The sequence below is a fragment of the Furipterus horrens genome, unplaced genomic scaffold (genome assembly GCF_987537825.1).
Source record: "Furipterus horrens unplaced genomic scaffold, mFurHor1.1.pri manual_scaffold_5, whole genome shotgun sequence".
Classification (NCBI taxonomy): domain Eukaryota; kingdom Metazoa; phylum Chordata; class Mammalia; order Chiroptera; family Furipteridae; genus Furipterus; species Furipterus horrens.
In genome coordinates this window covers 94164721-94234211 of record NW_028327175.1, presented here as the reverse complement: position 1 = coordinate 94234211, position 69491 = coordinate 94164721, and the positions used below count along the sequence as shown (strand labels likewise).

Sequence of the window (69491 nt, the reverse complement as noted above, 5' to 3'; positions counted from 1 at the left end):
TGGAAGGCCCATATTTCAAGGGGAGGCTTGACACAAAACCTGGGTCTGAAGACCCAAGGTTGTCCATCGCCACCTTAGCACCTCAGGGGAGCAGCAGGGAGAAGGGTCCACTGAGTGGTCAGAGAGGGAAGGGCACCTGTCTCTGAGTCCCACAGACCTGGCTTTTAATCTCAGCTACTGATCCTGACCTCAATCAAGTCATTCAACCTTTTCAAGCTTCAGTTTCCCCCTGGTAACGTGGGGGGACTACCTACTTCAGGTGTGTGGGTCTTTCTTTCTTTCTTCCTTTCTTTCTTTTTTTACTTTTCATTGAAATACAATACAGACAAGTGCACAGATGATAAGACACAGCTTGAATTTTCACCAACTGAATATACATCAAGTTATTTTGGGAAGTGAATCAGATGCATGCAAGCTCATGGGACAGCTGCACAAATGTCTTTGTGTTTAGGTTGAGGAAAACTGTCATCCACTGGCTTCCCACCACTCTCTACCCTTAATTTCTCTTCTGGGTGAGTACCCATTCACCCACAATGCAGCTAGGGAACATTTCGAAGCCTTTTGGGAAAAAGAGGAGGAAGGCCAGCATCACAGAGGGCTGGGGTAGGGAGGAGCCCTCAGAACTAGTAGAGGACTAGACCCAGCATGCCAGAGGAGGTTATAGCAGGTCATTGCAACTGTTTTGGAAGCTCCAGACCAGACAGTGAGAATCCTGCTGGGGTCAGACTTGAACCTGTGCTATCCCTATTCATCTGCCACCTATGCAGACCTTAATGTGCTTAGGGACTCCAGCCAAAACCTCTCAGAGGTGGGCTCCTCTCCAGTCCTTCTGCTGGTCCTTCAAACTCCACCCCCATGGGCCCTACCAGCTGCTCATCGCTCTGGCACTGAAAACTTCCTCTCTCATCTGTGTATTCAGTGAGCTCTGTATCCTGAACTGCCTGCTGCCACCAGAAGTTATCATTGCCCAGTTACATGGTGGAGATGCTAGAATCACCCGCCCCTTCTTCCTGTCTCCCCACCTTTCAAGACCCCACTCAGACTTCCTAGCCTTTTCTGTTTTTCTTCTAATCTATTTTTAGCTTCTTCCCTTATTCCATGCCTCCATCCCTCTCTCCTCCCATGGACTTCCTCTGGGACCACTCTTTAGAGGTCAGAGGTCAGAAGTCTTGCCTCTCATCTTCTATCTAACACCTTCTCATGCTGTCAAGATGCTCTTCCTTAAAACAATTTTCATCGTGTCATTCTTCCTCCTTAATGTCCCTGGACCCTCACTATTAGAAGGTATAAACCCCTCAGCAGAGCATTTGAGGTATCCCACAACCAGAGCCCAGCCCAGCTTCCCATCCATCCTTAACTTGACTGTCCTTCCTGTACCTTGAGTTCAGCCCACCACCATCCTTGGAACTCTTACCAACAAGTCACAGCTCAACTCCAGTATTTAGCACTTAATAGGTGTAGACCTTGTTAGAGTGACTTGACTTCTCTAAGCCTTAGTCACCTACATCATGAGCTTTACCCAGTGCCTGGCAGGGTGCTCAGTAAATGTTAGCTACTTTCACTATTATTCCGCCTACTTCTTCCACAAAATCTTTTCTTAACCACAGCCACATTACAAGAATTACATTATGTGATCACATTATGTGAGCCTCTTACCAGGGAGATGCAAGTTAGGGGACTCCCCGTCCTGGGTTCTTGCCTTGCTTGCAGAAGAACTCAGGCAAGAAACAGCACATATAGTGGAAATGAGGTAGCAAGTTTACTTACGAAATACATACAAGCATGAAACTATAGGCAGGCACCTGGCTAGTCTGTATGTCTCATGTGTAGAGCAAATAAAGTTGTTAGTAAGTTTGTTCTATATTGAGCTCAAAGCTGCAAGTGGACACCTAGCTTATCTGAGCGCACTGACTATTGGGGCTCAGGAGCTACTGTATATACTTTAGTCAGTTTCTAGGTTCCTTCTCCTTCTCTCCCTTCCAGACCTTGGGACAGTTACAAAGCCTTTCTTTCCCAGCTAGTGGAGACAATACACACAGAATTTCAAGGGCTCCCCTCCTCCCGCACTATCATAGTTTTGCTTGTGATCTTTGGAACACCTGGCAATCTTATGGGACCGGGCTCAGGACTGCTGAATCAATGGATAAGACATGTCTCTCTTTTGTTGCTAGCCTCCTGTTTTAAGTTCTTCATTAGATTGCACTGGATGGGGCCCCTACTTTATTTCCCCTCCAGCCATTTATTGCTGGCTGCTACCTAACAAACCCTCACATTATGAAACCCATTATTTTGCAACACCAACATATGGCTTGTTTATTATTAAATGCCAACATTAAGGGCAGGAGGTGTGCCTTGCTTGTTTTTGTATTTCGACTGTGTTTTGGTGATCATGATGCCTGGTGCCTGGTGAGTGCTAACACATGAAGTGAGTCCAATAGTCCTAGTGTACAGGGAATGTAGTTTGCATGTTGTGCCCTGCATCAGATACCCAGCTGGGGGTGGGAGTGAATGGGGATTTCCTTCACTGAGCTGGAAGTGGGGCTTCAACCATCATGGGAAGAAAGAGTGCTGAATTTTTTTCCTAAGGCTATCATAAAAAAAGTATCACTCACTCGGAAACCTAAGACAACAAAATTTTATTGTCTCATAGTTCTGGAGGTCAAAATTAAAGTGTTGACAGGGCCATGTTCTCTATGAAATCTTTCCTTCCCTCTTCTAGCTCCTGGGGTTGGCCATCAATCCTTGGCTTACAGCTGCATCAGCCCAGTCTCTGCATCTGTCATCACATGGCATTCTCCTCTGTGTTTGTGTCCAAATTTCCCTCTTCTTATAGGATACAGTCCTATTTGATTAGGGCCCACTCTTATTCAGTATGACTTAATCTTAATTTGTTTATATCTGCAAAAAAACAATTTGAAATAAGGTCACTTTCATAGATGCTAGGAATTAGGTTTTCAACATATCTTTTTGTGGGACACAAAACATACAAATGGTTTTTTTTTCAATTAGAATTAACATTCAATATTATTTTAGATTAGTTTCAGGTGTGCAGCATAGTAGTCAGACAATTATATCATTTACAAAGTGAACCCCCTATAATTTTAATACCCACCCAGTGTAACTTAAAGCAGGTCTGGCTCCCTGCTGCTACAAAAGCCAGTATTCTAGAGGCAGATGCTGATGCAAAGGAAAGTGGTTTATTCAGATGCTGGCCATCTGGGAGATGGGGGACTCATGTCTCAAAGCCCATCTCCTCATCTCAGTGGAGGCAGAAGTTTTTATAAAGGAGGGAGAGGAGAACAGAACAAAGAGAACAGGGAAATGAGTTGAAAAGTTCTCTATATGTAGACAAGCACAGTCCATTCTTAAAAGGCAAGTGATAGTCTGATGTGCGTCATCCTGGTTTAGTCATCCTGGCTTCACATCATCCTGATTGCACAGTTAAAGATCAGCAAATCTCCCAAAGTTGGGAGGCCTGAAGGTCAGAGTCTGTATCTTTTAAAGTTAGTTCCTAGGATTCTTATACAAGCATTCTGTTCATGTACAAGCTACATGTTAGTCAGAATCAGCACTTACAGAAACAGCTACATATTAGTCAGAGCCTGCACTTACAGAAACAATCTCAAAAGAATGGTGGGGTAGGTTACAATTTCCCACAGTTAACAATTATTTGCTGTTACACTGGCACCATATACAGTTGTTATAATACTACTGACTATATTCACTATGCTGTATTTTACACCCCTATGACTATTTTGTAACTACCAGTATGTACCTCTTAATCTCTTCACTTAATTTTTTTTAGTTATTGATTTGAGAGAGAGAGAGAGAGAGATCAACTTGTTATTTCACTTATTTATGCATTCATTGGTTGATCCTGTATGTGTCCTGATTGGGAATGGAAACCTCAGCATTGGCATATCAAGAAAATACTCTAACCAACTGAACTACTCAGCCAGGGCCTTCCTTCACCAATTTCACAGAGTTCTCCAATCCCCAGCCCATCTGCAACACTCAGTTTGATCTCTTTATCTATGAGTCTGTTTCTATTTTGTTTGTTTATTTTGTTCTTTAGATTTCACATATAAGCAAAATCACATGGTATTTTTTTCTCTGTCTGACTTATTTTACTTAGCATAATACCCTCTAGGTCCACCCATGTTGCCACAAATGGTAAGATGTCATTTTTTTTAAAGATTTTATTTATTTATTTTTAGAGAGAGGGGAAGGGAGGGAGGAAGAGGGAGAGAAACATCGACGTGTGAGAAATACATTGATTGGTTGCCTCTCACACGCCCTCAACTGGGTACCTGGCCCACAACCCAGGCATGTGCCCTGACTGGGAATAGAACCAGTGACCTTTTGGTTCACAGGTCCGTACTCAATCCAGTGAGTCACACCAGACAGGGCTCATTCTTTTTTCATGACCGAGTAATATTCCATTGAATATACATACCACATCTTCTTTATCTAATCATTTATTGATAAGACTTGACTTGCTTCCATATCTTGGCTATTATGAAAAATGCTGTGGTAGACATAGATCACCTCTTCACACAACCACATAAAAATTACAGCTAAAATATAGAACAACCATCAGTCAGAACATCAGAAATCAAGTTGAATGGAAGACTGCCAACTACAGAATTAATGAAACCACATCCATACAGGTAGGAGGGATGCTGATGCAGAATGAGCTGGTCCCTCACCCACATGTGGTGGATTAAAATTCAGGAGGAATATCTTGGGAGCAAGGAGTCCCAGCCCCACAACCAGGCCACCAAACCCAGGGTTCCAGTGCCAGGAAGATAAGTTCCCACAACTTCTGGCTTCAAATACCAGCAGAGATTGAGTTTGTGGAAGAAACTGCTGGAGCCCCAAGCAGTTGCTCTTAAAGAACCCCCACATGGGCTCACCTACTCAGACTCAATCCCTCTGAGCTCCAGTGCCATGGTGGCAGCTTGAGGGACACCAGTGGTGTGCAGGGGGAGGCTGAGGTGTCTGGCATCAAGGGGAGCAGAGGCCATTGTCCTGATTCTGGGCCCACCCCACAGAGCCAGCAGGCTGGTGTCATATCTGAGACTCCATCAACCTGGCTAACACTGTATGACCCACCTTTGAGATCTCCAGAGACTCCACCCCACACAACTTACAGGGTCACCCAAGCTGCTTTTCCATATGAATGGCTGGTCTTGGTTCATGCTTCACAACTTCATAAATCCTCTCAAATGAGCAACAGCTGGCCTCAGTGAGCCCCAGGCCAAGCACTAGCAGCAGCCAGCCTAGATTCACAGCTTGGCTTCACCTGGGAATCTCCAAGCCCAGCACAAGTAGCAGCCATCTCAGATTGCTTTATACCTCAGGCAGCGTGGCCCCGGGAAAAACACAGATGAGGGCTGACCTTGACATGCACCACCTGGGAAACCCCACAGCCAGTGGACCTAGTGGAAAGCTACATACCCTATTGGTGGTAAGTGATCACAGCTAATCCTTGCAGCTTACTGGCCTGGGTGGATCCTTCCCAATGATCTTCCAAGAGCAACCAAGGCTCAACTATAAGAGGAGGGTGTACTCAGCCCATGAAAAGGGCACAGCTTGAGTACCCAGCTTGGGTGACAGGGGAGGCTGTGCCACTGGACCCTACAGGACATCTACTATATTAGGCCACACTACCAAGACAGGAGAAAAAGCAGCTCTACCTAATACATAAACACAAACACGGAAGGCTGCCAAAACAGAGAGATAAAGAAACATGGCCCAAATGAAAGTATAGAACCAAACTCCAGAAAAAGAGCTAAACAAAATGGAGATAAGCAATCTGTCAGATACAGAGTTCAAAATACTGGTTATAAGGATGCTCAAGGAACTTAGTGAGGACCTTAAAAGCATAAAAAAGATCCAGACAGAAATGAAGGATATACCTACTGAAATAAAGAACAATTTACAGAGAAACAACAGTAGAATGGATGAAGCTAAGAATCAAATCAATTATTTGGAACATAAGGAACCAATAAACAACCAATCAGAACAACAAGAATAAAAAAGAATCAAAACACAAAACAAAATAAAAACAAACAAACAAACAAAAAACCCAGAGGATAGTGTAAGGAGCCTCTGGGACATTTTCAAGTGGTGCAACATTCACAGCATAGGGGTGCCAGAAGGAGAATAGAAAGAGCAAGAAATTGGAAATTTATTTGAAAAACTAATGAAAGAAAATTTTCCTAATTTGGTGAAGGAAGTAAACATGCAAATCCAAGAAGCACAGAGAGTCCCAAATAAGATGGATGCAAAGAGACCCACTCCAAAACACATTATAATTAAAATGCCAAAGATTAAAGATAAAGAGAGAATCTTAAAAGGAGAAAGAGAAAAGAAGTTAGTTACCTACAGGGAAATTCCCATAAGACTGTCAGCTGATTTCTCAAAAGAAACTTTGCAGGCTAGAAGGAATTAGCAAGAAATATACAAAATCATGAAAAGCAGGGACCTACAGCCAAGATTGCTCTACCCCACAAAGCTATCATTTAGAATCGAAGGACAGATAAAAAGCTTCCCAGAGAAGAAAAAATTAAAAGAGTTTATTTATCATCACCAAACCATTATTATATAAAATGTTAAAGGGACTTATTTAAGAAAAAGAAGAAAATCAAAACTATGATCAATAAAATGGCAAAAAATACATATCTATCAACAACTGGATCTAAAAAACAAATTAAGCAAACAAGAAGAATAGAGACAGAATTATGAATACAGAGAACATTTTTATTGTTTCCAGATGGTAAGGGGATGTGGAGGAATAGGTGAGGTGGTGAGAAGATTAATAAGTACATATAGGTAGTTACAACTAGCCATGGGGATGTAAAGTACAGTACAGGAAACGGAGTAGCCAAAGAACTTACACATCGCCCATGGACATGGACAATGGTGGGGGGATTACCTGAAGGAGTGGGGGGTACTTGGTGGAGGGAGGCAAGGGGGGAAAAATCAGGTAAACTGTAATAGCATAATCAATAAAACATAAAAACATAATAATGCTGCAGTAAACATAGGGGTGCATGGTGCTTATATCTTTTTAATTAGTGTTTTGGATTTCTTCAGAATTGCTGAGTCATAAGGTAGTTCAATAGTAATATTTTGAGGAACCTCCATACTGTTTTCCACACTGGCTGCACCAATTGACAGTCCCACTAACAGTGCAAGAGAGTTTCCTTTCCTCATACCCTCACCAACATTTGTTGTTTGTTGATTTATTGATGATAGCCATTCTGACAAGTGTGAGGCAATATCTCATTGTGGTTTTACTTTGTATTTCTCTGATGATTAGTGACACTGAGCATTTTTTCATATGTCTATTGGCCAGCTCTATATCCTCTTTGGAGAAACGTCTATTCAGGCACTCTGCCCACTTTTTAATTTAATTGTTTGTTTTGTTTCATTGTTTTTAGTGTTGAGTTGTATGAGTTCCTTATAAATTTTGGATATTAACTCCTTATCACATGTATCATTGGTGAATATCTTCTTGCATTCAGGTTGTCTTTTGGTTTGTTGACAGTTTCCTTTGCTGCATAAAAACTTTTAAATGTAGCCCCATTTGTTTATTTTTACTTTTGTTTTCCTTGCCCAAGGAGATATATCAGAAAAAATATTACTAAGAGCAATGTCAGATTTTACTGCTTATGTTTTCTTCTTTGAGTTTTATGGTTTGGGGTCTCACATTTAAGTCTTTAATTCCATTTTGAGTTTATTTTTGGATACGGTGTAAAAAGGTGGTCTAGTTTTATTTCTTTCTGCATGTATTTGTTCAATTGCTCCAACAGCATTTATTGAGTAGACTGTTTTTACCCCAATATATATTTTTGCCTCCTTTGTCATAGATTGATTGACCATATAGTCATGGGTTTACTTCTGGGCTCTCTATTCTGTTCCATTGATCTATGTTTCTTTTTTTATGTTACTACAATATCATTTTCATTACTATTACTTTCTAGTATAGTTTGAGATCAGGCAGCATGACACCTCCAGCTTTGTCCTTTTTTGTCAAGAGTGCTGTGTCTATTCAGTGCTTTTTGTGGTTCCATACAAATTTTAGAATTATTTGTTCTAGCTCTGTGAAAAATACCATTGGTATTTTGAAAGGGATTGCATTGAATCTACAGATTGCTTTGGGTAGTATGAACATTTTAACAATGGTAATTCTTCCTATCCATGAGTACAGTATAGGCTTCCATTATTTTCACCTTCTTCATTTTCGTTCTTCAGTGTCTTACAATTTTGAGACAGTAGGTCTTTTACTACCTTGGCTAAATTTATTTGTAGGTATTTTAAGTCTTTTTTGTTGCAATTGTAAAAGGGATTGTTTTCTTATCTTCTCTCTGTAATGCATTTCTGTATAAAAATGCAACCAATTTCAAAATATTAATTTTGTATCCTGCTACTTTACTGCATTCATTTATCAGTTCCAGTGTTTTGTTGTTTGTTTTTTTTTTGTGGACTCTATAGGGTTCTCTATTTACAGTATTATGTCATTTGAAAATAATGACCATTTTATTTCTTCCTTTCCTATTTGGATGCCTTTTATTTCTTTTTCTTGTCTGATTGTTATGGCTAAGATTTCCAATAGTATGTTGAATAAAAGTGGTGAAAGTGGACCTCTTTGTCTTGTTCCTGATCTTAAGAAAAACATTTTTAGAGAACACCCTGAGGCTTTGAGAAGAGGGGAACTCCATGTGCTTGGAAAGGAAAGGGAGAACTCCATGCAGTTTGCAGGGAGGCTGGAAACTCCACATGGTCCTGCACTAAGAGCTGGAGGGCACCACAACACAAGTAAAACCTCCCCAATCAGGCTCGAATGACTGGGGGCCGCTGGTAAAACTGAACTGTGTCTGGGAAGTAGGAAAACTGTATCTCTGACTTTTCTAAAACTAGCCTGGTTTGGTGGGGGGTGGCAGAACTATGTTTTTGTGGGTGTTTTAAAGAAAATAAGACTTAATGGCATAAATCCACAAATAATCTAAATATATAACCATTAAATAAACAATTCTTTTTCTTTTCACCAATAAAAAAGGGGGGGGGAGAAAAAAATTTTTAGCTTTTCCCCATTAGCTGGCTATTGATTCCTTGACAAGTGGAATAAGGGAAACTGAGACAAAATAATTAAACAAGGCCAAACAGTTCCAGGAACTTACAGCCAGCTAATGAATCCCAAGGTTTTATTTTCTCTAACAAAGGACAATTAGGAGCAAATGGTTTGCATATTCCAGACTGTCCTGGAACAGAATGGCCTCAGTCCTGGTCCTTCTTGATGTTCTTTAAAAATGAAACTAACCAGAAGATAATCGCCGACCCCTCTGTATGCACATTTTGGTAAATCAACATATTGAAGGACACACCTGAAAAGCTAATGAATATCCTGTAAACACCCTCCCCTGTAACCTTCCCTAGGATTCTGGCAAGCCAAAGAAAGATAAAAAGTCTCAAGACAAAGAATGATGGCTATAGTACACTGACATCTTGTATCAGCTCTCTTTCTCCTAAACCCTAAGGAACCCCATGAGACTTGCAACCAGAGGAGCAGTGGGCAGCACCAGCTCATCCCAGGCTTACCTCCTGAACCTGTCTCCATGGCACCCTTTTTCTGACTTTTCAGTGAGCTCACTTCTTTTACAGTGACTTCTGTTTCTTAGAGAGCCAAAGCAGTCCACCTAGGCTCTCTCCTGTTTCTTCTTCTGTCATAAGCACTTCCTTTTTTTCACCATCCACAGCTTTAATAAACATATTCTTAAAATGATCAATCTGAACTCATGTTGTGGAATCTTTCCTATATGAAGTCAAGAACTTATATACTACCAGCTCGTCTAAGGCAAACCCAGTCTGGGCCCAGTCCCCATCCAGTAATACATCCAGCCCTCACTCTGAAGCCACACAGCTCAGTTTCTCCTTGGAGGTCTCTGGCACCCCATCTCGAAGTATCATCCCACCCACGGAGGCCAGGGTGTGTGCCTGCAAATGAGAGTTTGTGCATGGGCTCTCTAAGGGAAGATCTGAGTTTCCAGCAGCCTTCTCTTTAATCAGGATGGGCAAAATTCCCATTGATTTTTACAGCCAGATGTTATGTGGGCTCCTCTTCTCCTCCCTGCTATTCTGGGTTGGTGTGGGGATAAGACCCCTTGTTCATCATGGGAAACCTCTGCAGCTGAGATATTTCTCTGAATTCTCAACAACCACATGTGACCATCAGGCCAGCCTTTTGTGTGTCCACCCTTCTATCAGTCTTTTAAAAAATATTTTATTTGCTTATTTTTAGAAAGGAGGGAGGGAGGGAGAAAGAGAGAGAGCGAAACACCAATGTGTGGTTGCCTCTTGCACAATCCCAACTGGGAACCTGTCCAGCAACCCAAACATGTTCCCTGACTGGGAATCAAACCAGCCACCCTTTGGGTCACAAGCTGGTACTCAATCCACTGAGCCACACCAGCCGGGGCTTTTTTTTCCCCCTGCTAGTCTTGATGTGGCTTCTTTATATCCTTAGTTACAAGACTTCTGTTCCACTAGTCTTCATATTGTTATACAGGTTAACCATTCTATAATTTAGTTGTAATTTTGATGTGGTCATAGGCGGATGTGAGTACAGTGTTCTACTCCACAATCTTGACCAGAACCCTGCTAGCCCCAATTGAGTGACCTTTGATTAATAATGTCTGATCTCACTCTCCCCAATGGCAGAAATAAAGTGAAATTATGCATTCATTCATGTATTCATCCATAACATACTTATTAAGTATTTACTATGTGCCAAGACCTGAACTAAGTACCAGATATATAAAGATAACTGTGATGTCATCTCTGTTCTAAAAGTTTATGGTCAAGCTCAATGGTTTTCCATCTTTCTGTTTCCTGCTTCCTGAAGTTCCTGGAGTTTGACAGTCCCGGAAGACTAATAAATAAGAGAGGCCTCAGTTATGCCTGAAATCCAGTGTACAAGCTGTAATACACCCCATCTGAGAATTGCTTCTCCAGTTGACTAGATCATAATACCTGCTATTAACTGAATTTCTATGCTATGCCAGGCATTTTACAAACATTATCTTATTTAATCCTTTCCGGAAGTTAGGTACTATGCCCTCTCTACAGATAAGGAAACCATGAGTCACCAGTGACTGTGTGGCATCTGTGACACCAGATGATTCTTTAGTGCTACAATTCTGAGTAGCACTTTTAGGCACTCACTGGCCAATTATTTAACTTTTTGATCTTTGGTCTCCTTCCTATCTGCAAAATGAGCTTGTCATGAAGGTTGTGAAACTAGAAACGTAGACATTCATTCTGCCTGTCACTACCAGAACCAATAAGTAGAGACAAGGATTGAATCTTAATGGGCACTTTATTCAGATGCCAGAGATATGAGAAGACAGTGGGTTATGTGCCCTCAAAAACCGTTTTAAGATTTCATCTCAAGCTGACCTTTTTATAAGGAAAAGAAAGGGTAGGTACGAGGTTTGGAAAAAAGGTTAATTGGATAAGGGTTGAAGTCCACTAGTGATTTTCCTAGTATTTCTTTATCTGCTGATCAACAACCCTTTATATGTGTCACAACATTCCCTTCCTGGAACACAATCACTCAGATACCATCTCCATAGCTTGCAGATGCCCTGCGGTACAAAAGTTGAATTGCATGTCAACCTCCTGGAGTCACATAAGTCATGTATTCCAGTTCTTGGACTAACAGCCTTCCACATGCATTCATCACTTAAGCCTATCAATTATAACAACAGCTAAAACCTTTAATGCTTGAGTTCCCCTATCAGTTGTACAACAGAAAATACATAAGGGTATCTAGCTCAGTTCCTGTAAAGCACTTTTGTGTCTTTTATTTCACTGGTCTCATCCAAGTGCAGATATTGCACAAACAGATGGAGGAGGGGTCACTATATCAGGGGGAGGGTGGAAGATTAAGCCTTGGGATGATAGGGGTCAGGGAGAACACTCAAAACTCATAAATCTGAAGGAGGAAGTCATAGTCTCCTGAATCCCAAGAGGTAGCAGTATTTAGAAGACCTGGAAAGAAAATCCAAGGTGATCCATTGTAGGAAAAGGGTGGGAGAGAAAAGGGAGGGTGGGAGGGCCCTAAAGTAGAGAATGGGCCCAACTGAAGAGACACAGATCAAGGGTAACACCCTGTTGACAGTAAGACACACCTGGCCCAGAGGGAAGACAAACAATAAGCTCTCCCAAATAAAGGGTCCAAATAAACAAGCTCAGCCAATACTCAGGACCCCTAGATACAAGACAGTATTTACAAAATTCAGAGTGACTAGTGGAAATCTCCAGCATTAACAGCACTGACATTTATTTTGTGATTTATAGTTTGTAAAGTGCTTTCATGCTTTCACAAAGTACATGTGTGAGTGTTCAGAAGGGTCTGAGTTTGCAATCAGAGGCCCTGATAGTGTAGCTTGACAGCTATGGGAGATAGCTGTCATGGAACCTCTCAGGACCCACTTTTTAAATTTGTAAAGTGAGTAAACAATCCCACCCATCCTACAGCGTTGAGAGGATTAAGCCACAGTGCTTTGCAAACATGCTAAGTGGTTCTGTAGCTCCCACATATTACCACCAGTAGTAGATACAGGGTGGCTCTGCAACCCAGGCCTGAGAAGCCTTTCGAGCAGCAGATTATCCCTCCATTCCTCACTGGCCTTGATGTTGGCTGATTTCAAAACATATAGCACAGGGTGATGGCCCTTCTCCCTGCATCCTCAGAACACTTAAGAATGCTGAATGCCTCTGGTTCTTTCTTGCTGGGAGACACAGCCAGAAGATTAATTATCTTTCAACTTCTTACCACCACTACCCCTTATCCTCCAGATCAGCCAGGATGGAGAAGTCTGAATATGATGATTTTAGAACCATATGGCCTTTGACTGGCCCAGTGAGCAGTGACATCTTGCTCTGAATAACATGAATATGAAGGAATTGGAACTTCAGGAAATTTTTAGTCTGACTAAGGGAACTGGAAGTGGCTGAATGTTGGACCAATCCAAGAGTTTCCAATGGCGGAAAATGAAGCTTCTGGTGAAAGGGGCGGGATTAAAATGTGATTGCATCTCCCTTCTTCCACTAGTGACTATTTCCTTCAATAACTTCAGCTATCTGAGGTGCTTTCCCACAGTTGAGCATATTCCACCTTATCTACAGCTTTGCAAGGCTCATGCCATGTTGGCAGTTTTAAAAATCTAAATGGGGGGGGGGGTCTAGTTTATTTGAAAAATGTTGAGTGATTTGTCAGTTCCTTTATTGGCCTATTTAGAGCTAGAATTCAAGAGATTATGCTCATCCCTTTATCCACTTGGTGGATGGGAGTCAAGGGACATGATCCTCCATTTTATCACATTCATCCAATGGGATCAGTTTACCAGGTTATAGAATCGTCACCTTGGAAAGCATAAAAATGGAATGAGATAGGTGAGGGATCAACTTTGGTGGGAAGTGGGGAGCAAAGGAGCTGGGCAGGGGGTGGAAGGGGGACGAGGGAGGCGTCCTATCCTCAGCAGACCTGAATACTCTCTGCAGCGCTTTACACTTACTGAAGGCCTTCCACACCCATCACTTCGCTGGCTCTTTATAGGGTACAACTGCAAGTGTATTTATATCACTTTATGGGGGTCGGGGGAGCCCTCAGGAGTTAAGAGGTTGGGCCACCAGCTTATTAGAGTCAGAGACAGTGCTGCACCCTTTCGGGCTCCAAGTGCACACTTTGCTTTTCCTTCCATACTTCCTCTACCCGTCCGGGCTGGCATGGGGTGCCGAGCCCGGTGCTCAGATCGCAGCGCATGCTTGTGCGCAGAGGTCTGTGTGCATGTGCTTGGTGTACACTGGTTGCCTGAAGTCTTTCCTTCCGCGGAGGCCTTGCTGCCTGATGGCCCATGAGAAAGAAGCGGCTGAGTGAGAGCTGAGGCAGCTTGTGCGCCTGAGGGACGAGGCTGATGTGCGACCGCGGAGGATGGGGGCCGGTCTCACCCGTCTCGGCCTCGCTCCGCTTCTTTCAGCCTCTCTGCCTTTCTGTCCATTGGTGTCTCTTCGCTTCCCGATCTTCATGGTTTCCAGTTTCTTCTAACAGTTTCTCCGACCCAGTCCCCAGGGCCGTCATCTCCCCAGCCTTTTCCAACCGCTCTTTCCTGTAGGCTGGAGGTCGGAGAAGGGGGATTACGATCAGAGGGTGGCCTTGTCCAGGGGGCGCGCGGGGCGGTAATGACTCCCGGGCCAAGCGTAGAGGTACTGTGTACAGGGGGCGACAACTAAACGAATATTACTGCTTCCACCAAAACCCAAGACATCTCCCCGCCCTCAGGGCTGCTACCTAGCCAGGACCAGGGGCGGAGTCTCGTCAGCAAAACAAGGCCACGCAGCTGAGCCCGCCCGCCGGACCGCACCTCCTGGGGCGACTACTCCTCTGCATTCCACTCCGCCCCGCTCCTGTCAGCCTACCGCAGGACCCGAGTCCGCTCCAGATCCGAGCCGGGTTTCCCCCTGGTCGCTGGGGTATCCGCCCCTCAGAGACGCACACCCAGGCCCAGCCGAGAACCACCGCGGGAGCCATGAACACCCTCCGAACCCCGAAGCACTAGGTGCCGAAGCCCACGGGCGACACGGAACGGAGCTGCGGCTCAGACCCCACCTTTGCATTCCAACTCCGAGTCCGGACCGGTGCTGCCCCCGCGCGTCGCCCGAATTTGATTGACCCTAGGGACTCCGAAGTGACCGACCTCTTCTCGGCTTCGTTCTCTGCCTGCGCGACCGCCCCACTCCGCTTCTCAGCATCCCGGCGCCAGCTCAGACTCCGGCGAGGTAGGGGGGGGGGTCGTGGGACCTGAGGGGGCTGGCTTGCTCCTCCGCCGAAGAATGCGGACAGTAGAGGCCACCATCCCCCGGGGGAAGAAAGCCGCTGCACCCCTAAGGCCAAACCCCTCCCAGTCCCGTGACCTAGATAACTGAGACCACGATTCACCTCTAGGGTCCAATATGCTCGCCAGTCATCCCTCCCCCACCCCGTCGCCATTTCGCTCCCGCCTGTCCCCAGGATCTGGTGTCTAAGGGTACCCCTGCCAAATTAGACAGCTTCCTGTAATCTCTCTCCTGCCAGCTGAAAGAGGCTGAGGGAAGAGGGGAACACAGCCCCCCCCCCCCAGTACAGGCCCCATCTTCCATGGCTGTGGCCCTCCAAGGCACCCCCTTTCCCCGACTCCTCAGTCCGTCTTCCTCATCCCTTGCCTCTGCCCCACTTCATCTCGTCTCCGTCTCTTTTTTCTAAACTTCTGTTCTCGCCCAGCCTCTCTTCCAGCTGTCTCCTTTCCTTGACCCCTTCCCCCATCACACAGCCGGGAGAAGGGGGTGTGTCACGCTGCTTTCTATTTTTGGTCTCCCTTGGGGGGGGGGTGCAGTGCTAGGACTTTTTTGGCACGGGCTGGGCTCTGAGTCAGGCGGTGTCATATCCGTGATTCGCGTCCGTGCCTCCTTCGGCTCCCCTCTCCCGTGTTCTCTCGGCTTAAGCTCCCAGTCTGCCTTTGTTTCCTTTCTCCCTCGGTTATTGACCTTTTTTGCATGCTCTTTGGGCCCTTTGTGTAGCTGCTGTCTGTCTCCACCTCTGTGTTCCTTGCTCCTTCTCCTCCCTCTGCCAGCTCCCAAAAGCTGGGACCTCAAGGGCATCAGTATTTCAGGTGTGTGGGTGCGGTGGGGGTGGAGGGGGCTCCCAGGATGCCCAGCGATGACTTCAATCATCCTCTTCTCCCAAGAATGATCCTTCATGTTTATGATATTCAAAGAACGGATATAAGGATGTGGGATACAGAAGACAAGGGAAATGCTGCCCCCCTCCCTGGAACTAGTTTGAGGAGATGCCTGAACTACATTTCCCACAGTGTTCTGGAGGCACATTGCTACCTCTGCCTAGACCATTCATAGGAGTTCAAAGAGCCAAGTTGGAGGGTATCATCCTGGAGGGTGGGAAGTGATCAGAGTGTGGAGCAAGGGTTGTGGAGCTGTCTGGTAGCTTTGACTTGTCCCAGAACTCCTGACCTATTTTTTCCCCCAGCACCCATCACCCCCAGAGCTTAAAGACCCTGCAAGCTTTGTGTCTCCAAAAAAAAAAAAAAAAAAAAGGAATAGAAGTAGAGAAGTGCCTTGGAAAAAAGAGGGTTGATGAATTGGCAAATCTTTCCTTCTTCCCTGTGACCTTGGGAACTGCCCCCCTTCCCTTACAAGCAACCTTATCTGAGAGGTGGAGACACCATTGGAAATGGTCTCCCTATCTTGAAAACAAGGGATGGCAACGAAAGCTAAGTGTCTGAGATCTGTTGGATGTGTTCCAGTTTACAAGTTGCTCACACTCTGCCCACTTTGGGAGCAGTGGGAATTTGCTGAAATTACCCCTAAACTACCAGTTTGTATTTTCCAGGGACCCATGAACACAGATGGGAGCCACAGGTTAACCTGCTCATCTCTAGGACACATCATCCCCAGAGCCTGGTGCAAGAAGTCTGCTGCTTGAGCTGGTTGTTGGCCTAGAAATTGCTGACCTGTCTCTGGTTCTGAGTCAGCTCAGCCCTTAGCACTTGGAACTTCTGACTCTTGCCAAGGACCCAGTAATTCCTATTTTCAATCTTCAGGCTGGGTTTGGAGACCAAGGCACACAAAAAAGATACATTTTTCTGGCTCCCCCCACCCCTGGCCTGGGATCCAGGAAAACATACAGTTTTGGGTTTCAATTTCCTCACTGTGAAAGGAATGGATTGAACTGGGTGATTTCTAGTGGCCCTAACAGGGACTCTAAGATCCTCTGAACCTGTACCTTTGATGATACTGGCCTGAGCTGTCTCACCTGGAAGAGTGTTAGGCATCAGTATCAGATTGAAAAGAAAGAGGGAAATGGTGCTCATGTTTAGAAGCTTGTTTTTACAGCAAGCATTCTGTGTTTGTGGGATGGAAGCTAAAATCATCCCTAAACCACCCCTTGGTATCCCTCCCAAGCCTAGGTCATGTTCTTGTTTTTTAAAAACAATCCAACCCAGCCAATATCACTCTGCAAAGTAGCTGGTATGTGTGTCCCCTGGGATGTTGCTTAATGAGGCTTAATGCAGGTTATGTGATGGGAGAATTATAATAGTCTGAAAGAGAGAGGAGGGAGATTTGATTGGTTGATTTGGTTGATCCGGAGGAGGGAGGTCTGGAAATAAGGCGCCATCAGGATTTGGGGAGAAAACTTCCTCTTTGGCCCTGTTTCTGCCCAGGGAATAGAGAAAAGCTAGAAGCTAAATGGGTGCCAGATCCACAGGGGGTTGACCCAAAAAGGAGACTTTGAGGAATGGAAAGGGCATGGAAAGCCCTGTGTGGAAGATGGGGCAAAGATTACAGGGACAAATTTTAAAAGGAGCAAGGGGGGAGGATGTAGAAGAGGAGGGACTCCATCTTTGGAGGGAAGGAAAAGGAGGAGGGAGCATGGGTGACCTTGGTGGACATTTTGTTTGCTGGAGCTCCAACAGAACCCTTTCCAAAATGCTCACCTCACCCTGCTGTGGAACCAAGTCTCCCTGAGAAGGGAACAGACTCAGGAGGAAGAAAAGGATGGTTTTGATGACCCTGGGAGGATCGGCTTGAACTTTTTCAGTGGAGCCGTCTATCTATCCACCCCTTTGGTTTATGTTTGAATATGTGTGTTGGGGGTGGAGGACACTGGGGCAGCAGTATGAAGGAGATCTGGAGTCTACATCCTCCTCTCTTTGTTCTGTTATGATAAGTGACAATGGCAGGAAAAGGGGTGGGTGGGAGTTGAATCCTTCACTTTCTCCGGAGACCCTCCTGGAGCAGGAGTGGAGATGACAGAAATTTCTTTCTCATGTTGTTCTCACAGAGAGGTGGTAGGGCCCTTAAGGAGGTATCCCTCCATTATTTACACCACCCCCTTCTTTCCTTTGAGTTCCTGGGCTAACCGGGTATGGAGGGGGTCAGGGGTTAGTCTCCAGGGAGCTCACAGGGTCTTGAGTTTGTGAGTGTTGAGGAGAGTCCTGGTCAGGTGGAGCAAGGTAGGATTGGGAGTTATTGGAGCTGATGGGAGGGGAGAGCTGGAGGCCTTCTATCCCTAGGGTCTGTGTGAAGAGCAGAAGAGAAGCAGTGTTTGTGTAGGAAGGGGTTGTGGGGACTTTTTGTGTGTAGGGGACCACATGTGAAAACAGTGGGCTCTGACCCCATGCTGGGTTTTCTCTTTCCGCAGGGTAATGAAGCTGGAAGCTGGCTATGGTGTAGCCACCTCAGAGGTCTCTAAGTCCGAAAAAAAGAGACTGAGCCAGATGTGGAGCCACTCTCAGAAAACCAGCCACAGGAAGCCAGACCCAACCCCAAGTCTTGGTCAGGGCTTGAGGTTGAGGACAAGCCTCTGGGGGCTGAGTCAGGGCCTGAGGCCAAGGACAAATTCTTGGGAGCCAAACCCATGTCCAGATCTGAACCTGAGACCTAGGTTGAGCGATTAGACTTCGTGGTGGTCACAGAAGGGGAGTTTGAGAAGGTGCTGGCCTTTTCGGGGGCATCTATGGTGGCCTCCACTATCTTCTGACCCCTACCATAGCTGCCTCTAGGATCCCAACCGCACCGTGGTGCTGGCTAAGTGCAACGGAAGAGTGGTGAGATCCGGGGCCCAAGTAAAAAGGGGTAAAGCCTCATTTAGGTGCCTGAATCTTAGGAAGGAGAGGAAGCAAGCCTCACCCTGAGCCTTTGCGAACTTGTTGAGGATACAGAGCAGGCTTTGGAACCAAAGAATAGGGCGTTCAGATCCACAGGCTCAGCCAGTGAGCATGTGGTGGGGGACATGTAGAAGTCTAGGAGAGGACCAGAGGGACTGGTAAGAGCTTCAGTATTGAGGATTTGTTTGAGGAGTTTCTAAGGGCAGGAGCACTAAAAGAGGGGAGCAAGTAACTAGGAATAAGCTGGGGTGGGAGCAGGTAGAGTGGGGCCAGGACCCCTGAGTAGACTGACTTATGGCACAAAGAAGACCTGGTTGCGTAGGGTGAGCAGGACCAGTTTAGGGATGGACTCCTGGACAGAGCCAAGAGGAACTGGGCGTGGTAGGTAACTGAAGGAGTGGCAAGCTCCTGGGGGTGGAGCCAAGGAAAGGGGAGTGGTGAGTGGCCAAGGATTTTTGCACCCGGAGCTGCAAGCAACTCAAGAGGCGGAAGCGACCCTGACGAATGACCGTTCTGCCAGTTCTGGAATCCGAGACCCAGGTGCTGAGGAGAGCTCCCTGGACTGGCTCCAGGTCTGGCCTAGCGCCAGGAGTGGCGACGAAGGAAGGCTCAGAGTGTGGGAAGAGGCGAGCCCTGTGAGCCGAAAGGGGCGGAGTTGGGAAGGAGCTCCCTAATGGCCTGGGTCCACAGATCACGCTGCAGTCGATGCACTTGATTGACCCAGGAAGACCATCAAGGGGAAGTCAAACAGCTCCCGGCTCCCAGCTGTCAGACCCTCAGTCCTTACTTCTGGAGGCTGAAGAGCCCGGGAGTCTAGACTTCCGTGATTCTGCCTTCCCTACATCGATCCTGTCTCTTTTCGGGGACCCAAACATCTAAGACTATTCTTCCACCTCCGCCTCCATCATGCTCCCAACTCAACTGATCTGCCTCATTTCCACTTCTCTCGGAGACTCAGGGGCCCACACACCCAGTTCCCTGGATACTCCACACTGTCCCCACCTCTCCTATCCGAAGACTTTGCCCTGATTCATCCTTGCTACCCTTGTGGACCCGGACTTTAACATATCCTACTTCACCCTGCACCCCTGTGGGGCCCAATTGGGATCTCGTGGGTGTGAATGTGAGAGCGAAGATGCCAAGAGACGCTGGGCTCACCAGCCCTCCCGGAGCTCACTTGTGCCCCTCGCGGGGCTTCCTCTTAGTCAGATTCAACTCCTCAGCCCTGCTGAGGCTGGCGGCGCTGCGGGTCTCTGGGACCTTCTCTCCCCTGCACACCTAGGCCCTGTCAGAGGCAGGTGGCAACGACGTGGCAAGCCTCCTGCTGTCGCCCCTGTGCAGTGCGACGTGCTGCCTGGCGGGACCATCATCCAGGACGGGCAGCCCTATCAGCGTGAGCAACCTGCGCCTGCTGGCGGCCAAGGACCTGGAGTGGCGCGTGATCACGCTGTGCACGCGCCCCTTCCCCATTCCGCAAGGTGGCGACAACACATGGTACTGCCTCAGCATAGACGCCTTTGGCTGAGACTGCTCAGGTGCAGAGCCAGTTTCTGTGGCATCTGCAACGCCAGGCCCCGCGCCTCACCGGCCTCAACGTCATGTGCCAACTCTTCCTGGCACCCCAACTGTGGTCACAGCTGGCTTATTTCTGCCAGGCCGGCTAGGAGCTCGAGCTGGTCAAGGGTTACGCTGAGCAGTACCTGCTTCAGGCCATCTGAGGCCTCTACTATCTGAGACACACTTTAGACCCGCTCCTGACCTTAGGTCCCCAGAAGTCCCCGCCCTCATTTGCAAGCTCCACCCCCTACCCTGTTGCCTATCCTTACCTGCTCCTGGTGCCTCCCTTTTGCCCCTACCTCGCTGTCTGCCATCTTGCCCCTAACACTTCCTAACACCGTTGCCCATGGTCTGGTCGGAACTGCCCGACTTGGGGGAACCCCTTGCCCTGCTATTGCCCACCCTTTCCCCTCCCCTGCCAAAAAACCGATTCCTTAACAGGCTTCAGAGCTTTTCCCTGTCCATCGCCCTAGCCTGGGAGTGAACTCTGCCCTTCCTGTCTTTTCCCTTCTGCTGCCTCCTGGGGGAAATGGGCAACGCGTCCAGCACTTTACTAGGAGCACAGCTGCCCGATACACACTTTCTTCCTTCTGCTCCTTCCCAAGCCCTCAGAGCTTGTCCCAAGTTCCCCTTACTGCCTTCTTAGCCTCCTGGGCCTCTAGATCAGCGTCTTCTCCCTCTTCTCTGTACCCTGATCTTCCTCCTCCCTGGACCTCCTAGACACTTAGCTCCTCGTTGCCTCTTTGTTCCCTTTCCCCATGACCTCTTTATCACACACCCTGTGTGCAATATGGAGAGGGAACCTGCAAATGAAATAGATTTATAATGCTCCCCTTACTTTGACCCCCTGTTTATGATCTGGTGATGCACCTTTCTGAGCCTGACCCCTCTGATTGGGGTTTCCTCCAATTTTGCACAATGTTGCTATTTCACAGGGCCCATCCTGATGTCCCCCAGCCAGTGGCAGAACCAGGAGGTTCAGTCTGGAGAGTTTGGTGTAGTGAAGTACAGGTCCCTCAGCCAGTGTCAGGCTGTCTCCTGTTTCTAACCAGGCTGCCTTCTAGTGAGACTGAAACTCCCATCTCCAGGTTTTTCTGGACACTCCTCTCTTCCTCTGGTTCTTTTCTGCTTTATGGACTTTGACCATTCTTCTATTTAAATACAAGTAGTAACAGCTGTATTTGCACAGCACTGTCTTCTATACTGGGTCCTCACATCTACCAAAGGAAGGAAATAAAGGTCCAGAAAAATCAAAGTGACTTCCCAGTCACTCTCAGTAGCTGGGAACCTTGCAACGACTATAACTCAGATGTCCCAAGCTCAAAACATGCCTCAGAACTTCACCTTTGGCCATAGTAGCTTGAACTTGCGGGACAACGGACAGCTTCTAAGGATACATTGACAGCATGCACAGGGTTCACTGGAATGGAATCCAAGGTGTGGGCAGAGGAGGGCACCAGAAGGTGGAAAGTGGGCACAGAGAACCACCACTGCTTCACCACGGTTCCAGTTCCGGCTTTGCTGATGTGCTCTTCTACCTTTTGTGCCTGGCCATGCTGCCACCCTTCCTGTCACTTCAACCAAGGCTGTGTTGCAATAAATTGAACTCTTAGCTCACCATCTGTGTTTGTTCTACTCAGTGGAGAGGCCTGAGGCGCAATATCCTCCCCCTTCACAAGTAGCCTGTGCTAGAGAGATCTCTAAGCTTTCCGGCAATGGGGCTAATGATTTTCTTCCTTTTATTTGCTTTTTAAAAAGATTTTTTAAATTTATTTTTAGAGAGGGGGGAAAGGGAGAGGAAAAGAGAGGGAGAGAAACAGCAACGTGAGAGAGAAACATCAATCGACTGCCTCTTGCACACCCCCAAGTGGGGGCCTGGCCAACAACTCAGGCATGTGCCCTGACAGGGAATCAAACCGGCCACCTTTTGGTTCAGAGGCCGGCATTCAGTCCACTGAGCCACACAAGCCAAGGCATTGACGTTCTTGAGGGGAGCTGAGAAAGGTTGCCTGCCCTTGCGCACCCCCACCTCTACTCCAGACAAGCGGCAGAAAGAAGCAATTGATCTCAACCGAAGGCGGGCAGCAGCGTGCCGCCCTAAATAGACCCGGGCCTCACTTTCCCATGAACCTGGGAGTAAGCTGCTGTCCAAATACTTTGGGCTTTCCCCCCAAATTCCCCTTGGCATCCAGGACCAGCCTCCCTCATCCCTGCGATCCAGGCTCTAACTCCCAGCTTTCTACTTTCTCGTGAACCCGCGCACGGTTTCTCCTTTCCTGGGTGGGCAACGCGCGGATGGGGGAGGAGGCGGAGGTAGCCTGGGCGCCGCTTTCCCGGGGAACCAAGCTCCGGAGCGGTGAAGACTGCGATCCCGAAAAGTAACACGCGGGGGCGCTAGGACGTGTGCGGAAGCGGGCGAGGCAGCGCAAGGTGGTTTCGGTCCGTGTGTGTCCATGGGCGTCTTTGTGTGTCTGCGTTTCTGTATATGTGTGTACGAGTAAGGGGATGTCTGGGTGAGATATATTCGGGACAACGTGGCTGGTGTACCCCAGAATCAGGTACTCCAAGTGTCTTTTTGATGAGGACGATGCTTGATATGTTGCTATGTATGTGTGGATGGGGAGGCAGGGAACGGTCTGTGCGTGTCTTCGTGTGTGCAAGGCGTAGCCTCTGAGTCCCTGGTCCGCGTCTTGGATTTTTGAAGTCACATACCTTTAAGGTTTTTACCACCCTTCCACCATCCCATGTAGGAAGAATGAAGACTCTCAACGCCAATCTCTATTACCCTGGTCACAGCTTCAGCATGGGTCTTGATGACCCTGCTAGGCTAGGTGTGACACTGTGTTTGTGCAAATGGGTGTGTCTCAGAATATCAGTGTAACTCTGAGTGATAGTGTGTTGTGTGTGATAGTTGTGTTGTGTGATTCAGGCTTATGGAAGTAAACGATTTCCTTTTTCTTCTTAGTTTGTGGATATCACCTCATGGCATGTGTCTTTTCCTTTCTCGGTCTCTCCAGTAGTTGTCTCTCTTTTGTCTCTCCTCATCTCTGTCTCTTTCTCTCTCTCTCTCCCTTTCTTGGTGACTCATCTCTGCGGCTTTGCCCTCCCCCGGGCTTCCTGGGTCTCCCCTCCCCCGTTCAGGAGTGTGTAGGGGTATGAAAGAATGGGACCGAGGGACTGAAAATTAGGGTGAGCACTCCTTTCCTATTATTTATAATTCCCAGACATGTCAGTGGGACCCAGCCCTCTCCCAGTCCCCTTCCCAGGACTCCCCAGCCTACTAAACTGGGGTGGCAGAGGGTAGGGCAATAAATGCATTTTCAGAGTGGTACCTCATCACCTTTTTTCTGGTCAAATTGAAGACCCTTGTCCCTCTCATAAAGTGCCCCCGCCCTGCCTGTCCCCCACCTCCATCGCTGACGCAATGAAAGGCTGCAGAGGTGAGTCACCATTTGGGGGGAAGGGACGGAAGGGGGACCGCAAGCTTAGCAGGAAAGGGGGTGTTGTTGGGGATGGAGATGGGGGGAACAAGCCCCTGCTCTCTCCCAAACTTTGTCAGGGAAAAGACCCAATGCTCTACCCCCTCCCCTGGTTTTCCAAACCTTTGGCTTGGATCACTACTCTGCTGGACCCCATCTTCTGCTACTCTACTGGAGAGTGTGAAATTCAGAAACAAAGACAAAGAGAGATTTATACATACAACTCAGAGCAAACACCAGGCACCCCCTCCAGGTCCCCACTTCAGCTTTGCCTTTTCCAGCTCTGTCTCTGCATATCCCTTTCTTCTCTGCCATCTCTCTCTCTTCCTATCCCAGGAACCTATCCCCAATCGAGCAGGGTATGAAGAGCACAGTACACCTTTGAAAGGTAGAGTGTGTGTGAATAACTTGACCCAGGTAGGGAACTAGAAAGGAGAGAGGAAGAAACAGACTCAGAGATTCGGAGACCACGCAGAGGGATCAAGATCCAGATTGTGGAATCACCAAGCCTATTGTCATTGGTGCCTGGGGCTTTCACTTTGCTGACCCCCCACCCACTCCATGAAGATTGGGTCTGTGGGATGCTAATATCTGATATGTTCCCCTGGGCTTCTGGGTTAGAGTGGAGGAAGGAGCGGGGAGTTGTGGAAAAATGGAAAAATGGGGGAACACTCTGAAAACAAGGGGCAAGGACCTAAACTTGAGGACTGCAGATGAGTGGCTTGGATACTGAGGCTTTATGGCATAGAAATCTAGAGAAAAATGTGAATGCTCGGGAGGGGCAGGAAAGAGCAAAGGCACATAAAAGTCCACATAACCTCTAACATATACCATAGTCATGAAAGAATCCAGAGAAATGGACAAAAACACATATGTACACACACACATTATTGACATACCAACCCAGGCACACTTTTCAGACATATGCCCAGAATGGATACACTCAAAGACTCTTAACTACACAGGTATACTGGCACTCAGAAGGGATCAGAACCCACACACACACGCTTACACACAGACACCTGAAAACAGACAAAAACACAGCCACGCAGATTGGAAAAGACTACATATTTAAATTGAAACACTACCATGTCCATCCATTCTTGGTTTCCCCCAATCCCCTTTCTTCTTTCTTCCCATGTTTCACTAATCTCTGTACATACATATATATACACAAACATGTACATACTCACATGTGTATGTGTCCACATACTTGAGCCTACAGTAACAGTTTCTCTGGGTGCATCTCCCCTCATCTCACACTTGGTCTCTCAGCCCCATCAGCCTCTCAGTCTCCCCCTTGGCTTCCTCCCCTTTTTCTCGCTCTTGGATGGCTTCCCCTCCCCCGCTCCAGATGTCAGAACCATCTCTCTCTGATTCATCCTCCTCAAGAAGGTAACGTGACCCCCTCCTCATTCCAATGCTGTCAGTAACCAGGCTGAGAAAAAGAGGGGGAGATGAGGAGGGAAAGGAGGAATGAGCGGAGCCCACAGGAGCAGGAGATCCTAAATTGTCATGGGGGTGTAAAGTAGTGCAGTGGGGTCAGCTACCCCTTGCTCTTCCTCCTTTCCTTGGCATCTCTGAAAACACCTTGGCTTTCAGTTTTTATTCCTCCTTTAGCTTATTTCTTTTACCTGTTCCAGATTCCCTCCTTCCTTCCTCCCTCTCCTGCTGCCTTCTCGTCTCTTTTCCTCTCTCTCTCTTCCTCCCACCTCTTTCCTTGCAGAGCTGATGGGCTTTCTTCTGGGAAAGTCGAGCCACTGATGGAACCGAGAATCTACTGTTGGCTATAGAGGGAAAACACGTGAGTGATTGTGTGTGTGTGTGTGTGTGAGAGAGAGAGAGAGAGAGAGAGAGATGAGGGTCGTGCTAGGAAGAGATGAGGAGGGGGTTGAGGACTGGCTCTGACAGTCCGAGCCCTGAGCGTGTCCATGGGCACCCGTGTCCGCAGTTTTTGTGTGTCTGGTGTGTGTCATTTTAACTCCCCCCTTTTTCTGCCCACGCCCCCGCACAGCTCTCTGCCTGTACTGCAGCCCCCCTCCCTCCCTCCCCTTCATTCCTGCAGTGGCTGCTCCCCTTGGCTACCTCCCCTCTCCCTTACCCCCTCCCCATTTCCGTCCCCCCTCCACCCCCGCCCACGGCTGGTCTCCCTTCACTGGGCCGGGCTAGCTGATGGATTGATTCTCTTTGCGCAATCTGTGCGTCATCGTCCCCCACCCCCCGGAACCTCTAGCTGTCCAAGCCCCCAGCCCCAACCCCTCGGGCTGGAAATACGGACGAAGGGTATGGTGGCTGTAAGGGGCGATCTCTGACGTTGCACACCCACCCCCACCCCCAGCAACGCGTTCAAACCTTCCCTTTAAGCATTGGAGAGAGCTGGAGTTGAGTCACTCCCCCACACCTGCGCAACCCCCTCCCCACCTGGTTGGTCTTGCCCTCCAAACGTCCTTTGGGGGGAAAGCAGCAGGAGAAAAAGAAGCTGAAGGGGGATGGGGTGTGGTGGGCTGAAAAGGGGCACAGCAGGGGCGCCAACAGACGCTACAGAGTCAGCTGGACAGAAAGACAGACACACCTTTTTCTTCAGACACGCACCGACTGTATACAAACACGACACAGGCACAAACATCCTCAATCTTTCCCCTTTCTCTTCTGATTTGTACTCTTCTCGGTGGGATTACCAAAATCGAAAGGTCCACCCATCTGCCCCGGCCCAGGGCCGGCACCCCGCACCGCGCCTGCAGGCGAGCGGATCTGTCCCTCTTTTCTCAGGTTCACACCGTCCTTGGGCGTGTCCCCCATGGACCGTGAGGTCGGGGGATGGGGAGCCTACCCCCACCCCGTTTTGGGTTCCTTATCTCCCCCCTTCCCAGTAGGGTGTCCTGTCGGTGCCCAGTCAGACCTGGGAATGTCCCCATCCTACTCCGTTTCACGACACGAACTCCCGCCGCTGCAAGTTGCTGGGTAACCCACCTTCCGGCCTTCCAGTGCCACTGCATCCACCTTTCCATTCATTCTCCCATTCATTCATTCATCCTTTCCTTCCCATCCCTCCTTCATTCATTCATAGCCCCCAACCCCGCCCGCCTCAGCATTTCATTCATTCATTCATTCATTCATTCATTTCCCCGGTGCTCCACTAGCGCACGCCCCTCAAGTCGAAGGCCCCAGCGCGCAGGCGCAGGCCGGGAGAACCCCGCAACCTCCAATCACCGGGCACCCGCCCGCTTCTCCATGAATGAACATTGACGTCAACGGGGCGGGGCCACCCCACGTGACAACGCGCGCTCCCCTTTATAAGACCGCAGCGGCGCGGGCGCTGTCCAGCGTGCTGAAGCCGGACCAAGCAAGCTGCCCGGAGACGCACGGACCCAGCTGAGTCCAGCCTACTGGACGCCAGACCTTAACCGTCGCTCGTACCCTAGCCACCTCCCGGAGTCGCCGCGAACGCGTCCCGACCTTCCCCTGTCCCCACCCTGCCTCGACCCTTCTCTTCACCCGCGTCGTGACACCAGCTGGTAAATACTCCGCTCTCCGACCCTCAAACCCTGGCAGCAGTGGGCATGAGGGAGGGTTCTCCTCCCGGGTGGGGGTGTTAAAAACACATCAGGGAGCCACCCATAAGGGTCCCCGGTAAATGGGGAGTCGCAGCATTCTCTTGCTGCTGAAGTCGCCCACGCACAACCCAGAGTCTTATGGGGAGGGAATAGATTTTTCCCTTATCCTCGCTGCTTAGTATGTGGGCGCCAGCAATGAGGTGGCTCAGAGAAGGGGGCGAAGAGGCTCTGTGGGTGCAAGGGTTTCGGGCATTCTCCCATTTACACGACTCTAAAGATCGCCACAACATCTTCTTCCTTTGCGCCTAAACGTCCCTACTCTGGGTAAGGTTATGGGTATTGGGGAAGCCCCAATTTCCTGATTAAAGGTGGGGGAAGGGACTATAGAATCATAGAGTGAAAAATTCTTATAGGAATCTTTTTTCTTTTCTTTGCCCTCTTTTATTTTTCAGTCTCGGGAAGTCCCTTGGTCATGAAATTGCTCAGGTTGCGGGCTTCCTTCCTCTTCTGCTTCCTTCTACTGCTTAAGGGGCTGGAAGGAGCGCCCCCCGGGCGCCCTGAAGCGAAGTCACCTCCATTCAGCTCTGAGCATAAAGAGCCGGTAGCTGGGGACGAAATACCCTGGCCAAAGAATGGTCGCACTCCAGAGGTCCGAGCCGCTCGAAATTCAGAGCCGCAGGACGAGGGAGAGCTTTTCCAGGGTGTGGATCCCCGGGCGCTGGCCGCGGTGTTGCTGCAGACACTCGACCGCCCGGCCTCGCCCCCGGCGCCAGGAGGCTCCCAGAGGGGGCCAGAGGAAGAAGCAGCAGAAGATCTGTTAACCGAGACCGTGCGAAGCCAGACCCACAGCCTCCCAGCACCGGAGACCCGAGCTCCCGCGTCCCCGCCTCTCATTCAGACTCAGGAGAATGGTTCCGATGCGGGCGATCCCTCCGAGGAGCTCGAGGCGCTGGCTTCCCTGCTCCAGGAACTGAGAGATTTCAGTCCGAGCAGCGCCAAGCGCCAGCAGGAGACCGCAGCAGCAGAGACGGAAACTCGCACCCACACGCTGACCCGAGTCAATCTGGAGAGCCCCGGGCCGGAGCGCGTGTGGCGCGCTTCCTGGGGAGAGTTCCAGGCGCGTGTCCCGGAGCGCGCGCCCCTGCTGCCCTCCGCTCCGCAGCAGTTCCAGGCTCATATGCCCGAGAGCCGCCCACTTCCCGAAGCCCACCAGTTCGGGGAAAAAGTGCCCTCCCCCAAAACACACCTAGGCGAGGCATTGGCACCCCTGTCCAAGGCGTACCAAGGCTTGGGCGCATCCTTCCTCAAGGCGCGCCGGCCAGAGAGCTCACTCCTGAGCGGCTCCGAGGCGGGGGAACGCCTTCTACAGCAAGGGCTAGCTCAGGTAGAGGAAGGGCGGCGGCAGGCGGAGGCCACCCGGCAGGCCGCTGCGCAAGAAGAGCGGCTGGCGGACCTTGCCTCGGACCTGCTGCTCCAGTATTTGCTGCAGGGCGGGGCCCGGCCGCACGGCCTGGGGGGTCGGGGGCTGCAGCGAGAGGAGAAGGAGCGAGAGAGCGAGAGGGAGGAGGCGGAGCAGGAGAGACGCGGCGGTGAGGAGAGGGTGGGGGAAGAGGACGAGGAGGCGGCGGAGGCGGAGGCGGAGGCCGAGGAGGCGGAGAGGGCGCGGCAGAACGCGTTACTGTTCGCTGAGGAGGACGGGGAAGCCGGAGCCGAGGACAAGCGCTCCCAGGAGGAGACGCCTGGCCACCGTCGGAAGGACGCTGAGGGGGCAGAGGAGGGCGGGGAGGAGGAGGACGACGACGAAGAGATGGATCCACAGACGATCGATAGCCTAATTGAGCTGTCCACCAAACTCCACTTGCCAGCGGACGACGTGGTCAGCATCATCGAGGAGGTTGAGGAGAAGCGGAAGCGGAAGAAGAATGCCCCTCCGGAGCCTGTGCCACCCCCACGGGTTGCTCCCGCCCCCACCCACGTTCGGTCCCCGCAATCCCCTCCCCCTGCCCCCGCCCCCGCCCGCGACGAGCTGCCGGATTGGAACGAGGTGCTCCCGCCTTGGGATCGGGAGGAGGATGAGGTATTTCCCCCGGGGCCCTACCATCCTTTTCCCAACTACATCCGGCTGCGGACGCTGCAGCCTCCCGCTGCCTCGCGCCTCCGTCACTACCACCACGCCCTGCCGCCTTCGCGCCACTACCCTGGTGGGGAGGCCCAGGCGCGGCGCGCGCAGGAGGCCGCGGAGGCGGAGGAGCGCCGGCTGCAGGAGCAGGAAGAGTTGGAGAATTACATCGAGCACGTGCTGCTCCGACGCCCGTGACAGGCCCCGCCCCCAGAGCGCCGCCGCGCGCGCAGTCACCCCCCTCCGTGTCGCTCCTGTCCCTTCTGGGTGTTTGCATGCGTCCCGACCCCACCCTCGGCCCCCGTCCCACCCCCGGGCTGTGCGGGGAACCCGTCGTACCTCTTCCCGGGTCCAAAGCCCAAACTCCCCAAACTCACGGGTATCCCAGGTCCAGCCCGAGCGGGCGGGCGGTTTGTGCGCGTTCTCCCCTCGCTGGGAGCTGCCCCCAATTAGTCCCTCAGTTCCAGTTGTGTCTGTCTCTTGCCCTTTGGGCCTTCCACAAGCCTCTCCACCCTCTCCTGATGTCTGTGAACTTAGACCTTCTTTCCCTTCTCTCTTGTAAATACCCCTCACGGAGGAAATAGTTTTGCTAAGAAATAAAAGTGACTATTTTATTAGGACTTTGTTCTCGGTTATTCACCCGTCCCCTTGGGCCTGCGCGGTCCTTCCCAAGGGGCGGTGAGGGAAATGCCAGCCACATTACTCATCTGCTCAAAAGCGGAGGGTTGGGTGGTGCCAGCCACTTTATACCGTATTGGGGGATAGTATAGGCTCGCATCCACTTGGAAACCCCACATTCCATGTCCAGCTTGGGGATGGTGGTAGTTAAAGTCATGGGTTCCCAGGGCCTGGCAGAGAGCTACCAAGCAGATGAGCCGCAGCTCTGGGCTACCGAGGAAGCTCTTCTTTCCCTGACCCTGAGGCCCCTGCTCCATCTCGCAGACCTGAATACCCTGGTCCTACATACTTCACAAGAAATATGGGGTGAGGGGGGGTCAGCAGCCACAGAAACATCCTGGTTTTAGCCACTTCTCAACCCTTTTCTAAGCATAAGGGGTGGGATATACCCTTGAACTCCTGAGTCTCCTTCCCAAATATAACTAAACCAGGCAAATGAAATATTCCACAAAGAAACCATAAAATACAGGACACTCACAAATTTGCATTTCAGATAAACAATGGATCATTTGCATAGGATACACAACCTTAAAAATCATTCATTACCATACAAATTGAACTGGGTATCATCTATCCCTCAATTTTTTTGGCCATGAATCTGGCAGCCTCGGTTCCAGATTAGTCAAATGTGCAGTGTTCCCTTCCCGTCCTGATGGATCCCAGCAGCCCTGCCTTCCTTCACAGAGACTCAGACAGACAAAGTCCAGAAATTCGTTTACTTTTATTTCAGATGAAAGGAAAATAAAGTCAGATACTTCCCAACCCCACCCCCTTAGCTCTGCCTCACCCAGAACCTGGAGTGAAGAGGGAGAGGGCCTAGTCTCCCATGAAGCCTGCCCTTCCTCCAACCCTCCCTCCCTCCAAGTGGCAAGATTAGAAAAAAATTTAACTGCATTGTTCCTCCCCTAGCACTGGAGAGAGACCTTACTGCAGCCAAGAAGGAAGGGAAGGGGGCAGATGAGAGGAAAGGATGACCGAATCACTACACAGATGCCCCCTTCCCAGGCAGGAAGTTTGCCCTGGTTGGCTGCAGAGGGGGTGGAGGTAGGTTATGGGGCAGGGAGAAGAGAAGAGCCCTGAAAACCTTTTCCCTTTAACCTGACATATTTATATATTTACAGTTATAAGGGAGGGAAGGAAGTTTGGAGTAACAGATCTTTAAAGGCAGGGAATGAAAGCCAAATAGCACCCCCATCTTGGGTCTTGGTCATATTTTTCTGCCTCCTACCTCCAAAAACCTTCAGTAGGAAAGGAAAACAGGAGGTAGGGGGTGAAGGAAGAAACTGTTTGAAGGTCCTGAGCTTATAGCTCACTCCAAAAGAAGGTGAGGCAGCATAGGAGGGGAAGCTGAGTCCCATCCAGAAAAGGGCTGCTTGTGGCTTGTACCAGCTCCCCACATTTCCATGCAGCCAAGGCGGGGGCTATGCCAGACCCATCTCCTCCAACACACTGCGTGGCGACTCATCCTCCTAAGGCAGAGACAAACAGGGTGACGCAGAGACACCAGGAGAGGGAGACAAGGAACGAGGGAGGTGGGTGGGCAAGACAAAAGCATCACAAGGACAGAGGCAGAGTGGGGGAAGCACACAGAGAAACAGGGAGAGGAGAGAGAAGCCAACGTGAGTCCAAGGATGACCAGCTGGAGAACCCTTCAGGGGAGTTCCCCAGCCTCCTAGGACCACCCCCCAGAGCCAACTGTGACAAGGGGAGGGGTCCAGGTTAACTATCACCACCCAGAGAACCCAAAGCCAGGTTGGTGAGCAGGAGTCTCAGCCTTAGTATCGGGAAAGGGAGTGAAGCTGGGACTGGGGAATGGGAAACACTTTCTGAGGGCCAGGGGTGGCAGAGGGTTGGGCCCATTTTTTCAGGGGTGGAGAGGAGTAAGACGTTGGCATCAGGTCCCTGAGGTAAGGTGAACCAGACTGCAGAGGGATGAGTCATTAGGGTCTGAGCAGAGCACTAATAACAGGTGTGTGTGTGTGTGTGTGTATGTATACCAGGGCACATGTGTGCTAGGGTGTGTGCATGCACATGTGTGTGTGAAAGGAAACCTGTATCAGTGAGGTGACAAGTTCAATTCTGCTCTTTCTCTTATTGCAGAGATGAGGCCCCTATCTCACCCCCTCCTCAGAGCCAGCTCAGGCCAGCTTGCTTGTCACTGCAGATTCCGGTGACTCATCTTCCTGCACCAAGTCTCAGCAGTGGCACAGCAGAGAGGGGGCAAGCAGTAATGGGGTGAGGGCAGGGGTGCTTCATAGCAGGGTGAAACAATAGCTGGGTGCCCTCTACCCCAACCCCCAAATCCCTACAGCTTTTTGCTTCTGAGAAGCAGAGGCTCATTTTGAAAGTGTATAAAAAATGGGGGGAAGACAACAGGCAGGAAAAGGATTATCTACTATGTGCTGCTCTTTCTCCAATTCTCTGAGCAACCCCTGAATGCCAAGGGAAGCAAGCGACAAAGAAGATTCAGCTGGGGCAAGACACTTTGGATCTTGTGGGAAGAAGGGGAGAATTGGCACAGGGGGGCTGTCTACCACCCCCACCTCCCACCCCAAGCAATCAGGGCTTGACAGCAAGCTGGCCAACCAGGCATGGGGGCCGGATGCCATAGGGAGGTGCAGCTCCTTGGAGGAGGTGGAGGGAAAGGAGCACTGTGGCAGGCAGGAAGGGTGTCCGGGGGAGGGAGGGCACCTATACCATGATACTCTTCCTCCTCACTGTTCTGGGTCCATACCTCCTGCAGCAGATCAGCCTGCTCAATAGCCTTTAGCACACTCTTCTTGGAGGTGTCCTGGACATCGCCCCCCATCAAAAACTCATCCAAAATGAAGTAAGCCTTCTCAAAGTTAAAGATGATGTCCAGCTCACACACCTGAAGGAGGGGGTAAGGCAAAGTTGAGTATTGGAGTGCATTCCCACCCAACCTGTCCCACCTCCTCTCTTAGTATGGCTCTCCATCTTCTTCATGACTGCTCCTCCCACCCTGGGTTCTTGCCCAAGGTCTATGTCCTCCCAACCCCTCAGTACTTGGTTCAGGTTTTCCTTCTCCTTCTCTTGCCTCTTCCTCTGTGATCATAAAAATATTAGTCGCCCTTGACTGTGGCTCTTGTTGCCTCCCCCCGCCCCCAAATCTGTGACATTGTTCCCACCAGCAGCTGGACTAGCCTCCTTACCTAGATACTTCGGGGCAGGGAAGGAGAAGTCAAGATCAGGAACTACTGATAAAATCTGAATAGGGCCTCTGTCCTTTTGTGGGAAGTCTAAGCTGAGCTCTAGATGGATTTATTAAGTGACAGATTCTGGTCCCCACTCCCTTCCCCCAGCTGATTAAGGGCCGTGGCTAATAGGTTTAAGGCTTAAAGAGGGAGATAACTTCCCATTCACACTGCTCCAATTTCACTTCTCCCAAGTATCCCAGGGCAGAGTAGAAGGGCCCCAGGGTTTGGAGGAAACAGGGATTGCTGAGTATGGAAATAGGGGAGGGTGGGGATACTTACGCTGCCAAAGTATTTGTCCAGGAGCTCCACATATCGGTGGATCAGTTCCAGTGTGATGAGCTCATTGTCTTGGCCCTCAATGGCGCAGCAGAAGTAGAGGCTGGCATATCTGAGGACAGGGGCATATAAGTGGTAGCTGGGAGGGCTATTGGGCCTGCTTCAGAACCAGACATTATGGGCTCAAACCTCTCATTTCTCCTCATTCCCAGCTCAGGGTCTGTGTGGCTACTAGATACATGTGGCATGGTCCCAGGTATACAAAGAGTAACTCACTCAGTTTCTTAGTGACACTCACAACAGGAAAATACCTAACTCTTTCCTGCTCAGTTTGACTCAGCAAAACCCGAGCCAAGTAATTCTCCTGCTCAGGAAAGGAACTGGAAAGGGTATGTGTGTATGTGTTGGGTAAAGTGGCACAGGATTTTTTGTTTTTAAGGTTTTATTTATTTATTTTTAGAGAGAGGAGAAGGGAAGGAGAAAGAGAGGGAGAGAAACATTGATGTGAGAGAGAAACATTGATCAGTTGCCTCTTGGACAGCCCCGACCTGGAACTGAACCTGCAACCCAGACGTGTTTCCTGACCAGGAATCAAACTAGCAACGTTTTGTTTTGCTGGATGACACCCAACCAAATGAGCCACAACAGTCAGGGCAGCACAGGATTTCTGTCTGTCGAATGAGACAGCAAGGGACATGTGTAATGGGCAAGATACAGTCTTTGGGATAGAGGTATGTGCATGAAGTAGGTGTGACACTAGAGCAAAACTAAGCGGGAAACAAGAATTTCTTCAAGGTGAGTTTGGAAAGGAGAAAGCTGCAGTTCATCACCTCCCTTCAGATGTCCTTAGTTTCCAGTTCTCCCTGACCTAGGGACTGCCTATTACTTAGCCTCTTAAACCCATTGCCAGGCATCAATCAAGCAGGATCCAGACAGGTCTGAAAGTAGGTGAGTCACCTCTTATACACAACTTTCAGGTCCCTCCACTCCAGGAAACTGCACATCTTGGGCTTGCGAGCCAGAACAACCTGCATAAGCTCCCGAACCATCTTCTTTCTCTCCTTGTCTGATGTGGCCAGGTACCATTTTTGCAGCCTCAGCTTTCCCTGTCGGCTGAACAGCAGCATGAATCGCATCTGGGGGAGGGAGGGGCAGAGCAGAGGGTCAGAGATCTGGTTCTCTGAGTTTCTTTCCTCCATAAACACACAGTCCCAAACTTATATCATCTAACTCTTATCTATAGTTTCTACTTTCTTCAAATAATCAGCCCCTGTTTTCAACTCTGGGTATTTCCACCAGCTGGTGCCTTTCCTTCTTGGAGATGTCAGAGCTTCTGAATCTGTCATTTGGGTTCAGATCTTGGCTTTACTAATTCAGTAATTTGCTTTGGACAATTACTTTATGTCTCTGGGCCTCAGTTTCCTGGCCTATAAAACAGAGATATTAAAAGTACCTACCTTACACAGTTGTTAGGGGGATTACATGAGTTGATATACGTAACAGTGCCTGGCATATGGTAAACACTGTAACACATCAGGTATAACTATTATTTTCCCCTGAACCTCCTGCTTCCTAAAGATAAATAAAATGCCTAGCACAGTGACAATCAGCCCATAGCTGATGTCAGATATTTCTGCTTTCCCCCATGCTCCTTCTGTCCACCACCACACTGAAATCAGATATTTTGTCCCTAGAGAAGCAACCTCAATTCTCCACCCCATCCTAGTCATTCACCTTTGAAGATGTCCTTAGCACACTGCCCTCTCATGCCAGTCTTATGCCCAGGGGTATTCTTCACTTTAGCACATGGTATTGGGAACCCCCCCCCCCCCCGCCGCCTTGAAATTCTGCCCTCCTCTCTCCTCCACCATCCAGGCATTTGGCCATTGATAGTCCTCTCTTCTTCCTTTCATGGTGCCTCCTGCTCCATGCCTATTCTTTTCCCAGATACCAGATGACCAATTTCCCTCTCAGTTCTTCAGTTAGTACACAGCTATCCAGGGTGGCTCTCCTAGGGAATGTTTGTGGAACAAGGGTCAAGCTGGGTAGATCAGAGAGGAATGCAGAGCCTTCCCTACCAGGTGTGCCCCTCAGTTCCAGGAGGTCCAGGCCACATCCTGGAGTTATTGCTTTCTCCCTGCAGCTCTCCTCTCCACGGACATTACTAGGGTTAGAATCCTTGGGTGTGTGGAACAGTACTAGTTTAATACTGTTTAGTAGGCTCAAGATCACAATTACGGGGCGGAGGGCGTTGGTGGCGAGGAAGGGGAAGCGCTGTTCGCATGGTGGGAAGGCAACAGAGGGGCGCAAGGGAGCCCTGTAAGTCTAGAAGGGGGTTGGGGAGCGAGCAGGAAGATGGAAGGCCTGCGTTACGGAAAGAGACTGGGGTGGGGGGCGGAGAGCACCGGAGCCGGGGTTAAAAGCCTGGGTCCTCAAGAGCCAGATCTCGAACTCACTTACCTTCCCACCTCACCCAGCCTCTTGGCGAGACTGGAGATAAATCGGAGCAGGCCGTCCACTCCTCGGACCCGGAACCTATACCCTCCCATACAGCCCTAACTCCGCGGGCCACCGCTCCTATAAGGGCTGCGCGGGGACGGAGTGTGACCCGCGCCCCCCGCTGCCTCCTTCCGCAACAGGCCCTCGTGCCCCTATTCCTCGGGCGACTTCCCTGCGGCAGTGGTCAGGACCCCTCGGATCGCGACCAGCGCGCTTCTCCTGGCTCGGGACGGTCCCGTCGCCCCCTAAATCAGCCCTCTCCCCACCCCTTCTCCCTAAAGCCATTTTCAGCTGTACTTCCTCCCGAGGCCAGCTCGCCCACCCAGGAAAGTGAAATTCTCTGAGGACCGGAGGAATAAAGACCGGCTCCCACAGAGGGCGGCCCCCAAGGACCCCCGCAGGTACAACCCATGTCTCTAGGTTCCCCCTCCCCTCCCTCTTCGCATAGCCTACCATCCTGCAGCCTCCGTCTTGGCACGTCCCTCTCCGGCCACCGTAGGTGCCAGCTCCCCCTTTCTTATCCTTTCTTATCCTCCTCCCACTCTGCTTGAAGCCCCGCCCCGTCCCGCCCCTTCACGTAGAGTACGGCGCAGGCGCCAACGCGGCAGGGCGCGCAGGCAGGGTGGAGGCGGAGAAGCGGAAGCCATGGCAACCAGGTCCTTGACTTCAGCTTTCAGCAGCTCTGTCGTCATGGTAACAAGGCTGTCCTGTGGGCTGGTTGGAGGATGGGGGAAAAAACACAATGAGGTCCTCGCGCTTTGGTACCTTGTGTGTGGGGGGGGGGCGGGAAAAGGGGTGCGAAGTGGATGGGAGGGTCATTGGACGTTGTGGGGAGGTAGGGAGGATTAGTGGAGGGGCGTGGACAATTGATAGGGAGCAGGGTAGGAATGGGAGTTGTAGTGAAGGAGAAATGACAAGGAAGACTGTGAGACAAAGGGTGGTGGGGTAGACACGAGGAAAGTATAGATATCTACTGAGAACCAGCTAGATGCAACACCCTCTTTTTTCGAACTTTTAAAATTGAATTATTGTGGTGACATTGGTTAATAAAATTATATAGGGTTCAGGTGTACAATTACATAATATGTATATCATCTGTATATTATATGTTCATCTGTATACTGTATGTTCACCACCCCAAGTCAAGTCTCCCTCCATCATCATTTATTCCTCCTGTACTCTCTTCTACCTCCACCCATCCCGCTGTTCCTCTGGTAATCACCATACTGTCTGTGTCTATGAGAATTTTTTCGTTATTTTGTTTTTTGTTTTTGCTTAACTTCTCAACCTTTTCCACCCAGCTCCGCAACCCCCCTCCCCTCTGACAGCTGTCAGTCTGTTCTCTATGAGTCTATTTCTATTTTGTTAGCTTATTTTGTTTATTAGATTTCACATATGAGTGAAATAATATGGTACTTGTCCTTCTCTGACTGGACATATGAGTGAAATAATATGGTACTTGTCCTTCTCTGACTGGCTTATTTCACTTAGCATAATGCTCTCCAGGTCCATCCATGCTGTTACCAAGGGTAAGATTTCCTCTTGTTTATGGCCAAGTAGTATTCCACTGTGTACATGTACCAAGCTTTTTTTTTTTTTATCTACTCATCTACTGATGGAACAAGCTGCTTCCAAACCTTGGCTATTATAAAAAATACTGCAATGAACATAGGGGTGCATATATTCTTTAAAGTCATTGTTTCGGGTTTCTTTAGACATATTCATTCCCAGAAGTGGAATTACTGGGTCATAAAGCAGTTCCATTTTTAATTTTCTGAGGTAACTTTTCTTTACATCAAGACCAGCACTTGTTGCTTGTTGATTTACTGATGATAGCTATTCTGACCAGTGTGAGGTGATATCTCATTGTGGTTTTAATTTGCATGTCTCTGATGATCAGGGACATTGAGCATCTTTTCATATGTCTATTGGCCATCTGCGTGTCCTCTTTGGAGAAACATCTATTCATGTCCTTTGCCCGTTTTTTAAAGTATATTTTATTGATTATGTTGTTACAATAGTCCCAATTTTTTTTCCCTTTGCCCAGTACCCCCTTTCCCTCCCATCCTCCCTTAGTTCATGTCCATGGGTCATGCATATAAGTTCTTTGGCTTCACCCTTTCCTATATTATTCTTAACTTCCCCCTGTCTATTTTATACCAACCAATTATGCTTAATTCCTGCACCATTTCCCCGTTTCTCTCTCTTCCCCCTCCCAGCGGATAACCCTCCAAATGATCCCAGTACCTATGATTCTGTTCCTATTCTGGTTTGCTTAGTTGGATTTTGTTTTTATTTTTTAGATTCAGTTGTTGAGAGTTGTGAGTTTGTTGTTATTTTAGTGTTCATAGTTTTGATCTTCTTTTTCTTAAATAAGTCCCTTTAACATTCCATATAATAATGGCTTGGTGATGATTAACTCCTTTAGCTTTACCTTGTCTGGGAAGCACTTCATCTGCCCTTCCATTCTAAATGATAGCTTTGCTGGATATAATAATCTTGGTTGTAGGTCCTTGCATTTCATCACATGGAATACTCCTTGAGAGTCCCTTCTTGCCTGCAAAGTTTCATTTGAGAAATGAGCTGATAGTCTTATAGGCACCCCTTTTAGGTAACTCTCTGCTTTTCTCTTCCTGCTTTTAAGATTCTCTCTTTATCGTTAACCTTTGGCATTCTAATTGTGATGTGTCTTGGTGTGGTCCTCTTTAGGTCTAGCTTGTTTGGGACTCTCTGTGCTTCCTGGACTTATATGTCTATTTCCTTCCCCAAATTTGTGGAGTTTTTCTTCATTATTTTTTTTTACATAAGCTTTCAATTTCTTGCTCTTCCTCTTCTCTTTCTGGCACCCCTTTGATTCAGATGTTGGCACATTTAAAGTTGTCGCAGAGTTTCCTAAGCCTGTCCTCATTTTTTTCAATTCTTGTTTCCTCATTCTGTACTGGTTGACTGATTTTTTCTTCCTTATGGTTCAAATCATTGATTTGAACCCCGGTTTCCTTCCCTTCACCATTGGTTTTCTGTGGATTTTCCTTCATTTCATTTAGCATAGCCTTCACTTCTTTCCTTATGCGTTTGCCATACTTAAGCATATCTGTCAAGCCTGTGAGCATCTTTATTACCAGTGTTTTGAACTCTACATCTGTTAGGTTGGCTATCTCCTCATTTGTTAGGTGGATATCTTCTTGTCGCTTAGTCTTCCCCCTGGAACCTTGATCCATTCCCTCTTTTGGGCCATACTTCTCTGTCTCCTCATCTTGACAGGCTCCTGTGTTTGTTTCCCTCTGTGTCTTAGGTAGAGCTGTCGCACTTCTGATGTTGTAAGAGGTGAGCCTTAGGTATTCGTCCATAAGGGTGACATGTTTCACCATGTTGTGGTGGTGTATGTGGGGGAGGGGTCTGAGAGGGAACAATGCTGCTTTTCAGCACTCACTCATTTTCCAGGCACTTCTCCCACTTCCATGTGGGGCTGGCACCTCTCTAACTGCTGCCCTGGCCGTCGTTCTCCGAGTGGGTGGGTTGCGGATGTTCTAGGACCGTGGGGGCACTTTAAACAAGCAGACTCTGCTGAGAGACTGACAGTTTTTTCCTCCATCCCAACCCCCACTGATTTACACAGTCAGAAGCAAGGAGGCTTTGTTTTCCCTGGCGCTGGAACCATGAGCTGTGCGGTCTTGTATGGTGCTGGGAATGCTCCCCAGGTGTCCCTCCCTACTTTTTAAAACGTGTGACTGCACTTTCTGCAGACCTGTCACTGCCGCTGCTGCTGCAGCCACCACACCGTGTCCTCTCCGACCTGGATCCACCCCTCCTACCTGTCTGGATGAGTATTTTTTCTTTATATCTTTGTTTGTTGGACTTCCATGCAACTTGGTTTTCTGTTAACTTCTGGTTGTCTCTAGTTTTGAGGTAGTTGTATTCCTTCTTAGTTGTGAAGGGAGATGCAGTGTCCGTCTAGACCTCCATCTTGGTGGGAAGTCTCCTTTGCCCATAGTTTTAATTGGATTGTTTGTTTGTTTGTTTGTTTGTTTGTTTTTGCTGTTAAATTCTTTATAAATTTTGGGTATTAACCCCTTATCAGATATATCATTCACAAATATCTTCTCCCATTCAGTGGGTTGTCTTTTCATCTTGTTGATAGTTTCCTTGGGTGTGCAAATACTTTTTAGTTTGATGTAGTCCAAGACGTTTACTTTTTCTTTTGTTTCCTTTGCCTGAGGAAATATATCAGAAAAAAAACATTGCTATAAGAGATGTTTGAGATTTTACTGCCCATGTTTTCTTCTAGGATTTTTATGATTTCAAGTCTAACATATAAGTTTTTAATCCATTTTTACTTTATTCTTTTGTATGGTGTAAGAAGGTGGTCTAGTTTCATTTTTTTGCAACTATCTGTCCAATTTTCCCAACATAGTTTATTGAATAGACTATCTTTACCCAATTGTGTGTTTTTGCCTCCTTTGTTAAATATTAATTGACCATAAAGGCAGGGATTTATTTCTGGGCTCTATTCCATTTCATTGATCTATATGTCTGTCTGTATGCCAGTACCATGTTCTTTTGATTACTATAGCTTTGTAATACAGCTTGATATTAGGTAGCATGATTTCTCCAACTTTGTTCTTCTTTATCAAGATTGCTGTGGCCATTCTTGGTCTTTTGTGGTTTCATATAACTTTTTGGTATATTTGTTCTAGTTCTCTGAAATACGCCATTGGTATTTTGACAGGAATTGCATTGAACTTATAAATTGTTTTGGGTAGTATGGGCATTTTAATGATGTTGATTCTTCTTATCCATGTACACAGAATATGCTTCCACTTATTTGTACTTTCTTCAATTTATTTCTTCAGTGTCTTATAATTTTCTGAGTACAGGTCTTTTATGTCCTTGGTTAAGTTTATTTTTAGGTATTTTTTATTTATTTGTTCATTTATCGGTGCAATTGTAAATGGGATTGTTTTCCTTGTTTCCCTTTCTGATAGTTTATTATTAGTGTCTAAAAATGCATCTGATTTCTGGCTATTTATTTTGTATTCTGATACTTTACTTAATTCATTTATCATTTCTAGTGGTTTTTGTATGATCTTTAGGGTTCTCTATGTATAGTATTGTGTCATCTGCAAATAATGACAGTTTACTTCTTCCTTTCTGTTAGGGATAAAGAAGCAAGCCAGTGACTCAAACCAGTAGGAGATAATTAACAGATGAATCATGGAGAAGGGTGAGGAAATGACATTCCGCAGCTCCTCACACATATCTCTGGGAACAAAAGGAGGAAGATTGTTGTCACCAAACACAGAGAAATGGGAAGATGTAGCTAGACAACTTTGCAAATAAGTTGGAGCTAGACCTATAACTAGATTACCCTTAGTTAATCACATCCTGAATTAAGTAGTTAATCGTGTTAGATTGTGAACCCGGATTAACCAGTAATGGAGAAAGGAAAGGGGAGGGAGAGCTAATCATGTTAGGGAGGGGGAGCTAATCACATTACTATAAAACCAGTTTTCTTTGTCTACTTGCGAGCACATGCCTGACTCTGCAGACTCGTGAATAAACACCTCGCTTTGCTGCTCAAGTCCTGTGTCCCGGTTTTTAATTGTGAGCGTTTCTCACAATTCCAATCTCTATGCCTTTTATTTCTTCTTCTTGTTTGATTGCTGTGGCTAGAATTTCCAGTACAAAAAACACCCTCTTGAAGTAAGAAATGTAGAGGCAATGAAGGAGATAAGAATAAGAGAGAAAAGGAGGTACTGATATAAAAGTGATGTAAGGAAAAGAGGGGGAACATGAAATAAGGTGAAACAGTTACAGAGCGAAAGGGAGTTCTTTCACATGGTGCCTTGGTGTAAAACCCAACAACTAGTGTTGAGGAAAACAGGTCTTTATTTACAGTATTCCAACCTGGGGAGGACAGTGAGCACTTCAGCTCAGAGCCCTGTTCTCCCACGGGACCCAGCACTTCTCTTGCTACCCAAAAAGTTAGAAGCCAAAAACACTTCTAGAAGTTCCCCATCCCTTATCTGTCAGCTGTCCCTTCAGGACCTGGGGTACGATGTGATCAACTTACATATAACAGTCCAGGAAAACATGTGCCATGTGGCACTGGATCACACATAGTTCTCTCTTTGCCCTTTCAAAGCTGCGTGGAGTTCTCGTCAAAATGTCTGCTGCTGGTTTTTAAATCCCTGACTGCGTCCTGTGACTCAGTGGGCATGGTAATCAGTTCTGACCATTCACAGAACCTTGCACAGGCTCTGTATGCTCTTTCCACACCATTCCATGGGCAAAATCCCTCCCATCTCCTTGGAGCCTTGGAAGAACCGAAGTCATTTGCATAACTAAGACATTAGCTACTAGCCATAGTTATGCAAAGGCATCTTAAAAGCTCTTCCCTTCTCTCCATCCCTCAACCTGCAGGCTCTGGGGATTTTGGGGGATCCCCACTCTGTAACAAACAAGGAGAAATAAAGAGAATCTTAAAAGATTAACATGGGTCAAAACTAAAAAGAAATAGATATAACCCAGATTCAAGTGTAAAGATCTGGAGGATGTAAGTTGTAATACAAGCTTTTTAGCTGAGGATGTGCATGCGTGTGTATGTGGGTGTGGTTGTCCATGTGGTAATGTAAAGGGGTTTGCATATAAGAGAAAATCCTAAATTTTGAAATGCTGAAAACTTAATGGCTATCTCTAGATAATTCTTGGTAACTAATAGTGCTTTTTTTTTTTTTTTTTTTACTAGCACTTGAAGCAATTGTTGGTAAGGTCTTACCTGTCTCCACTTTATGCTCTTTCTTTTCTTACTCTTTGTTATGGAGATAATATTCTCTAGTTGCATTAGAATGGGCTTAATTCACCTGGGATGCAATCTGGTCTCTGACCCTTTCTAGCCTCGGGTGAATCATTTAACTCTCCATTTCCTCATTTTAAACATGAAGACAGGAAATCAAGATTGTTCTGAGTATGTATAGAAAGTATCTGGCACACTGTAAACACTTGATAATGGCAGCAGTTATCATGACTTCCCTTTCCCAAATTCTGACTTCTACTATTTTTTCTTCCCTTCTTTTTCATTTTTCTTTCTCCTCTGCCTATACCTTAGGCTTGCCAATGGTATAGACATTGGCTGAACTATCTTGGTGTTGTTTTTTAGGTAAAAAATAATATCAATAAAGCAAGTGGTTAGATTTAGAAAGATTATATCATTATGGAATGGGAGTGTGTGAGAAGGGCAGAAGGGGAAACAAATGAAAACAAATGTGTCCTCTCTTATGGGGGAGAGGAGAAGATTGTATACAAAGGGTTAATGAGAAGTGAGGTAAGTAAGGCAGACAGCAAGTCAATAGTCCACAGAAGTTTGGAAGCTCTAGAGATGTAAACTCCTGCACTCCTTGGAAAGATGACACTTTCTAGAATACCTTGTCTCAATGTGGTATTCCTACCTGCAGAAACGATAAGATTTTTTGAGAGAATTGTTAGAAATGTAGATTTCTAACATGAATAGAATCATAGAGTTCAAATGGTTTAAACTAGTCAGAAAACTTTGGACTGGATTTCTTTTCTTTTTTTACCTGCTTATTGATTTTAGAGAGAAGGGAAGGGAGGGAGAGAAAGAGGGAGAGAAACATGGATGTGAGAGAGAAACATCAGTCCACTGCCTCTTGCAGCCCCGGCTGTCCAGGACTGAATACACAACCCAGGCATGTGCCCTGACTGGGAATCAAACCCATGACCTTTTGGCTATGGGATGATGTTCCAACCAACTGAGCCACACCAGTCAGGGCTGGACTGCATTTCTTTATTGTTAGTGAATGATGAATATAGAGAATCTATGAGTTGGTGGGTCCAGTACCATCTGTGTCTACAGATGAATTCAGATTTGATGTAGTGGACAGTTGAGAGTTGTTATGGTTGTCTGAGCAAGTGAATAACTTGGTGAAACAGTTTTAAGAAAATGAATCTTAAAGTAATGTGAGGGAACATTTAAACGAGAAGTGGAAGCCTGAAAGATCATCTTGGAGGCAGTTTGGGGAATCCAGGCACAAGGAGGAAATGCAGAGGGACAAATTGGAGAGACACCTGTAAGGGGCCAATCAACTGAAGTTGATCACTCATTGAAGTAGAAGAGAAGGAAGAAGGATCAAAGCAGTTGCATATGTGAGCTGGCCTCGTCTCTCTAGCTGGACTGTAAGCTCCTCATTGGATGGTGTCTTATTCCTTTTTTGTTGTTTTTTTAAAAAGATTTTATTCACTTATTTTTAGAGAGAGGGGAAGGGAGGGAGAAAGAGGGGGAAAGAAACATTAATCGATGTCCTCTTACAAGCCCCTAAGCAGGACAGGTCCACAACCCAGGCATGTGCCCTGACCAGGAATCAAACCAACGACCTTTCACTTTGTGGAATGACACCCAACCAACTGAGCCACACCAGTCAAGTTGAAACCTATATAATCTTGTTAATCAGTGTCACCACAATAAAATTACTCTTCATCAAAAATATGCTAAATTCTAGTTTCTTAAAAATGGAAAAATGGAAGAGGTAAGATTCTCTTTCATAGGTGTGGATGGTGTTTGTATTGTCACACAAACCATGCTGACACCATCCTGCGCCTTCTCTCACCTGGCTGTAGTTGTTCTGCAGTGGTTATAAGAGTGGCCCAGATAACCTCTGAAGCCTTTAATCTCTATAAGTCTATAATCTAAGTTTCTCCCTCTTGTGATACTCTCTGTACCTGTTGTTTGAAAGAGAGAGAGAGAGAGAGAGAGAGAGAGAGAGAGAGAGAGAGAGAGAGAGAGAGAGAGAGAGAGAGAGAAACATGGATATGAGAGAGAAACATCGATCAGTTGCCTGGTTGTCTCCAGTAAGCACCCCTGGGGACTGCAACCTTTTGGTGCACAGGATGATGCTCCAACCAACTGGGCCACCTGGCCAGGGCTGCATATTCTTTTAGTATAATAGTTCCTAGTTCCCTGAGATGTCATTTGCAGTCATCTCTGTTTCTTTTTTAATATATATCTTTTTAAAAAACTGAGCAATTGGGATCTTATCATACGTTGTTCCTAGCACCCTTGGCAGTTAAAATACTTTCTGCCATGGATGTTTGCCATTCTTTTTCACCTCCCAGGCTCTAAATCCCCTTGCTAGAGTTTAGGAATCTCCACCTTATGGATCTAGGGGAGCTAGAACAACCTCCCAATGTAGCATTAAAATTTCAGATATTGGCTTTTGCAGCCTTTTTTGCACCCTAGCATGAGCCTGTCTGCTGGATTTGGCCAATCCATGCATCCTCCAGGACTTTGGCCCAGGAGCGAATGAGGTGGGCTTGGGGTAATGGAGGATAGGTAAGACTCTAGCAGAGGGTCATAGGATCAAATTCCTAAGGTAGCAGTGGAGTGGCCCCGATCACACAGTGCCCTCACTTTCACTGAACATGACATTGCCATTGGCGCCACTCATGCTATATTGTCCATTGGCTAAATGAGTGAGTTGGCATCATCTCTCCAGCTCGACTGTAAGCTCCTTGCTGGGTGGTATCTTTTTTTGTTTGCTTGTTTATGGACTGTGTCTTATTAATCTTTTGCTTTTTCATAGCACCTTGCACAGTGCTTATTGATCGGTTTCAATTATGATCATTGTCAAGCCTATATATTTAAATCTTGCTTCTCATCCAAAATATGCTAAATTTTAAATTGATGTTTAATAGTACACATTTAATATCTATTACACCTGCTAGTTGATAAACTATCATCTTTGGCTGTGTCTGTGTGCCTAGCCTAGTGCCTGACAGCACAGCAGGCTCCTGATACTTGTTGAATAAATGTACATTGGATTACTCATTTGAAAATTCCACTGTCATCTCAAACTTCATTTGCCAAAGAGAGTTACTTCCTCCTGCCTTTCCCCGAAACAATCCCACCTCTCAGTTTCCCATTGTGGTCAGTGTCACTGCTTTTTCCTAGGCTTGCAGACTAGAAGTCTGGGACATTACAGGTAACATAAAAGCATGGCTATTCAGGGGACAGTGATCAGACTTGCCTGACTAGACTAGGAAAGGGTGTATGGAAGAGATGGAGAGGCAACTGGCTGGGTTATCAGAGGAGGAAGGCAGCAGTTTGAAAACCAAGTGGCAACTTGGGATTTCATCCTCAGGTGTGTTCCTTGAAACTGCCTTGCTATTATTTTTCCTTTGGGATTTTGTTCACACTGTTTTCTGGAATGCCCTGCCATTCCTTCCTCAATGGACCTAAGTTCATCTTATCCATCCTTTTTAAGTTTCAATCAAGCAGCCACTCCTGATGAGCATTTATGCTCCAGTCTAGACAATGGTGATCATTTCAACAATGCTCCTTTCAATAATTTTTGCAGTGACTTCATGTGGTGTTTCAGCTTTTTGGTGTCTATTCTCTTTAGGTACTTGATAGTCAAAAACATCACTTACACCTTTAAAAAAGTGCTTCACAGCACCTAGCATAAAGTTAGAGCTTTCAAATAAATACTTGTTAAATTGAACGGAGTTCAAAATTGGCAAGATTTTGGTGGAAGCCAGAGCTGCTTTGCTTCAAGGAAGATGAGTCAAAGCGACACCTAGTGGCTAAGGATCAAAGGCTACATTCAGGACGCGGGTGTTCAGGCTAGTAGGGCAAAGGTGTAAATGCAGGATGTGCTGGTGACTGGCACGTGAGGGCAGCACCTTTGCTCTCTGCTTCAGCTGAGCTCTGCTCTGTGTTCACAGATGCCATCAAGAAGGCATACAAATACGGTGTAGTGGCGAGGACACAGACACACCCCACTGCCTGGGGCCGAGTAACAATAACAGCAGCAAGTTCTTCAAACTCTCTCTGTTTTAGTTTCCTTACCTCTATATGATGTTTGCTACTATTAGTACGACAGAACTTACTTGAGGAATCATCTTTTTAAAATGATTTGGAAACAGATGGTGCCTCCTTGACAAGTTTCACTCTGATAAAATATTTTTTGCCTTTAGGGATTTACAAAGTTTATACTCATTGTCCATACTTGGGCAGACAGATAAGTAATTCCACTATGTGAGGTTTACAAGAAATATGCAGTAATGATGCTGGAAGCAGAACTTGTTGGGTTTTTTTTTTTACCTCTGAAGAAAAAGAGAGAGGAAGAGAGACTTGGGACGATGAAGGAGGGGGCCTGGGCAAAGCCAAGCAGAGCTGGGCAGGCTTTGCACTGTGAGGCTGCCTCATCATCTTTGTCCTCAGAATATCCAAGAAAAGCAGAGGGCACTGTTAAATGGGACACTTTCTGGAGCAATTGCCCTCTGCCCTCATGAGCCCTTCGGAAGAACTCTTTTCTTCTGAGACCTCTCAGCATGTATAGTCAGTTTTGAACTGTATACTGCAAAATTAAGGCTCACTTGTTCTGCTTTTGAAGTATCTTGTGGGAAAAAGGAGGCTTTTGTTACAGATGGGCAAATCCTCAGCAACTAGCCCAGTGCCTGGAGTTGGTCATATTTTTAGAGTATAAGGAGGATAAAAGATATATCTGGGTCCGAGCATCCCAGAATTCTTGGACCATTGTCTTCACAACCACAGCTACTCCTATTAGCCCAAGGAGGATCTGTACAAGAGGAAGAAATTATTCCTGCAGGAAGAGGAATACTTTAGTACCAGGTGAAGTTCTTGCCATAAATCTCAGTGTAAAAGTATCTTGTGAAATGGATGAAGCCACATCTAGTTTTTGCATCTATGGTCTAAGACAGTTAGAAATAGGCCAAATGCCATCTTTGGCCTTTTTTGTCTAGTTCCACAACCATATCATTGTCCTACAAAGCTTGCCAGTTGCGCAAGAAAGGAAAGATGAAAGACTCACAGAGGTTAAAAGAGCATTTCTCTCTAAATCTGAGAGTAACTTTAGTGAGCCACACATTCTGGGCCTTCTTTCCTGTGGGTCTTGCCCTGGATCCCATTGGCTTTTTAAGGAGAGAGGGAAGCCTTCTTTCCAGGCTTCAGTGGGTTTCGGGTTCCCTCTGACTATGTCAGCTTTTGGCAAAGAGAAAGCTTGAAGAAGGCAAACCTGAAGAGAGGAATTCATGAAGAGGAGGTGTCAGAAAAGCACATCTCCTCTGAACATCTTAGTACAGCATTTCGACCTTTATCTCATGGGGTACATAAACTAATTACTAAAATTCTGCACCACACCAAAAAATATAACTTTTTTTTTCACTGAACTGACCAAAAATAGGTATAATTTTGCTTCATTCATACCAGACAGCTATTGTTGTGTTGGCTGTTGTTACTTTTTTATTTGAAAGTTTAAGGGAAAAGAGGTCAGTGCCCCTGACTAAATAAGTATTGCATGTTTTAAAAATCCTGCGACACACCAGTTGAAAATCACTGTCTTAGTGTATGTATCATGTTAAGGCCCCAAGAATGCCCCTGATGAACCTTGAGAGGAAAACAGGAATACAAAGGGCAGTGAGATGGCCTTTAGTACATGTTGAATGATTGGGGAATGAGTAAATGAATGAATACCTTTTCTGGATTTACATCATGATCAAAATTTGCTCCTAAGAAGTCTAACATAGTTTTAGTGAGAATGAAAATACGAAGGTTCTTTTTTATTCAAGGTCTAAAATTCATCTTTATTTACAGCCATGGGATTATTTAGGAAAGTTGTGAAGCCTTATTTAAGCTTGAGCAAAGTTAAGACTCTAACCCAGAAGAGATCACTTTTGATTGTTTTGTACGATTTGAAAATGTTTGTATTGCCAGAATCAGAAATTTAAGATACTTACTTAGTTCCATCTCTCGGAAGTTATTCTGTGGATACACAAGCACATGTACATAGGGATAAATGTGCAAGAATATCCATCTCAGCATTGTTGGTAACAGCAATGAAAATTTTTAAATGCCATGATATCCAAAATGTCCATCTGCAGTAGTTAAGAAATTAGAGTACATCTATGTATGCAGCTGGTAAAAAGAATTAGGGACAGGTGTGTGGGATGTATAAAGCAAGCTGCAGAAATATATATTATATATATACATATATATGTTATGTGTATATTATATATACAACTGTCTTGTGTAAAAGTAACAAATATTTTAAATATTCTTATAAAGGTTTAACAAAGTCCTGAGAGAATACCCAAGAATCTCAGGCTTACTAAGTTCCCACTTTTACCCTTTTGAACTGTTTAAATGTCTTACAATAAGCATGTGTTCTTTATCACTTAAACAAAGTCACCTCTTATACCCTGACTGCTGAAGAATCCCCACCAAGTGGTCACCCTGGCTTCCCTAGAATGCTTCCAGTGATGGAGAACTCATTACCTCTTAACTATCAGACAGTGTTTTGACCAATACCCTGCCCAGATAATAATTATTTCCTATTTAGATATAATCTAGGATTTCAGGATTGGACCTAACAGTCTTGTATTGAGGGCCCTGGAGATGGGCAACACATAATTTTGACATATAATTCTTGGTAATTTTCCAATTTAAAAGTATTTTTGAATATATAAACATAAACTAATTGGAGAATATATGTCTCTTGGGAAAAGACTTCAAGATACTAGAGGAGGAAAATAGGACTTTTCAGGATGCCATTTTAAGAAGGATATGAAGAGTGTGGATAACAAAAGAGCCTTGTTTTCAAGGCACTTGATATGTAGATGGGGATGGGAGGTAACATGCACACTTGAGCATATATGAATGAAAGTACTGTTAAACACCAGGAAAAGGAAAATCAGTAAATGCCAAGTAGACGGCAATGATGTTGACTGGCTCCATGGGAATGCTGGTTGGAGAAAATGGACTTAGTCTGGGTTTTGAAAAATGGAGATAAGGGTAGGTGCAGGGGATGAGGGCATTTGGTGGTAGAAGGAAATGGCATGAATGGAGATGTAAACCCACAGGGACAGTGGGTGTGAGCAGGCCTGTCTGATGGTGGAAGGTGTTTGGGGAACCTTCCTTCCTTTTTCAGGATGATGCCCAAAGGGAGACTCATGTCCACACAACATGTTCCAGGGCCATCCTGCTGAGCCCCAGCAGCCAGTCCTGTGGACTTCCCTATGGCAAGTCCACATGCCTGGGCCCATGTGTATATGTTTCCTAAAGATCCCTTTCACCCAGGAAGGCTATGAAGTGACAGAATTTTGATTTGGTACTGTGTGAAACATGGCAAATAAAGGCAGGGACTTTTAGAATATGTTTTTTATTTATTTATCTTATTTTTTAACATTTTTACTTTTTATATATCAAAAGTGTAAAAAAGCATATAATTCAACACAATATCAAGAATATTGGACCCCACATTTGGGTATCCTTGTGAGTATGGTGTGTGGCTATCACTGTCCAGTGCATCATGAAAAAGAAAAAAAAACAAAGAACCAAGATTTTTCATTGAAGAGTAGAATGATTAGAATTCTATTAGATTGCATTCATTTAACGTCTATGTGCAATTCTTCAATAAACTGGTCTTCATGCCATACCCCCTAGCTACTTAGTTTTCAGAAAGATTAACTAGAGTAGTTAAGCCCGAATTCAAATTCATTCCCCCTACCCCCCATTCCCTCTCATTCTCTCTCTCTCTCCTCCTCTCTCTCACGTGTCCACTGCTCACACATAGCAGCCGGAAATGACACATTGAAGTGAGTCACCAATGCAGCTGTGAGTCACCCTATAATTGGGGAAAGTTCTGTCCTGCTAGGTCGTGCATCCCTTTCCACTCCTGCTAAATATTGGAAAATTTTGAAACCGCTCTGTCCTCACAATAATTTGTCTCACCCACCGCATCCTTTTGGTTCCTAAAGTGGATGAAGTTGGATAATCTTGGCAGGCAGGGGTCTTAATCCATCCTGTGAAAAGGCGAGGAAAGGTGAAGAGCGATGCGCTTCGGGCAGCCACAAGGTGGCAGTGTGAGCCCCGCATGCTTGCCGCCCCGAGGGATATGGCAGTTAAGTGGCCAGACTCCTGAGATTCAATGACACAGACCACAAAGGAACACTCTCAGCAAGTTTAAATAATATGCTTTTCTTGATAAGCCTCTTTCTCTCTAACAAGCACACAAGAATGCGATAAATATTCAAGCACACCTCTGGCATCCTACCCTTCTCCCCACTAGGAGATTAGAGCCAAGAGCCAGGCACACCTTTCTCCATTCCTGCAAAGTAAAGATTGTGGGAAGCAGAAACCTGCTTCTATAAGTAAACAAGTCACCTACACTCCAAAATAATATATGCTCACTGTTTCTGGGGAGGGCGACGGCCAGGCCAGGATGGATCTCTGCACTGGGTGGGCAGGTGCTCTGCCATTCCGCAGCACCTCTGAGCTGGGAAGCATGGACCCTGCAGTGAAGGAGTGCTTCTTCCATTGGTCTTTTCTGGCCTGCTGCCAGCCTCCTCAGCAGTGGCAGACAGTGCAAGAGTGACGGCAACGTGACTGGAACACAAATAGTTTCTACTGAGCACAGGAAAGCTCCTGTGAGCCTTGTGGTGCCATCCTGCCAGGGCGTCAGTGGGATCCAGATCTGAAGACCCAAACTGGCAGAGCAATGAGCAGAAGCAGCTTCATAAGTGGCTCTGAGTTTTAGAGTCTGGTGTGGAGACCTGCAGGGAGCTGTGCTTCAGAAGTCCCTCTCAGCATTTCCACTGGGGAGTTTGAGAGGTCCTCTTTCCCTCCTCTTGGGAGAGACTGAGGTCTAGAAGGCAGAGTTACCATTAAAAAGAAAAAAGCAAATGTCTTCTCTTTCTCCAGGAAGATTAATTAAAATAAATGTTCTTTTCTTTGGAGTTTCTTCTTCTCTGATACATCTCCAGTTCTGTCCCAGATGAGGGCTTCTTTTTCCATGGTCAGGGTTCCATTACTTGGCCCATGAAAAGGACCGTTCCTGAGGATGGAAGAATCATGGGAGATGAGAATTGGAAGGAATGGCACAGCTCACCAAGCTGATGTTTACAGGTGAACTAAGATGTGAGAAGGTACATGAGAGGTCTGGAGTCACAGCTGCTTTAGTGACTAAGCTAGGACTGGGGTCCTGGCACTGTCTGTGACAGAGCACTGCCTCTGAGGGGAGGAAGAGGAACAGGGCTATGGATCACTTGTCTAGAGTCCTGGGGTAAGAGTGGTGTCTACACCGGTCTGGACCAGTGCCCGAAAAGGTGGGGCATCATGGGCCTCAGGCTCACCTGTGGGGTTGTGTCGCACCACAAAGAGGAAGGGTCTGTCCATGATGATCTCCTCAGGGGCCATTCGGGCTGAGACAGTAATGGCTGGAAAAGAAGGGGCAATGCCTTAGAACAGAGGGATGTCAGCACTGGTTCCTTTGACATCAGCCTTCCGTCTGGTGGCAGCCCTGGGGGGTGATTTTTAGATTCTGTTGTTCTGTTGGACATGAACCTTAAAAGTTTAGGGAAGTCCTCTGAGGCCTGATTTTCTCCAGGAGTTTGAAAGAGATCTATTAGCTGCTCCATTACAAACAGACATTTTAAACCTTTTTAGGCCATATTGATAAGCAAGTTCCTTAAGTTGACTAGCCACTGTGAGAACAACCTGGGGCTTTCCTTTGGGAAGTCTTTCATATTCAGGGGACCTCAGGAGCCATTGAGTAAGGCTACAGGGACCCAGGAAAAGCAGGCCCACTTTCTATGAGGAAAAGGCAAGGCGTATTCCTCGCACAGGGAGTGCTGCTTGTGAGGAGAGGCCTGGTGGAGCAGGGCAGAGGGGCTCCTCCTGGTTTAGGGTGCCATAGTGGCCCATCCTGTAAGCCTTGGGCTGACACTTGCCAGGCCTCACTTGAGCCTGACTCACCTGTAGAGGAGGATGCCACTGTGCCCCTCTCATTCACCTTGATCTTCACTTTTTGCAGTGCCTGAGATACGTAGAGAGGCTCTTGATCTGAAATGGGCGAATGTAAGAGTAGATCAGCCATAGTTTTCAGGGGAAAACTCCTCTATCCTCTAAGGGGCCACACAGTCCACCAGGATAAGAAAGTGAAAGGAAAATTTCTTACCTGAAAAACTCGAGAAGTCTGCCTGGCTTGGACTAAACATGTTAGTCATCCCCAAGTTCTTCAATGGCCTCCTGAGGTCAACTTCACTCTCCAGGGAGAACCTATAGACAGAAGCAGGAAACAGAGTAAGCTCAGGCTACCTCCAGTCACCTCTCCCAGTCCTTACCAGGTATCACCCCAGCAACCTGACAGTATTGGGACTGATGTGAAAGTAAATGAGGGAGGCTTGTTATTTCAAATCTTTTTGCAAGGTCTCTCTGCTTGCTAAAGGTTCTAATATTAATGAACATTCTTCTGCAGTCTCCCAACCCTTTTGAACTTATGACTAATTACTTCACTCAAATAAGGCAGTAGTTATTCAGTCTGGCTGGCAAATTCTCCTGCAAGGCTATTTGAACAAAAATATGGTCTGTATATTGTATTTCTGAAAGCTAACCCTGAAGAGGACTCGAGCAGCGAAGCTTTGGGGTGCTCTCTACTTCCCATCAGGGCACAATTAATTACCTCAGTTTTTGAGAGTGGGGGGAGAGAGAACTTAATCAACTAAATTTTTCCCTTCCCCAGAGCCTGACATTATAGTATATGGAAATTTGGGGTAAGCATGGTGGGAGGCTTCCCTACAATTCTGGAATTACCCGGTCTTAGCCATCTCCACCCTCTTTGCTTCTGCAGAAGGATTTTTAAAATTTGCTTTGTTGGAAGCCAGCTAGAAGCTGTAGTTCCAGGCACTCCATCTGCAGAAGTAATTCCTTTTGTCCCCATTGTTTGGATGTTGACTTTTAGAGATGGAGATGGGAGTGAGGGGCATTCATAAAAAGGTGAAGGCAGATTTAGCCTCCCATCTCTATCAGTTCTCCGGCTCTTCCTTTGGCTGGCTTTTGCTGGGTATTTTGAAAGATGCATATGTGGGGGCATAGTCAAGAAAACTCCTTGCTCTCCAGCAGAAATGGGATGAGGAGAGAAATCTTAATCAGACCCAGGCCAGAATGTTTCCCATCAGCCTCCCACACACAACCCTGCCCTGCAAACACATGTGGGAAAATTAACATGCGGGCAGTGCTTTTAAGAGAGAGTGGAGGCGGGAGATAGAAGGGATTGGGGCATTGGCAAGATGGGAGGGGCTTACTTGGGCAGAACCAAGAGGCGGGGCAGACGGGTCATATTTCCTTTCCACTGGCTGATGAGCTTGGCATCCAGAATGTTGATGAGGGCAGAGAGAGGCACCTCTTTTTCATATGGAGCAGCAATGAACATGCTGAGAGTGTCGCCGTGGTAGGGCAGTTCCAAGATGTCATAGTAATGGCCATCAGGGGTGGAGAACTCAGCTGTGAAGACATCAAGATGACACATTGAAAATGGCTCCAGCTCTTGTCGATTCTAATCCAGCACTGGGTTTTCAACCAGTTCTCCTCTCCCCTCCACTCTCTGGAAGCCAGCTCTCCATTCTGGCTTTTGAGGCTCCCACACCCACTGCTCCCCTATTCAATGTTTTTCATTTCCATTTCCCTTATTTTCTGTCAGTTCAGTGTCTTATCGTTTCTCTGTTTCTTTCTGGCTTTCTTTACATTTATTCCTCTCTCCCTCATACCCAGCCACTAATTCATTCCAGTCCTCATCTCCTGAATCTTAACTTCCACATAGCCCTCCCCCAGCAGGACTTGTGGGCCCCAGGTAATTACACTAGAAACACACAAGGATGAGAGACACGGTTCAACTGGCCAAGTGCTGGATTTCAGCTTCATCTTGTATAAGATAAAGCTACTTTTTGCTGCTTCAATTACCCTAGTGTTTCTTATTTGGGAAGTCATTGTTAAAGCTGGGGTGTATTCTAGGGTTTCTCCTCACTTAGAGGAGAACACCCAGGGATGACATCCAGTAGGTGTGGGACTTGGGGTAGGGAGCCTTGCACTTACTGTAGTTGAACTTGTTGGTCTGAGCCATCATGGGCACCGAGACAGTGCTGCCATCAGACTTGTGGAAGAGGCGGTGATGGGTGCCTGACTCTGGGAAGGGTGTCTTCCAGTGGCCATTGAAGTACAGGGCATTCACCAGCATGAGGCGTGTCAGCTGGTCCACGGCCCCTTCGCCAAGTAAGTCACTAATCATGCCTATGGGAAAACCAGGTGATCAGGAGCTAGATATTTTTAATCCTCTTAGATAGTTCCCTTCATCTCCCAGGCCTCCAATGGATGAGTATCTGTTGAAGCGATCCAGTCAGAAGAGAGCCTGGGGTTTTAGGCGAGCCATTATAGTTGTTTTCAACCTGTTTCAACTTTCTAAGGGTCTCAGAAATCCTCCTAGCTCACCACACTTTCTTGGGCCTGGGTCCTGTCCAGGATCAGACCTGGAAACTTGTCTTCCCTTACTGTGCTCCCTAAGCTGCAGTCTTGAAGTGTTGTATGTGCTCCTCATCATGGTTATTACCATTCTAATGACATCTTTTTAAAAAAATATTTTATTTATTTATTTTTAGAGGAGGGGGGAAAGGAGGGAGAAAGAGAAGGAGGAAAATATCAATGTGTGGCTGCCTCTCATGTGCCCGCAAGTGGGGACCTGGCCTGCAACCCAGGCATATGCTCTGACTGGGAATCGAACCAGCAACCCTTTAGTTTGACAGGCCAGCGCTCAATCCACGGAGCCACACTAGCCAGGACTAATGAAATCTTAAAGCATTTTTTAGGGATGCCTTTAGAGTTGGTTCATGAGAAGGTCTAATTTTGAAATCTATGACACTGGTTCTTAAAGCACTTGACCTTTGGCCTACAAAGAAGAGAATACTGAAAGGGAAAGTTTGGGCTATTTGAGATTTGTTTCCAAATCCCATTTCTTGGCAGGCTCTTGGGACCAGCCTTCTTTCTCTGCCTGCTTACCTTTCGTGTGTCTCTCCACCCAGTCATTGATGATGAACCTGGCTCTCTCCATCTCTGAAAAGTCCACCTGCTTGACTGTGGTCCGGAACAACCTAAAGAAGTGAGGCATGAAGCCTTGAACCAGCTTCAGATCCCGCTGGACGAAGATGGCATCGGCGATGCTGATCTCATCCTTGTTCCATGGCCCCATAAGTTCCTTGTACAGTCGACGGAGGGCAGGGGCCATGCCCTTCTCTGTGCCAGTGGGAGGAAAGGACACATCAGGCTCATGTTCAGACAAGGGGTCCCAGCGAGGCCAGCTTCCCCCATGAGGGACTTCACCCTGCCCTCATGAATGGGGCTCTTTCTCTCTCCTAGGTGTCTCTAGAGGGAGAGTTCATTCTAAACCTTAATCTCTTCTTCATTCCCCTTGTTTTCTCAGAAATCTCAGGATCTTTGGGTTAGAATGTTTTTCTGTTTTTAAGTTACAAACCCTAAATTTTTTCTCATAATAATAATAGCTATGCAAAGCATTTCATATACACAATTCTATTTAAACCTTACAGCAGCCCTCTGTGCTAGGTACTTTACTTTAAAAAAAGATTTTATTTATTCATTTATTTTTAGAGAGAGGGGAAGGGAGAAAGAAAGAGAGAAAGAGAAAGATTAATCAACTGCCTCCTGCACACCCTCAGCTGGGGGGCTGGGCCTACAACCCGGGCAAGTGCCCTGATTGGGAATCGAACCAGCGACCTTTCAGTTTGCAGGACGATACCCAACCCACTGGGCCACACCAATCAGGGCTATGCTGGGTACTTTTATTATCCCCATTTTGTAAATAAGAAAACTGAGCTTCAGAGGGGTTAAAGGTATGTAGCTAATAAGCTGTGATGCAAGGTTGTTTTACACCAAGTTCATTGGCCTGTACACTGCAACTAGTCAAGGGCCAAGCGACACAGGGTGTAGCAGCCCCTGTGACATGGCAGTACAGCTGTTGGCTCAGCTAAGCTGGAGTTAGCCTTTCCTCTGCTTCCCATCTCTCACCTTCAATCTCAAATTGCATTGACGCTTGGATCTGTTGCCGGGTTTCTCCTCTTGTTGTCAGCTGCAGCATGGCCAGGACTGAGGCCACCCCATAGGGCGAGAAAACCACATTGCGGTCCTTGGAGGCCTGTGCCACCTGCTGAAACACCTTCACTCCAAAGTCTGTGGCTAGTTGGGCCACCTGAGACTGGCGATGGTATAAGGCAGATCCTTCACTGAAGGTGAGGGCCAGGCCCAGGCCCAGAGCTAGGCTAGTAAAGACTGGAGACATCCGCATCCTAGAGCAAGTGGGAAAGAATCCGATAAGGAAATGAATAGCACTAGAAGAATGGGGAATGGGGAGGGGAGACAACATCCTAGCCACGGGCCAGGCTTCCCATGTTTGCTGCTGACAGGTGCTAAATAACCACAAAGGCAAGATTCATTAAGAAGCCATGATGGGTTCAGATTCTGCAATCACTGCTGTGCTGGGGACAACGTAGGGCTGCAGGTCTTGGGGTGGGGGATGAACAGAGGCAAAGTGGGGATCTTGAACTGGGAGATTCTGTGGAGGGGCATCCTCCACCTTAACCCAAGGGAGGAGAGGGAGTGAATTTGTTTTTCTCTTACCTGAAGTTCTCAAGGTGCCTTGTGCCTGGCAATTTGTCTTGTTGCTGCTGCTGCTGAATGTGGTGATTCCACTGCTGAAAAGGGCGTGTGCCTCTCTTGACAGTGCCCTGGCCCTGCAGCCAGATTCAGTTGTGCTGCTAGGGAGGCAGTTGCCTCCCTTTATACCAGAAGTGGGCAGGAAATAGATTAACTCATGGCTCAGCCCCACCCACTTTCTGGCTCTGGAAGTCTGACTTGCTGAGGCATGTGGGTGCGTGCTGCTCTGTGTGTGTACGTGTGTGAGAAGGCTCAGGAACAATTGAGCAAACCCAGACAGCCTTGGCCCAAGGGCCTCCCCCGATTTTGCTGCCTTCTGCCTGTGTCTCTCTCTCTTTGGATGTTACATGCCAGTCTGACCTCTGGAAGTGACTGACAGCCCGAAATGCCCAATATCTGAGATTACCTTCCCCAGTGCTCAGCTTGGGGAAAAACAGTTTACATGTCCTCCTTTTGCTTTAGGAAAATGGGTCACCACAGAGTTATCAAAGAAGCTAACGACCCCGGGAACTTTTATCTGCCAGCATAGTCCACCCCATGCACATGCCAACAGAGGAAGAATGCCCTCCCTCCTCTTGGCCACATCCCAGCGGCCACAGGGCACGGAGCATGCCATGTGATTGTCTGGGTTTTGACTGTCTAAGACATGAACCTGGCAGAGGACTCCCTCCTGTCTTTCCCTCTTCCCTTCCGAGTGTGGGATGATGCATGGCTGACTCTCCCACGTGTCCAGACTCTGAGGTGCCCCTGAGGGCTCTCTTTTGTGTCAACAGCCCTGTCTGGGTGGGGTGATGGAGAGACCAGGAGTTACTAGGGTAAAGTCTTGCCAAGGAATTAGGTGCCCAACATGTACGTTTTGTTTCTCCGAGTTGCCTGCTGTGACTGGGGGAACTTAAGCCTTATCCTTTTCCTCCAGATGCAGACACTTGGCGGGCTGGAGCAGCACAAGTAGGGATAGAAGTGAGAGCGTCAATTCCTGGCTGGTTTGTGAGGTGTGTTCATAAGACATTGAGCTAGATGTGGAAGAGAGACCCAAGAATCTACAAGGTGTGGACATTGGCTAGAGGTGAGTGTATGGGACTGGACTAGTGCATTTGGGGGCCCGGCAGGGTCGGTCACCCTTGGCTCTGAGGCCTGGATGTTGTGGACAGAGAGGCTGGGTGCCAAGGGGTCCTGAGGGATAGAAATGGTGCGCTTGACCTGGGGTCTACACACTGTCATGATTTGTGTAGGTGGTAGGGTTCAAGTGGGAGTATCCATGGAGATAGCCGATAGCAGATTCACAGGAAGTTTAAGTGGGTGGAAGTGTCAAGATATTTGTTTTGGATTTTTTCAGTAAACAGATACCAAGAGCAACCACAGCTGGATGGCTTTCCCAAGTTTACTCTGACTACGCCTTTGTTTTCTCTGTTGCCCCTGGGAGTCAGGTGGGGACGCAGGATGACAGGGGAAAGGGACAGCCTTGTCTGGAAAGTTAGGATCACTGACCCTTTACAGGACTGTTTCCATGTAGTTGCTTCTTGTTTATTCCTTTTCATTCTTTTACTTGTGGTTGGGAGTCCCTGAGAGTGTGGTTAGCCATGAGGAGGAAGCAGTCACCCCTGACTTCTCTCAGGTGGAGAGAAGAGAAGTCCTGCCCTGCCCTGCCCCACCCCACCCATCTTCTATCCCCAGAAATGCCCCCAGGGCCTTGCCCTCTACCTTTTGGGGGTCCAAGGGAGACCAAGACTTGGAAATCTGGGTTGGGTGTGCCAAGTCCCAAGTTGGAAGAGCAGTGGCTTGAGACTCAGCTGGAAACTGCTCCCTCCTGGCACCTCACTGTCTGGCCACTCCAGCTGCTTCAGCTGAGCCTCCTTCCTTCGCTCCGTTGCCTTGTCCATTGCCTTGCCAGGCTTCAGCTGTTAAAGCCCCTGATATTTTCTGTGGGTGGCCTGAGCCCTGCGAGGGCTGTGACCAATCCTGTCCCTACTCCTGGACCTGACGGATGATGCTGATGCCATTCTAGAAAAGATGTTCTGTTCCCAGGCACAGCAGTGTGGGAGCACCCCTGTGTCCTGTTGAAGAGAGAAGGGGCACTATACATTGGAAACAGAAAGGGCTGACTTACTATGGATCTTTTCCTAAACTGGAGGGACTTGTAGGCATCTGGTGTGTGTATTAGAAAATGAGGCAAAGCCTAGTGTAACGAAGTCCCATGTCAGAGTTTCTGATGAGCTGGGGCCACTAGATGATCTAAACCCACACTTGATTGTGCTCCCTGCTGCTTCTCTCTGTGAAATGGCATTGCCTCCACCCTGTCTGTCCTCTGGAGACCTTCCACACAGTCTGGTGCTACCTGACCACCCTTGCCCCACAGCAGACCTCCCTGACCCCCAGGAGACCTCCCTGCAATGCCTTTCTCAGAATCTAGCCTGACTCAAGGGGCTGTCACTTTCTCCCCTTTCCCTGAATCCAAGCTAACAGCTGTGACCCGATCACCCTTTTTAAGCCTTTTGTAATGGGTCAAGTGGACAGAAAGAGAAAAGTTCCTGCTGTTGAAATAGCTAGATCTCTGATTTCAAGAGAGTCAGAGATAAGAGGATGAGTTATAGGGCTGTGGATTTTGGGGGAAGTTCCAGTTCCAGCCAGCTGGGAAAGATGTCTCCATCCGTCCCTCAGCAGATGGTTCGTGACTAGATCAGCCTCACACTTTCCATGACTGACCGTTCCTCCTGCCCCCCAACACACACACTCATGCTGCAGAGCCCTGGTTCAGTCTGGACCTGTCAACCTTCAACCCTTTACCTCCAGCCCTCCAGCTGCCCTCTTGCCTGCACTTGGCTCTTCCCCTTTGCTTCTCCGTTGTTCTCCCAATACCATCCAACTGCCCTCTTTTTCACTTTCCCTTTCTTGATCTCGTAAGTTCAACCCTCCATCTACGGGGTTATTGCCTATTCCTATCCCAGGTCTCCTCGAGTCTCAGCCACATAAGTGTTCTCATTTTCCTACTCTTTCTTTTCCTCTCTTTATGACTCAATCCTTCTTTCCCTCCTCTCTTCTCTTCCAGAATCCCTTTTACAGTCAAATGCCCTGCTCTAAGCCTTCCTGTGAGGAGGAGAGTGCTGTCTCCTATCAATTACACAGGCTCCTTGGAATGTTGGAGCAGGCCTCCTGATTCCTGGTGATTTCACTGGGAGAACTGGGGGTGGAAGGACAGGGTCCTACTAACTCACAGCACTATTTCTGGCCTGGTTGCTCTCCAAACAACACAGCACCAAAAATAGCCTGTGTTTGGGCTGGGCTAGCTCTGCCCATCTCCTGGGAGTGAGCTGGGGTGAGTGAGGGCTATGTGTCTCAGCCTCTTAAGATCATGGCCTTGGGACAGCCTGAAGAATCTTGGTCTGTCCAGGGTCTTCCTCGCACTGGTGCCACATCTGACTTCCCCCTCCCCTGCCTCCATAGCCCCTCTCCTTTCTGTCTTCTCCAGCTGCTGCCAGCCATGTCTCCGACAACTCTCATAATACTAAAACCTGTGTCCCCTCACAGTGCAACCCTCACTTCCCGCAGTTGCTTTTTTCCCTCCATTTATATCTAGAGCTCCAGAGGCAGGGAAGGCTCTAAGAACCACTTAATCTGGTCCTTTGAATTTGCAGGTGTAGGCTCTGAAATCCAGAGAGGCTGAGCAATGTGTTTGAAGTCACACAGTGATATACCACAGATAGCAGGACAGTGCTCATTGGAGCAGACAGACCCAACCTGGTCAGGGGTCTGACACTTAGCTGGTAATGTGTCTGTAGGCGAAAATTTTGTGAGCCTTAGTTTTCTTATTTGTGTATAGATATGCAAATAGGGATTTATAGACAGGTAGCTAATGATTTCCATCCTTCAGGACTGTTGTGAGGAGTAAATGAAATATTGCCTGTCAATGACCAGCATATTCTAGGCTTTCTCTGAGTGACGGCCACTCTGGCTGTGGCAGAGCCAAGACAGGAACCCAGACAGCTTGAGCTGCTAATTTTTGACACTACCCAAATTCCTTGTTTTAGGCATTCCTTTTTACTTCCCTCAGCAATTAGAGGAGTAGATTAAATGCCTGGGAAGTGGATTGACTGGCTTACTTGTGAGAATGGCCACCAGTCCTTCTTGTCCATTTCAGGCCAGATCTTCCTGCTTCTACCATGGTCCTGAACGCTCCCATTGGCCACCTTTGCAGGTCTTAGATCCCCAGAAGATTTTCCTCTCTGAAGGGCCATTTGACACATGTCTTGATCCCTTCAGGGTACTAGAAAGTTGGGGGTGGCGGAAGCTTTTTTTACCAAAAGAGCTGAGCTTTGTTGACATACTTTTCTAGTCTCAGTCCTTTTGATCTATATTCTGCCACTCATATCTGCTATCTCTTGTTGATTTCTTTATCCCCATCCCCTTGTCTTATGCCATTTCCTTACTTATCCTTAAACTTGCTGTGGCCATTGCCATGTCTTACTTATATTTACTTTCAAGGGGGAGGTAAGGGGGCAGTATCTGCTTGAGGGGCCTCTCATAATGTCAGTGTCTGATGAGCACCAGAAGCCCATACAGCCACCCAGCCCCCACCCCCACTCCAATATGAATAAGCCTCCTCTTTTGGGGGAAAGAGACAGAGCAAATGGGGCCCCGTATGGCCACAAGGGGAAGTTTGAGGCGGGGACAGGTGGAATGTGCGATTTCTGGGGTAGATATGACCACAGATCCCGATGGTGTCAACCAGAATGAGGCAATGCAGGCCTCAGGGTCCCTCAGGCTACCCCAGTCAGATTCTGTTTCGTATTCCACTTCTCTTTACCTATGCATCTGATTTTAACTCTGATTCACTTCTTCCGAACTTGTTCCTCATTCTCCACATTCTTGAATCTCCCTTTATAACTTTCCCTGGACATCCTGTTTTATTTCACCCTGACTGTTGTGTGAATCTTGCCTTCCCCAAAATGGTCAAATATTTATTGACAATCAATGCCCAATGGTATGATTCAGAGAAGTATAAACTTCTCCCTTTCTTGAATGTCTACTCTTCCTGAGAAAAAAGATTATGTACATGCAATAACTAGATTAAAATGTAAAGCTCTCTGTATTCTTCTCTGTAAGACTTAGGTTGTCAGGGTGTAAGTGGAGGGAAGGCTTCCTGGAGGAAGAGGGACTGATGATGGATTAGGAGGAAGAGGCAGGGTGGCCTCAACAGGTAAGCAGAGGACAATATGGAGGGGGTGGGTGCAGGAGGTAAAGAGTCCAGGAGAGGAAGGGAAGAAAATGCTCCCATTCTCGCTCCACCTGTCTTCGTCTCTAGGGAGCAATCTTTCCCTTTCTGCCTGAGGCATCCCTTCTGCCTCTTGCTCTCTTTGTGGACTTTTGTGTCATGGGTCTCTGCTCTTTCTGCATTCTCCTCCCAACTCCTTGAAATATTCTAGTCTGGATCCTGGCTCTGGATACAACCAGTGTACTGAGCTGGGCAGACGCCCAGACAGACGATAACCCTGGGTCAGTAGGGAACCTGTGGGTGGCGGAGAGCCCAGGGATGAAGCACCCTGCTGATGCAGCCCAGATGGAATTTGCCACCAAAGAGCCAGGGACATCACTGACCATTCCTTCTTTCTAATTTCCTCATCATATGGAAGCAGACCCATTCTGCATATCTCTTCATCTGAGTCACCCTGAGCTACCAGCTGGCTTGGCTAGCAGTAACACAGTTGGGCTACTGGCTTGCTTAGGTCAACTGAGTCCCAGAACCCTTCCCATACCCCTCATGATTTGGGGCTGTAAGGGCTTGGGAAAGTGGGTGTCAGGTGTGAAGGAAGGAAACAGGAAGACCTTTGCCTGGTCATGAAGATCATGGGGACAGTTGCCTTCCCTTTGTACTCCAGCAAATCTGCTCCTGGAGCAGCTCCTTTGGATTTCTTCTGGGCTGGTTTTGACGTGACATTCAGAGACATGAAGGGCGGGCATGTCCTGTCTTCAAGGGATTTACACTGTCTGGAGCAGACCCTTTACCCCCACCCCCAGGCAGGCTGGGGGCCATGTGAAAGAACTTTCCCAAATTTTCCCACTCCCGCTTTCTCATCTCCTGGTTCTGTGCCCACTCCCTTCTCCGGAGCACCAAGATCCTCCTTGCCACTGCGCTTCCCCGCTTATGTCCCTACTGCTGCCTCCTTCTCCTGACCTTGTGGAGCCTACCCTGATTGAGAAAGGCAGCCCCAGGACACCCAACACCACAGAAGACTATCCTCCCCTTCCTGCTAAGTATTCAATCAGACCTGCTTTCTGAGCCAGATGGGTTTGCTCTCAACACAGGATTCTCTGATGGTCATCCCTGTGACCAGACTGTCCTGGCTCCAGTTTCCAGGGTGATTATGAACAAATTACCTTACCTTGCTGAAGCCTCAGTCTCCTCAGACAGACCCCATGGGTCTGAAGAGGTCTTTCTGAGGAAAGAGGCAGATGTGGCCAGAGGACTAGGAGGAGTGTCCTGGTGACTTCCTGTATACGCCTGAGCCTCAATTTTCTCTTCTGTAAAGTGAGGAGGATGATACCACGTCCATAACGGTGTTAGAATTTTAAGGGATGGCATGAATGAAATGATCAACTGTATGTATCCATAGAAAGGAAGCAGTCAGCAAATTGCAGTTGACTTTAACAGTTGTGGGGTTTTTTTCTCTTGTGTGTCTTCTCTTGAGCCCCTTGGCTTCCTGAGGGTAGAGACGGGGACTCCTGTGCTAGAGAAGGATTAACTAATCAGGTCCTCAGGTAAGGAATCACAGACGTTCACCAGGTGGATCTAGCAGGGCCTGCACTGGGGCCATGTCTGGCGTGGGCAGAGGAGGACCAGATCCTGCAGATGCCTGACAAAAGCATTATTACCATGTTAAAACTTTGATCTAAAGCAGACACTCAAGGCTGGCAATGCCTGCTGCTCCTCCTATTCCCAGGACCCACAGTTATAACTCACCTTCCTCTTCCTTGGTTGGGGGTGGGGTGGGCCTTGCTGTGCACCCACATCTGTGTCAGGAACTAACAAGACTGTATGAGTAAAGGCTGATGCAGACAGAACAAGTGTGGTTCACATCGCAGCTCTGCCTTGGGGGACAAATTAGGGAGGGGCCTGGGGCTGTTGGGGTAAGGGGAGCTGAGGTGGCGGATGTGAAGCCCCTTACTAGGGGCTCCAGGGTTGGCCAGGCAGGCTGACCCGGGTGCATCTAACATCCCAGGAATCAGACTTGGGCTCTTCCCTGGAGTTGGTGTGTAGGCCAGGGTCTAGGTCAGTAGAGAGAGGCATGAGCCACCCTCTTCCACACTTGCCTCTTCTCTCCACCTTGCACAGCCCTACAGGAGGTGCCATGAGCAGGGAAGTTGGCACAGACCCCCTGCCCTGTGGTCACATTGGAGATTGGCCTCAACCTTGGCCTGTCTGTCTGGGCTCCTTGCCTTCCTTTGTGCCAGGAGTGTCTTGCACCAAATCTAGGGAAAAATTGATTGGGGAGTATGAAGTCCAAGGTTGTAGTGTGTGTCCCCATCCAAGTGGAACTGCCTCACGTGTCCACCCTGGGCTGGCTCCCCTGGGCTCACACTGCCCCACTGCACACACTGCAGGCCCCACAAGAAGAGGCCTTGAGACTCTGACCAAGGAGGAACAGCAGCTTCCCACTTCCTGCTCCCACCCTCTGCTGTCCTCAGCCTGTCTCTCCGTGAACGAGTCGAGGTCCTGGCTGGTGGCCAGCGCTGTCTGGACAGGAGGAAACCGGGTTATGAGGAATGGCAGCAGCGGCGGTGGCAGGAGTAACACAGAACACTGAGTTCTCAGAGCAGAAATTCCACCGGAAAGAAAACAATGCACAGGAGACAGAGTCACCATCCAGGGAGTGAGGGAGCAAGGAAAGGGACAGGGCTTTCCTGCCCCAAGCAGATAAACAACCTTGGCTTGGGGAAGCCCTACCATGAACTGTTTTCCAGGTGTGGACACTGCAGTGGCAAGCTGGGGGTCTGGGTAACACCTGGATCAACTGGGAGAAATGGTCCCCTGCACCCTCTCTGGACTTCTAAGGTAGATGAGCTCCTAGGAAGGGAAAACCAGGTCCTCTGCCAAGGTCAAAAGGATCATAGGGAAGTTAAGGGCAGAAGTCAAAGAGCATCTGAGAAAGAAACCTCGCTGTGCTGAGGCCAGGATACCCAGAGCCCCTAAATGGCCCATTGGCTGTGAGAAACCAAGTAAGACAGCTCTAGGTTTTAGGGCAGGATTTTCAGAAGCTGGAACCTGCAGGAGCTCCGTTAAGGATGAAGTGGGTCAGGCCAAGTCAGAGTGGAGGCCTGCCCAGGGCTTCCTACTGTGTGTGGTACCAGAGGGGGAAGTCTCTTCCTTTTCCAAGGCCCAGAAGAAGTCTACATCTGGGAGGGGCGTGAAGAAACACCCCCAGAGGGCTGCAGCGCCCCTTGGATCCCTTTCAGCCTCCCACGCTGGTGAGGCTGGTGAAAGGTTAGATGCCGAGCATCAGAAAACTTGTGCCAGGCAGACCGGATTTGCGATTGCCTCTGTTAATTTAATTTACTTAGGTTGTTTCTGATCTGCACGTTCATTTACTTCTAAGGTGCTGTGGTCTGCCTGCCTTTTCTCTAGAGTTTTAGGCAAAGCTCCCGTTTCCGAACTGCAGCAGTAGCGCTGGCTTCAGTGTGTGCAGAGCAGCTGCTGTCTGCAAGGCCCTGTGAGGTAACACACTCATGATGTTAGTTCATTCTCATACGCCTCAGAGGCAGGGAGTGGCACTGTCCCCATTCCATAGATGAGGAAACCCACACACAGATGAGTTGGGTCTCTCGCTCAGGGTCACGCCACTAAGGAGAGGAGCTAGCTCCAGTGCCCCCAGCTTTTAACCAGCCTCCACTGTCTTTCAGCACCTCAACTGCCCCCTAGCTGCCTCATCTCTGTGTGCCTGCCCCCCTAGGCCCCAGCCCAGGAGAGGTCCAGGTCTCTCCCTCATTGTGTATCACCTGCTCCTCTTCCCATCCTGACTCCTTTCAGAACTCTTCTGATCGAAATGTCCTCTCCTTCCCTCCAAACCTGCTGCTAAGCAAGGAATGGATTCCAACTCAGACCTTAAGGATTTAGTGTTTTAAACCCTCCCAAATCACACTCCCTTTAGAATTGTGACATTCCATGCTTTCGTCCTGTGGTTCTCAACCCAAGTGCACACCAGGAGCTTTTGAAAAGTCCTGAGATCCAAGCCCACCTCTGATGATTTGAATCTTGAATCAGAATTCTGGGATACTGGTTTTGTTTTGTTTTTACTAGTCCTTCAAGTGCCTCCAGGGTTGAGACCACTTGAGCAAGTGATGGGGGCTTTCAAGCATCTGCTGCTCTGGGGTGGCTATTGGAGGCCCCAGTTGTCATATCACACTAGGAGACAACGGGACTGGCTGAGGCTGATCAGTCTTCCCTAGACCTTGAACTCTGGTCACCTGCTGACAGGAAGCTGCAGCCTGTGGTGGTGGGAAGGGTGGACGTGCCCTGCCGTCCTTTGACCCATTTGCTCAGTGAGCAGTTTTTGTGTTTTTGTTTGTTTGTTTGGTTTTGTTTTTTTGTTTTGTTTTTGTTTTTTGCCCTTTTCAGATCTGTGGGAAGGTTTTCTGCTAACCTTGGATCTCTGAGATGGGTGAAGAAGACATGGAGGAACTATCTTCACCTTCAGGGCCAGAGGAGCCAGAACACACCTTGAATGCCTCCAAAGAGTATGGGATGCTCAGGAAGGCTCCCTGTGGGAACTGAGCTGTGACAGGGACCTGGAAGAATGATGGTCACTATGAAAGTTATCTTCTGCAAGCATTCCTGGAGAGCTGCTCTCATTGTGCGTTCTGCCCGTGGGGCATGGGAAGGTGCTGGGCTGCAGATGATGGCCCCAGCCCTGCAGGGACTTAGGGCCCTGTTCCGAGAAAGGTAAAGAATTCCAGGCAGGGTTGTGCCTAATGCCTCTTGAGTGACACATGAGATCAGACATCCAACCAAGGGATATCTGAGCCCTGGAGCAGGGGGGGAAAAGTCCAGGGATGTGACTTTTGGAATGGAGCAGAGGGGTGTAGGGTGTGGGTTGGGGGATACGTGTCAGCCTGGAGAAGCAGTCCTATGCGGAGAACTCATATGGGGAGATGGGCCTGGAAACTCAGGACACCAAAGAGCAGGTCTGGAGATTATCTCTGTGTGTGGGAGCCTGGCGGAGCCTCCCTGTTCATCACCCACCTCCTGTCTTAGTCAGTCCCTGTGCTGGCTGCTCCTGCCCCTGCAGCTCCAGGGTAGTGATGAGGGCCCCGTTATTCACAGCCTGGACTGACATCTGGCTCCCTTGCGCCCACTCCCTTTCCTCGGGTGCAGCCTGGCCTGCCAGCTCACTGCCCTATGGGGCTGGCCTCAGACCCAGACAGCCTCCTCAGTGCCAGGGTCAGCAGGAGCTCGGGCCCCAGCGGGCAGAGACCCCTCCCTCCTGAGTTTTGAGCCCCACACTGGCCAGCTCTCTCAAGGGACCAGGTGGTCTCTGAAAGCGGAGGGGCAGTTGTCTTATTTCCAAGGTCTAGCTCCTGCAGAGGGGAGAGAATGAGCTCCTGCTTTAGACTAGTATTAATGGAAACCATTCTGTTTTGGCTGTATCCAGTGTTTGGTTCCTGATCTAAACTCCCAGAATGAGCTCAGGGGAACTTCGTCCTCAAGTCCTCATCCTTTCAGGAATGGGCATGGCAAACTCCATTTTGCTGTTGTTTGGCAGTGGTGATAGCTTACTCAGGGAAACGGGGGCAGAGGTGGGAGGCAGCGGCTGAGCCCAGATGGAAAGCCCCTGACTCGGGAACTCCCTGTTATCACTTTAGAGAATCTGGAAGTGAAGGTTGTGTCTGGCACACTTGGCTGGTTTCCGGGCTGAATCAGGCATATGGTCTGCCCAGCAGGTAGAAGGCTGTCCCTCCAGGTCTGGGGCGGAGGTTCCCTGCTCTGTCTCTCTGAAAGGGCTTTCCTTCCTGTCAGACTCTTAGCTCTGCTGCTGAACAGGAGTGTGTGTGTGTGTGTGTGTGTGTGTGTGTGTGTGTGTGTGTGTGTGTGTGTGTTTGGGGAAGAGGAGAACGATGCCCTGGGCTCCCTGAGTTTCTTGGCATGCCCAGCAGTGCATGTAGGGGAAGATCAGCAGGAGAAGGGTGGGTGAAAGCGTGAACTGGGAAGGCATTCATACAGGGCTGGGATCTTGATCTGCCACGTGAGTCCCCCCTTCCTCTACACCATTTGATTTTCATTTTTCCCACCTATCTCTGGCCCCTGGAATTGCCGCCTCCCCTGCTTTTCTTATGTAAATCAGCCATCCACAGAGCCTCCCTAGGCAGCTTAGATTCCACCTTCCCCGCCAAAGCCTCCCCAGACCCCTGCAGGCCCCCCTAAACTGTCTCTCCTTTAAGCTGCAACACTCTCACAATCAGACCTACACATGTTTTGTTTTCCTTATGGAGTTGTATACTATTTAGGGATAGGAGCTGTTTGGGTCTACACTTTCCTCCTGTCCCTTGAAACTGCCCCACATGGGTAGGACTCAGGGCCTGATAGCTATGTACCTTGAAGTTAATATTGTCTTCTGATAATTCAATTAGGAAGAAAGCCAGTTTAGGAGAGGATGTGAGCCCTCTGTAGAAATTACCTAGGAGACTGACTGTGAATATCCCAAATCTAATCAAGGAGACCTGGGTGAAACCACAGAGGACAGATAAAATTGTGATTGCATTTTAGCAAAGTGACTGCATTGTCTATTCCTCCTCATTGTAAGGGGGGTACCCAGGAAGACCCAACTTGGTTCTGTGCAGGAGAGTTGGTGCCCTGTCCTGCAAACATCAG

General features: G+C 48.0%; 4 protein-coding genes and 1 long non-coding RNA gene across 6 annotated transcripts; 3 read left to right on the top strand and 2 right to left on the bottom strand.

Moving 5' to 3' along the window:
• Positions 1 to 16652: 16652 nt before the first annotated feature.
• NAT16 (N-acetyltransferase 16 (putative)) lies at positions 16653 to 21906 on the top strand. The gene is given in 8 exon segments (XM_090279342.1): positions 16653 to 18320; positions 18323 to 18572; positions 18575 to 18598; positions 18601 to 18746; positions 19867 to 20062; positions 20065 to 20122; positions 20124 to 20252; positions 20254 to 21906. Coding segments are annotated over 8 exon segments (1050 nt in total). The 5' UTR covers positions 16653 to 18269; the 3' UTR covers positions 20450 to 21906.
• A 5250-nt stretch (positions 21907 to 27156) lies between these two features.
• Positions 27157 to 30054, top strand: VGF (VGF nerve growth factor inducible). 2 transcript variants are annotated; one of them, XM_090276801.1, is made up of 2 exons: positions 27157 to 27282; positions 27774 to 30054. In XM_090276801.1, exon 2 carries the CDS (start codon positions 27794 to 27796, stop codon positions 29636 to 29638), a length of 1845 nt encoding a protein of 614 aa, XP_090132927.1. In that variant the 5' UTR covers positions 27157 to 27282; positions 27774 to 27793; the 3' UTR covers positions 29639 to 30054. The 2 variants fall into 2 exon arrangements, with proteins under 2 accessions (XP_090132927.1, XP_090132926.1); XM_090276800.1 differs by lacking the exon at positions 27157 to 27282 and adding an exon at positions 27535 to 27645.
• A 766-nt stretch (positions 30055 to 30820) lies between these two features.
• AP1S1 (adaptor related protein complex 1 subunit sigma 1) lies at positions 30821 to 36651 on the bottom strand. Its single transcript, XM_090276799.1, has 5 exons — positions 36565 to 36651; positions 34570 to 34748; positions 33616 to 33724; positions 32853 to 32990; positions 30821 to 31587 (listed from the first exon to the last, which is right to left on the bottom strand). The coding sequence occupies exons 1-5, from the start codon at positions 36565 to 36567 to the stop codon at positions 31540 to 31542; spliced, it is 477 nt and encodes a 158-aa protein (XP_090132925.1). The 5' UTR covers positions 36568 to 36651; the 3' UTR covers positions 30821 to 31539.
• Positions 36652 to 36705: 54 nt separating this feature from the next.
• Positions 36706 to 67444, top strand: LOC150009035 (uncharacterized). Its single transcript, XR_016511355.1, has 3 exons — positions 36706 to 36804; positions 58551 to 58700; positions 67242 to 67444. It is a non-coding gene; the product is annotated as an uncharacterized LOC150009035 (long non-coding RNA).
• SERPINE1 (serpin family E member 1) lies at positions 51632 to 57721 on the bottom strand. The gene is made up of 9 exons (XM_090276798.1): positions 57599 to 57721; positions 56990 to 57267; positions 55967 to 56200; positions 55010 to 55204; positions 54223 to 54421; positions 53097 to 53197; positions 52895 to 52981; positions 52273 to 52356; positions 51632 to 51974 (listed from the first exon to the last, which is right to left on the bottom strand). Exons 2-9 carry the CDS (start codon positions 57264 to 57266, stop codon positions 51937 to 51939), a joined length of 1215 nt encoding a protein of 404 aa, XP_090132924.1. The 5' UTR covers position 57267; positions 57599 to 57721; the 3' UTR covers positions 51632 to 51936.
• Positions 67445 to 69491: the final 2047 nt, after the last annotated feature.

Bases quoted from the DNA above. Each gene is read 5' to 3' on its own strand.
- AP1S1 (XM_090276799.1), bottom strand. The intron at 33,725-34,569 runs GTGACTCACCTA...CCCTGTCCTCAG, and splicing joins CTGAAAGTTGTGTATAAGAG to ATATGCCAGCCTCTACTTCT. The intron at 31,588-32,852 runs GTATGGACCCAG...TCTCTGCCTTAG, and splicing joins AGGCTGATCTGCTGCAGGAG to GAGGATGAGTCGCCACGCAG.
- SERPINE1 (XM_090276798.1), bottom strand. From the start codon at position 57,266: ATGCGGATGTCTCCAGTCTTTACTAGCCTAGCTCTGGGCCTGGGCCTG. The intron at 56,201-56,989 runs GTGAGAGATGGG...CCACTGGCACAG, and splicing joins AATGCAATTTGAGATTGAAG to AGAAGGGCATGGCCCCTGCC. The intron at 55,205-55,966 runs GTAAGCAGGCAG...GTTTTCCCATAG, and splicing joins GGTGGAGAGACACACGAAAG to GCATGATTAGTGACTTACTT.
- VGF (XM_090276801.1), top strand. From the start codon at position 27,794: ATGAAATTGCTCAGGTTGCGGGCTTCCTTCCTCTTCTGCTTCCTTCTA.